Consider the following 72,089-nt stretch of genomic DNA (forward strand, 5'->3'; position numbering starts at 1 on the left):
TTTACCCCTAATTCAGCCTCATGAAGTAAGGAATAGCGGTCTAGAGGATCATAAGATATTGTGATAGAAGTCTCCCTAAGAAAGTGATTGCCTTAGTAGGGCTACCACAAAAGTAAGAGTTATGTTTGTATAGATTCACCAATATTGTCTAAGAGAAAATATTAGTTATCTTAGGATAAGCCACCTTCAAACATATCAAACACTGAGATAAAACATGGAATTATAACTACAGTGTCATTGTGATGACACTGAAGTCCTAGAATTTTCTTTAAAATCAAATTTCTCACACTTGTCACTTTACTCTCATTTTGTTTTCTTTCACAACAGGTCTCTTGATTTAGACTTTTCAAGATAACCTACTTTGCTCGTCAACCGATACTCAACTAATCAATCCCAAAGGATAATATTTTATTACTTAATGACAACTATTCACTCGATGAAGGTCACATTACATTCTATTTATTTAACACCAAGCAATACCTAGACCTTGAATAGTTTAATGCAATTTTTGAATCCCCTTTAGCGGGAATCAGAGATATCCCATTGATTTGAGACCTAATTATTTTTGGGTCAAGATCACAAACCAATTTTATGCTTCTAGAGAGAAGGTCACTACTCTTCAGAACCCTTACTTTTGATATCGACATCATGTTATAGCATATACCATTTTTGGTCATGGAGATAGTGATGGTAGTTCATCTGAGTGACTTGACCATTTTGTAAGTCATGCTAGAAAATGTTCAATTAGATTATGGTTTATACTTCAGACGGTACCCCCTAGTGATAATATAGGAAATAATTGATATCAAACTAATTAAAGTCATCACAAATACCAATGCGATATAATATCACCAAGTTACAAATGATAATGCGTGTATGTATGCATATACATGTGATGTACTCAACTGAACAAGATTAAAGTCATATAATTCTAACAACACTCAAAATCGATGCTAAAGGAAAAGCATAAATTTAAGCAGCGAAAAATAAACCAAGCAATTTAACAAGGGAATCCAATGAGTGGGGCATGCAACTAGGACCTCTGAGTGACATGATACAACATATCTTCTACTTATTAACTTGGAGTCAAAGAAAAATAAGGGGTCGTGAGTATAAAATACTCAGTGGATATAAGACAGATAGTGCATGATATTACATATAAGAAGATCAAAAGAAACGGTTGTAAATAAAATACTTACTATAAAAAATAAGAGTGCCAATATAATCAATTGCTAACAAAAAAACATAAACAACTACATAACCCTCCATTAACCTGCTTAACCAGGTATAACCAATAAATTATGAATACATACAGTACATCCAAAACATGCATGAATAAATACATAACTAGCATATTGCAAGCATATAACAAGTCTTGATTATGTGCAATAACATGTTACCACGAATGTGTCTCATGGGCAATCAGGGTATATAATTAGTCATTGTCTGTGGTAAAACATTCTCCCACTGATGGTCTCATGGACGGGCATGATAAGGTAGTTATCTAGCTCCCTTGCCATTAACTGTGAAAAACACTATACCACAGATAGTCCGGTGGACAGTCAGGGTATGTAATCAGTCATTGTCTGTGGGAGAACACTCTACCATGGATGGTCCCATGGACAGATAAGATGTATAAGTGATCATTGTCTACGGGAGAATACTCTACCTTAGATGGTCCTGTGGATAGACAGGGTATATACATATACCAAGCCATAATAGTAAAATAAGCAGTAACAATCCATCCAAGGATAATGCTCTTCAAGCTACCCTATGGTTTAAACTCACTAACGTATATGTATGAGCCTAAATAACAACCAAAGCTCTAGCAGGGTACTCGATATCATACAGTACGGTATGATCTTACTAATGTATAGGCATAAGCTTAAATAACAAACAAAGGTATAGTAGGATACTCAATATCCTACAATATGGTATGATCTTACTAATATATAGGCATAAGTGTACATAATAAGCAAAGGTCTAGTAGGATACTCGATATCCTACACTAGAATATTACTACCTAAAGGAACAAGTATAAATATCAATAAATAGTATGGATAACAAATGAGACTGCATGGATAGCAAATAGATTAAACTAAGTACAAGTTGTTGGTGTGGGAAGCATCCGAAGATCGAACTTGTGTTTTGATTATGTCAAAGGGTTCAAAGTTAGGTTGTCTTTTGATCTAACATGTTTGAATAAGATTGCAGGAAAGTCCTAAGTGTACTTAGACAAAAGTCCTAGCTGCGGTTAGGCAGGTGGAAAACCATAGGGGGTGGTAACCCTAGGTCTTAGGGGGTGGTAACCCTAGGTGAAGAAAAGTCCTAGTTGCGGTTAGGCAAAGGGAAAATCCTAGGGGGCGATAACCCTAGGCAGAAAGTCTTAGCGGGTTAAGGTCTTTGGGCAAAAGTCTTAGAGTCGGAAACTATAGGTGAAAATTCCGGTGTCACAGATCGGGTGGAAAATCTGGACGGGTCGTGGAGCGGACGTCCAGCGGAAAGACCTGAAGACTCGGGCGTTGAGCAAAAGCCCAGTCGATCTGGAGGATTGGACTGGTAATAGATATACTCTCCCGAGTGGAGCAGGTGAGGACGCGTTCCCCGTTGAGGGAACAGTAGGCGTCGGTTCGACCTAGGGTTTCCGGACGGAAATCCGAAGTCAGAACCGGACAGTCTGGTGACTGTCAGACATTTATGTTTATGTTATTATTATGTGCTAACTTTGTGTTGCAGAGTATGCTCGGTATTTTGGGACTAACATATCCTGTAGGGATAAAAGAGCAAGTTTTGCCTCGGATAAACAGTACCAGAGGTGCCCTCCATGGAGCTTGGAGGTGCCTCAGGTGCAAGGGCTGAGGAGTCTACGCAGCGGAGCTAGAGGCGCCCTCCAAAGGAGCTAGAGGCGCCTCGGATGGCCTTGGAGGCGCCCTCAAAAGGATAAGCAGCGGGCGAAGCGGAGCTTATCCGCACTGCGAATCCGCCGGTGATGGAGACACCCTCAAGGGCCTTGAAGGTACCCTCAATGGCTTATATCAGCTAGTCTCGACCAGCAGCTTGAGATAATCATCAAAAAGCAATCCTTCTTCAGCGCACTACTAACGAGATGATCTGACTGAGCTATAACAAGACACCGACTACCAGAAACTTCAGTTTTACAATTCGCTTGTGTCGGTACTGTTGCGTAGACTCCTTAGCCCTTGCACCTGAGGAACCTCCAAGCTCCATGGAGGTGCCCTCCAAAGGAGCTAGAGGCACCTCGGATGGCATCGGAGGTGCCCTCAAGAGGATAAGCAGCGGGCGAACCAGAGCATATCCGCACTACAAATCCACCAGTGATGGAGGCACCCTCAATGGCTTATATCAGCCAGTCTCGACCAACAGCTTGAGATAATCATCAAAAAATAATCTTTCTTCAGCGCACTACTAACGAGATGATCCAACTGAGCTAGAACAAGACATCGACTACCAGAAGCTTCAGTTTTACGATTCGCTTGTGTCGGTATAATTTTCAGTACAGATTAATTGTAATATTTATTTGTAACTTTTTGCGAGATTATAGTTATTGCCCAAAGTAAATGCTCAACGAGCGTGGGCCTTGGAGGAGTCGCCCAAGGCTCCGAACCAAGTAAAAACACTTGGTGTCTTTCTGTGTTTGTTTTATATTTCCGCTGCGTTTACTCGTTAGTTTTCTAAAACGAAAAGTGAAAGTCACAAGCGCTATTCACCCCCCCTCCCCCTCTAACGCTTTTTGATACAACACAAGCAACTAAGTATCAACTAAAGAAGTAAATAGAGTGGAGTCAAGATAAGCAGTAACTACTATCTAATTAATATATGACAATAAATAATCATTCACTAAGATCAAAGAAACTAGATAAGTCAAGCAAGAACTACCCACCTATCAACTTAGAAAGTCCCTTGACGTACTCAAATCAAAGAGCATGTTTCTAGCTCAAATCTACATATAAAGTATACTAAGAATTAACCCATTAATCAACCTATTTATTAATTAATCATCTACTAATTAATTAATAAATATATAGGTAGCACCAGGATAAATTTGGAATCTTGTGTTGCTATCTATATGACTATGTTGGATAGGGACTGTTATTTCCTTGTTCTTAAAAATCAATTGTCACACCCCCTCCCTAACCCTAAGCATATCATAGCCCAAGTTTGTGTTAACGAGTCATTTCCCTCTATTCCAGCTCCTAAGCTGATCAACATGGACAACCCCCCACTCCCCCCCTCCCCCTCTCACCAAGCTCAATAAACTAGCTCCTTTGAGAGCCATTCCTTTTCTTTTGCTAGTTCTTCAACAAGGCATTCTGCTTATAATTTTTTAGAAATCATCACTACCCTTTCCACCATCAAAGACGAATAGGCTGAGCGAAAATGCATATAAGATGAGTGTAATCTTAGAGTAGAGGAATACTATCGTAGGATTGATGAGCACTTTTAGAGGATGGAGGAGAATTACCACAAGATGGATGGGTTCCGCCAACAGATGTATGATTGGCACGCTCACAAAGTCCCTTCCCTCCTTTTCCACCCCCCTCAGTAGACTCTATTTTCATTGAGAGCAATGTTTGTTTCAAGTTTTGAGCGTTTAGATAATTTAGTTAGACTAATCATCGCGCACATGCATCACATGTGTAATATAATGCATCAATATGCATAACTTAGTGTCCTAGGCCCATAAATTGAACTTGGTAAGGGTACACCAAACCCATGGAGTAGTGCAATGCAAGGGCAACACTTAAGAACCCCAGTAGCAAGTTACTATAACGAGCTCTCCCTCATAAAAAATTAATTTATTTTTTTACTGATAATACACTTGATCTTAGCCAAAAGGCCGAGAAATGTATGCTTTCTAACGTCGCTGGCCCAATCTATTTATAGAAACTTCTCCACTCATGGTATTGTCAATCATAAGATGTGAGACTAAAGAAAACTATGACAATGTATATTTCTTATATATAAAATAACCAGAGACAATTACTAATAAATCTTAAAATTATTTTTAGTGTGAAAAAAAGGATATTAACATAATTTTATTTTGGGCTTCACCAAAATTACTTAGTAAGAAATTCATATTCTTAATAAAATAGTAAGATTAGTTATATTTGTTCATTTCCTTATTTTTAGTTTAGATTTGATCATCATGTCTTTTTGTTTGTTTGCTTTCTTGCATTATTTTGTTTACCATGCCATCATGCATTTATCTATTTAGTTCTTATAGCACAATAATTTCATTTAGAACTTAATATTTTTGTGGAAGTATGATCATATTTCTAGGGATTAATTTTCTCCTATTTGTAGCAATAGGACATGAGCGTTGTTAAGTTATAAAAAAATCATTGTTAGCATGCTTGATTTAGTACCTATATTTCCAATTATACTTGATTTTAAGAGTTGATATATCCGAAAATAATTACTATTTGTTTTATTGGACTAGTATCTTGGTTTCATAGGAGACCCCATTGCATTTTGGTTACTTAAGAAACACTTGAGTTGAGGATCTCATAAAAAAAGAAGCGGTAGAAAATTTTTGTTTACAAAAATTAAAAAAAATGTTTTGGCAATGAGTTGAAGGAATATGGTACCCTATTGAGACATAGTGATTATTGGAGAAATACCAAATATGTACCTGATCCTGTTCGAGCGCTGAGTCGACGGACGTTGGGGATGTGGCACGCTCCGCTGTCTCCGACTGGTGGTGTAGCTCTTCGACGAACCTGCAAAGAAGCCGAGCCGGGAGGGGTTTCCCGGCGACGACCCTCCGACGCTCAAGTCAGGCAATGAGAGAGGCATCGTAATGAGGCTACAGTAGAGATGTGTCTACCTTCGTCGACGTCTGGGGTCTTTATATAGGACCCCGGGGAAGCGCGGACACGTTTCCTGATGCGTGCACGCTTCCCCAAACATACCTTAACAAGTCCGTGTCAGAAAAGTACCTCTGGCGCCATTCCGCAATCGTCCGAGCATATCCCGGATGTAATGGTGGAAGCTTCCGCCGTATGATTCTGTGTACGGCTCGACCGCCGACTCTGCTGTTTGTCGGCGGAAGGTGTCTCGAGGATGATGTTATCCTCTATCTCCTTTGTCCTCTTGCGTTCCCTGTCTGTTCCAGGGCCGAGCGGATCGGCCGCTCGGCAGACATATCACTTATGCATCGGTCATATGCTCGGATGAGACTGCCCCTGTTTGTGTTGCCTTGTGCGCCGGCCGAACGGATAACCCGCTCGACCCTTGAAACCTTTTTACCTTGAACATCGGAAACGCGACCCCTAGTCGGGTTGTCTCTCATTCGGTCCGGGGGATTCACGGCCGGTCGGCATGCGGTGCCCGGTCGGTAGGTCTCTGAGTTGACTTTCTTGACTTTTGACCTCCACGTGCCGTTGACCCTCCGCCGACGAGGATCCCCCGTCCTTATCACCAGATCACATGCCTCCCCTTCAAGTCTAGTCGAAGGAGGCGCCAAGTCCGACTGACTGGACTGCCGGTTGGCTTGAATGACATCGTCCTGCCACTCTGGAATGTTCCTCAAGCGGCCGCTAGGCCCATTCCGAGCGTTGGCTTTGCTGCCGCGTCGACGGCCCTCGCTGACACCCTCCGGATTTCTTCGGGATTCATGCAAATCTTCTCCATTAAGACCGAGCATGCACGCTGCGCGCCGTAATGACGCTCATTAAATGCGCCCTTATGACATGATGACATGTGGCGCCTCTGCTGGCGTCATTGTACGACTTGGCGGTGTGTCCGATGGGACATCGGCGGTTTGAAATGAACGGCCCGATGGAGGCCTCGGTTCCTGTGACCTGCATCGGACGGTCGAGGCCGATCGGGCCTGACCTTATAAAGCCGTCGCCTCCTTCCTCCGCCGCATTTCTGCCTTCGCGTTCCTCCGCCTCTCTTCGGTGCTTCGGTGTTCCGGCGACCCCTGCTTCTCCGTTTTCCGACGATTCTCTGCCGCCTTCCTTCGATTCCCAGCTTCTTTGTAAGGTTCCTCCTCTTCTCCTTTCTATTTTCCTCGTCTTCTTTGTCGAGTTCCTATCTTCTGGTCATTGTTTCTCCCATCTTCTCCCTGTCTCGTGTCATTTTCTATTCTCTTGGCTTTTGCTTTCCGTCCACTCGGATAATGGCCAGTTCATCTCGCCCTGTAGATCCCGCTTTAGGTCCTTGGTATACTACCATGGAGTCTCGCTTCGACCGGCGTGATGCCGAGGCTCTGCTCAATGGTCTTGATATTTCGTCTGACATCGAACTTATTCTACCCTCACCAATCGCTTGACCTCACAAACCGCCGATCGGATCTGTCTGTTTCTTCCGCGACCAATTCACAGCCGGTCTACGGTTTCCTCTTCATCCCTTCTTCACCGATGTTTGCAACTTCTTTGGTACTCCGCTCGCCCAACTAGTTCCCAATACTTTTCGCCTTTTGTGTGGAGTGGTTGTACTATTCAAGATACACCGCATCCCTCTCCGACCGGAAGTTTTATACTACTTTTATTATCCCAAGCAATCCAAACTGGGCACCTATCTATTCCAAGCTCGGCCCGGTCTGGTCTTTTTTTGATAAACTCCCCTCCTCCAATAAACACTGGAAGGAGTACTACTTTTATTTACGTTTCCCCGAGCGGGCTTCCTTCCGAACCAAATGGCAGGTCGAACCGCCTACTTCTCCTGAGTTAAATGTTGGGTTTTTCGAGCCGCGAAAACCGCTTTTCGCGTCGCGGAAACCCCGAATCACCCAAAGCCGTAGATTCGTGCAAGGAAAACCAAACGAAATACAAGTACGAGTTTCAAAAACTTTAGATCTACTCCTAGATCTATGTGTTAAGAAGTATACCTTGAAGCGTGCCCTTTCGCGTTCCCGCTTGTCCAAGGAATTGCCGGATCTCTAGACCGTCAAGCGTCGGTCCTCTAGAAGTATCCACACGGACACGTAGGTGGAGAAAACCTCACACAAAGGTGTGCTAGCACCTTGGTGAGATTCGGCCAAGCAAGGAGGAGAGGGAGAGGGAGAGCTTGAGAGGAAGAAGATGCAATAATGATCACTTGAATGAAAATGAATCCATTTTCATTCAAATTGTGGCCGGCCACATTTCCCAAATGTAACCCCTCCATTAATGCATTAAGTTGTCATCAAAGAGGGAATGTAACCTCCATGAGGTGGCACTCACTAGTAACTCCCATGAGGTGGCAACCATGATGATGTGGTGCATCATCATTGGTCTACATCAATGCCAACTCACCAATGAGGTGGCATAAAGTCAAGTCAAACTTGACTTTTAATCTTCCTCTCAAGTCAAGTCAAACTTGACCAAATCTCTTCCATGGTTAATCTAATCTAACCATTTGATTCAAGCCAACTTAATATAATGAATCTAATTCATTAAATTAAGTTGATTTAATGAGTCATAATCTAAATTAGACTCATTGAATACATGAATCAACTTGAGTCCAACTCAAGTTAGCCCAATTAGGATTACTCTTAATCCAATTTGATTTATTAAATGAATCTAATCCTTTTGGTTCATCATATGAACCTAATCTCCATCTAATTGTCCTTAGTGTGTGACCCTATAGGTTCTTGTAACGTTGGCAATGCCCTAAACCCATTTAGGAGCATAAGTAATGAGCAGTATCTAGCAACACATCATTACAACCCAAGTTACAAGAATGTCGAGATCCGACATCACCTTGTGACTACTAATTGTGACTCCTCACAAAATATGACAAGTGTCCTTCTATCCTAGACATCTAGATTGATTATTATAAGGCATAGACCGTGTCATCCTCTAATCAATCTAAATCTTGAACTCCAAGTAGACACACTAAATCAAATGAGCTCAATATCCTATATTGACTCATTTGGGCATGGCCATGCACTTCGTGGTCTCACTCTATCAAGAATACCGATGTCATTCCCGTCATATAGGAGGGATAGATCCCATCTACATCACTCACATCCCTCCACATAATTTGTTACATACCCAGTAATCGCCTTTATAGTCCACCCAGTTACGGGTGACGTTTGACGAAACTAAAGTACATAACTCCTTATGTAGGGATCTATGGTGACTTCAGGTCTAAGGACTAGTAGTCATACTAATAGCCACATGAGAAAGTATATGACACTCATATAACGATCCATGATACTTTCTCATGGCGGGTCATTCAGTATACATTTTTTAATGTATACCCATGTGTCAACTTGATATCTCTATATCCATGACTTGTGATATCAAGTCATCGAGTTGACCTACATGCTAGTCTTATTGCATTAACATTGTCCCTGAATGTTAATACTCGACTAGGAATGATTAAGAGTAGTGTTCCCTATATCATCTCACTATCGGTTCAACTAACCGATTGATATAGGTGAGAACCATCTACTCAAGGACATTATTATACTTAGTTTATTTGGCACCAATACAAGTAAGTATAATAATCAAAATCCAAATATCTTTATTAATATACAAGAATATGATACAATGAGTCTATACAATCATCAAATGATTGGCTCTAGGGCTCTAACTAACAATCTCCCACTAGCACTAGTGCCAATCAGTATAGGCTCTAAGGCCTAATGACCTAGTGTGATCATCATGCTTTCTCTGTGACAAAGCCTTGGTTAAGGGATCTGCGATGTTAGCTTCTGTAGGTACTCTGCAAATCTTCACATCTCCTCTATCGATAATCTCTCGAATGAGATGGAAGCGCCGTAGTATGTGCTTGGTCCGCTGGTGTGAGCGAGGTTCCTTCGCTTGTGCTATAGCTCCATTGTTGTCACAATAGAGCTCAACTGGGTCAGGGATGCTAGGAACCACCCCAAGTTCAGTGATGAACTTGTGGATCCAAACTGCCTCCTTCACGCCTCCGATGCAAGAATATACCGCTTATGTTGTAGAATCACCATCAGATCCCGCTTGAACTCTTCCACCGACAAGACCACCATTAATACAAAATACGAACCCCGATCTGCGATCTATAGTCATCCCGGTCGGTCTAGAAGCTCGATCATGAACCCTTTACAGCTAGATCATCATCACCTTCATATATCAAGAAATATTCTTTAGTCCTTCTTAAGTACTTAAGAATATTCTTGACCGCTATCCAGTGACTTTCAGCTGGATCTGACTGGTATCTGCTGGTCATGTTCAAAGCATACGAGACATCAGGTCGAGTACATAGCATGGCGTACATGATCGATCCTATGGCTGAGGCATAAGGGATCTGATCCATGCGGTCTCTCTCCTCTCTAGAAGAGGGACCTTGAGTCTTCGAAAGACTCACGCCATGTGACATCGGCAGAAATCCCTTCTTGGAGTTCTGCATGGCAAACCGAAAGAGTACCTTGTCAATGTATGTACTCTAACTTAGGCCAAGCAATCTCTTAGATCTATCTCTATAGATCTGTATCCCTACAATACGGGATGCCTCACCTAAGTCCTTCATTGAGAAGCAACTCCCTAGCCAGGTCTTGACAGACTGAAGCATAGGGATGTCCTTCCCAATGAGTAGTATGTCATCCACATACAATATAAGGAAGACAACTATATCCCCTACAACCTTCTTGTAGACACAAGGCTCATCTTCGTTCTTGATGAAACCAAACTGTTTGATTACATCATCGAATCGAAGATTCCAGCTCCGAGAAGCTTGCTTTAGTCCATAAATGGACCTATGCAGCTTGTATACTCTGTTAGTATGCTGTGGATCTACAAAACCCTCAGGTTGTGTCATGTACACATCCTCGAGCAGGTTTCCATTCAGAAACGCGGTTTTGACATCCATCTGCCATATCTCATAGTCATGGTAGGTTGCAATAGCAAGCATGATCCGAATGGACTTAAACATCGCTACTGGAGAAAAGGTTTCATCATAGTCAATACCATGAATCTGTTTGAAACCTTTAGCTACCAAGCGATCCTTATAGATAAGTCCATCCATGTCAGTCTTTCTCTTAAAGACCCACTTACACCCAATGGTTTTACCCCTTCAGGTGGATCAACCAAAGTCCATACTTGGTTGGTGTACATGGATTCCATTTCGGATCTCATGGCCTCTAGCCATTTCTCGGAATCTGGTCTCATCACAGCTTCCTGATAGGTGGTAGGCTCATCCTCTATGAGCATAACGTCATCATGGTCAGACAAGAGAAATGAGTATCTCTCAGGCTGACGACGTACCCTATTAGACTTGCGAAGAGGTATGTCTACTTGAACCGGTTGTTGTTCCTCAACTTCTTATGGAACAACATCATCCACAACACTTTGTGGTTCCAGTTCAATTTCCATCGAGGCATCAGTGCTATTGTTCGCATCTTGAACTTCTTCAAGATCGAACGCGCTCCCACTAGTCTTTCTAGAAACAAAGTCCCTTTCTAGAAAGACCCCAGTCTTTGCCACAACTACCTTGTGCTGACTGGGAATGTAGAATTAATATCCCTTAGTTTCCTTGGGATATCCGATGAAATATCACTTGTCGGATTTGGGTTCTAATTTGTCTTAGACTTGACGTCATACGTAAGCCTCACAACCCCAAATCCTCATGAAAGACACCTGGGCATCTCTACCAGTCCATATCCTATATGGTATCTTTATCACGACCTTGGATGGAACTCGGTTGAGAATGAAAGCTGCCGTGTCTAGAGCATATCCCCATAGATATGTCGGAAGATCTGTGTGACTCATCATAGATCGTACCATATCTAATAAGGTACGATTCCTCCTTTCGGATACACCATTCCACTGTGGTGTTCTAGGAGGAGTGAGTTGAGATAAAATCTCACACTCAGCTAAGTAGTCACGAAACTCATGGCTTAAGTATTCACCACCTCGATCTGATCGAAGTACCTTAATACTCTTGCCAAGCTGGTTTTGTACTTCATTCTTGAATTCTTTGAACTTTTCAAAGGATTCAGATTTATGTGTCATCAAATACACATAACCATATCTACTGAAGTCATCAGTAAATGTGATGAAGTACCTATAACCGCCTCTAGCAGCAACATTGAAAGGGCCACATACATCACTATGTATGAGTCCTAACAAATCAGTCGCTCTCTTGCTGTGCCCATTAAAGGGAGTCTTGGTCATCTTGCCTCGTAGGCATGACTCGCATATCTCATATGATTCAAAATCAAATGAGTCCAGCAAACCATCCTTATGGAGCTGGGATAAGCGCTTGTCATTTATATGACCTAAGCGACAGTGCCAGAGATAAGTTTGGTTCAGGTCATTTGACTTGAACTTCTTGGTATTTATGTTATAAATAGGGCTCTCAAGATCTAGAATGTAGAGTCCGTTTATCAGAGGTGCACTACAATAGAACATATCGTTTAAGTAGACGGAACAACATTTGTTCTTTATTGTAAACGAGAAACCTTTCTTGTCTAAACAAAAAACTGATACAATGTTCTTAGTCAAAGAAGACACATAACAACATTCATCTAATTCTAATACAAGCCCAGAGGGCAGAGATAGAAAATAAGTCCCTACAGCAACAGCAGCAACCCGCGTTCCATTGCCTACTCGTAGGTCTATCTCGCCCTTTGTCAATGCTCTGCTATTTCTCAGTGCTTGTACATTAGTACAAATGTGCGAAGCACATCCGGTATCTAATACCCACGATGAAGAAATAGAGAGGTTGACTTCTATAACATTTATACCTGAAGTAGAAATCTTATTTCTCTTCTTGTTAAGATCTTCCAGGTATCCTGTGAAGTTCCTCTTCCAGTGTCCTGCTTGTCCTTGATATAGTTGACGAAGATGTTCAACCATATCGTAAGTACACATCAACTCATGTTGCTTCTGAAGCTCAGAGTTCATGGTTGCGAGCATTAGACAGGACACATCTAATGCGTCATCTTGATGCTTCTTGTAAGCATCCCGGTCAGCTCGCGTGGCAATGGTAGGAGGAGCCTCCGGAATGGGCTGCTCTAGAACGTACAGTTTACGTTCCTGAGTGAGAACTATTCTCAGGTTCCTGTACCAGTCCAGGAAATTTGCTCTGTTGAGCTTGTCCTTCTTAAGGACAGAACGCAGGGAGAAAGAGTTCGTATTCGACGTCATGGTTATCTACAAAATAAAAGCAGAAATAAATATCATATTCTTTTAAAATCATTTAATTAGGCCTTTAATTAAATGATGCTCCCACTGAATTCTATAATTCTTGTGGGACAAGATCCACATCATACTAACCCTTGAGTTAGCTTTGGCTAATACACCCAAGACTTAGTATGATCGGTAGGTAACGATTACCAATTACATCTCTATGCAACTCTTGTTTATAAAATCAATATCCGCATTTATATTAAAACTCGAGTTAGCTTTGACTAATACGCCCGAGAGTTAATATAGATGTGATTTTGACCTATCTTTTCCAACCGTTGGAAGAATGCCTATAGTTGACTCGATCTAACCGAGCAACTAATACTCAATCTAATTGAGTTTGTATTCACCCATGCGTTGATAGGCGGGACCAAGATTGTCCCTCCGTACCCTACCAAGATAATATGTATTGCTCTGCTTTGGCAGATTCAACAATACATGTGATCGAGGTAGTGATAGGTATCACGGCACGGTTAGGCATTTAGAGTTGGTTCGATCGAGATCTAATCTAATCGAAAAGAATGCATCTTGTGCACGACTTAGATCTAATCTAATCGCAAGGGTGCATCATGTGCACGACTTAGATCTAATCTAATCGTAAGGCACTAATTAATTAATTATTTATTAAACATGCATCATATACATAAGCAATTAACTAATTAATCTATTTGTGATTTAGTCATGGCCCTACTACGATCCTCTTAAGCCAATGAGAAGATAGAATGGTCAACCTAGGGTCAACAGCTTCTCCAAGCTCCTCCCTTTGACCACCTTGTGTTGCTCGTGCTCGCCTCGGAACTCTGTCTCGTGTGGACCCTCCACCGCTTCAATTTGTACATTACAATTTGAAACTCGAGTTACATTCGAGTCTAAATCTAATTTACAACCAGAATATATGAGAAAGGCACGATGCGCAGGTCGCGGAAAAATAAAAACATACAACACGCGCAAACACATAACGGCACGTAGGCCGTATTATGAATTACAACACAATCCAATCATATTGGGTTTTTGGGCCATGACTATCACAAAATTAATATATAATTCAAAATTATATATTTTCATAATTTTCTATAATTTTAAAATTAATTTTTTACAATTTTTACGAGTAAAATTTCCCGGCGGTCCCGTTTAGCGGTTTCGGGCCCTTGCGGGGCCAGGGGCAGCGCCCTTACCCGCGATCTAACCATCGCGAGGATTCCTTTGTGATCCAACAGCGCCCAAACTCGCTGTCCCAAAATGATTTGGGTCGAGACATTGCCGTTTCGGAAAAATCTTCCCGACAGGTTCGTTTTAGCGATTTCGGGTGCAATCGCGGAGCAAATCCCCTTGCGGGGTTAGGGGCAGTACCCCTACCCACGATCTAACCATCGTGAGTTGCTCCTTTTCGATCTAATGGCACCCAAGCCCGCTGTCCCAAACGGATTTAGGGCAAAACGAAGCCGTTTAAGGAAAAACTTCCCGGTAGCCGAAGCCTACAAGTGCCTAGATACTTGTGCTTCGCTTCTACGGAAAAATTACCCATAAAAACATAAAAAACTAAATTTTTACAGAAAATCACAGAAGGTTTAGTTTTCATAAAACCAAAACTTAAACTCGTACAAGCCTTGCACGTGGCTCTGATACCACTGTTGGGTTTTTCGGGCCGCGAAAACGGATTTTCGCGTCGCGGAAACCCCGAATCACCCAAAGCCGTAGATCCGTGAAAGGAAAACCGAACGAAATACAAGTACGAGTTTCAAAAACTTTAGATCTACTCCTAGATCTATGTGTTAAGAAGTATACCTTGAAGCGTGCCCTTTCGCGTTCCCGCTCGTCCAAGGAATTGCCGGATCTCTAGACCGTCAAGCGTCGGTCCTCTAGAAGTATCCACACGGACACGTAGGTGGAGAAAACCTCACACAAAGGTGTGCTAGCACCTTGGTGAGATTTGGCCAAGCAAGGAGGAGAGGGAGAGGGAGAGCTTGAGAGGAAGAAGATGCAATAATGATCACTTGAATGAAAATGAATCCATTTTCATTCAAATTGTGGCCGACCACATTTCCCAAATGTAACCCCTCCATTAACGCATTAAGTTGTCATCAAAGAGGGAATGTAACCTCTATGAGGTGGCACTCACTAGTAACTCCCATGAGGTGGCAACCATGATGATGTGGTGCATCATCATTGGTCCACATCAATGCCAACTCACCAATAAGGTAGCATAAAGTCAAGTCAAACTTGACTTTTAATCTTCCTCTCAAGTCAAGTCAAACTTGACCAAATCTCTTCCATGGTTGATCTAATCTAACCATTTGATTCAAGCCAACTTAATATAATGAATCTAATTCATTAAATTAAGTTGATTTAATGAGTCATAATCTAAATTAGACTCATTGAATACATGAATCAACTTGAGTCCAACTCAAGTTAGTCCAATTAGGATTACTCTTAATCCAATTTGATTCATCAAATGAATCTAATCCTTTTGGTTCATCATATGAACCTAATCTCCATCTAATTATCCTTAGTGTGTGACCCTATAGGTTCTTGTAATGTTGGCAATGCCCTAAACCCATTTAGGAGCATAAGTAATGAGCAGTATCTAGCAAAACATCATTACTACCCAAGTTACAAGAATGTCGAGATCCGACATCACCTTGTGACTACTAATTGTGACTCCTCACAAAATATGGCAAGTGTCCTTCTATCCTAGACATCTAGATTGATTATTATGAGGCATAGACCGTGTCATCCTCTAATCAATCTAAATCTTGAACTCCAAGTAGACACACTAAATCAAATGAGCTCAATATCCTATATTGACTCATTTGGGCATGGCCATGCACTTCGTGGTCTCACTCTATCAAGAATACCGATGTCATTCCCGTCATATAGGAGGGATAGATCCCATCTACATCACTCACATCCCTCCGCATAATTTGTTACATACCTAGTAATCGCCTTTATAGTCCACCCAGTTACGAGTGACGTTTGACGAAACTAAAGTACATAACTCCTTATGTAGGGATCTATGGTGACTTCAGGTCTAAGGACTAGTAGTCATACTAATAGCCACATGAGAAAGTATATGACACTCATATAACGATCCATGATACTTTCTCATGGCGGGTCATTCAGTATACATTTTTTAATGTATACCTATGTGTCAACTTGATATCTCTATATCCATGACTTGTGATATCAAGTCATCGAGTTGACCTACATGCTAGTCTTATTGCATTAACATTGTCCCTGAATGTTAATACTCGACTAGGAATGATTAAGAGTAGTGTTCCCTATATCATCTCACTATCGGTTCAACTAACCGATTGATATAGGTGAGAACCATCTACTCAAGGACATTATTATACTTAGTTTATTTGGCACAAATACAAGTAAGTATAATAACCAAAATCCAAATATCTTTATTAATATACAAGAATATGATACAATGAGTCCATACAATCATCAAATGATTGGCTCTAGGGTCTAACTAACATTAAAAAGATTCAAAACCCGACCAGACTATCTCGAGGCCGCGAACGTGCTTGCCGGTCTGAAGCTCGATATCAACAAGCTTCTGCCTGAAGGCGTGCTGTACATATTCGCCTGAGTCCGAGTCGCACTCCACTTCCGAGCAGCTTCGGTAAGAATTTCCCATGCACATGTACTTTGAGTGCTAACTGATTTTCTTCTTTTTCCTTTGCAGCAAATATCGTCATGGAGTCCGTGATGCAAGGGATTTTGAAGAGGAAAGCCGAGGCGCTCGAGGCGGCAGCCGCCAAAGAGATGGAGCGACTGGGCATCACTCCGGTCGACTCTCACGAGGGTGAGAGCGACACGCACACAGAAGAGTCGGCCGCTCAAGCTTCCCCCATGGAGGTTACGGGAGGCAACACTTCAAACCGGGAGCCAGCCATTCAAGAGGAGGGCTCCGATCAGGAAGACGAGCAGCCACTTAGACAAAAGAGGCGCCGGGCGGATACACAGTTGCAATCGGCTACTTCTGCTGTTCGCGTGTCCGAGCGGGCGGGGTCCGATTCTCGTGGGAAAACTCCAATGGTGGAGACATTATCTTCCGATTGGACTCCGTCTCAACTGAACTTGCCCGCCAACCCTATTAAGGCTGTGCCGGTCAGTGCTCTTCCACCTGCCCCCCGCCGGGTCCAGCGCTCGGCTATTTTGTCCAAGTTCTCCGCCCCGGCTTCTGCTTCCTCCGCATCTGCTCACACGTCCCCTGGCTAGAGCCGCACCGTTAGGGCCACCCTACACCTTCCCACCGAGGAGCTCTTGCCCGAGCCCGATCGACCAACCGCGCCTGAGCATATGATCACCATGAAGGGGCCCCTCGCCGAGATGTGGGCCGACGCTCGGGCATGTGTCGCGATGATTCCACTCGGCAATCTGGCCAACAGCCATATGCAGCAGGCCACTGGGGTAAGTATGTTTTCTTTGAAGTCTTCTACGCACTTTCTCTGATCAGCTATTAATAATCTTGTTTATGTCAGAGGTGGGTAGAGGAGATCGCTGTTTCCAATCGTCTAACCATGGTGGATGCGGAGCTCAAGAGGTTGAAGAGCTCGGGTGGCGCTCCCTCCCAGGGTCCCTCATACGCCGAGCTGCAAAAAGAGCTCAAGAAGACCCAAGACTTGTTGGAGGATGAGCGAAAGAAGACGACCGACCAGGCCCATACTTTGGCCGAACTCGAACGAAAAGTCAAGTCACTGGACCAGAAAATCAGCCTAGCCACTGATCGGAAGAAAATGGCTGTCGCCGATCTGGAGAAGAAAAACGTCGAGGCCCGGGGCCTAGAGCAACGGGTCAAAGAGCTGATGGAGGAGCTGGACGGCGAGAAGGCGAGCCGCTCGGCCGAGGCGCTTAAACATAAGGATGAACTGAAGACTTTGCAGGAGTCTCTCGAAGCTTCCCAAGCTGCCTTCAAGGAATATCAAGAGGCTGAGCCGAGCCGGTTCATCGTGCTGAGGCAGAACTACATCCGCTCAGACGAGTTCGCTGAGAAGGTTTGCAACCGGATGGCCGAGGCCTTTGAACTGGCCATCACTGCCACGTCGGATTACTTGAAGGCCAAGGGTCTCCTCCCAACTTCAGCGAAAATTCCCGCCCGAGAACATGTGGCGCTTCTTACAACCATTCCCAAGCATATCTTTAATTATTTTGAGTGAATGTGTTTTCAGGAATGATTCCGATCGGCGTGTCTATCACGTGGCATCTGTAACCCTTAAACACTAATATTAAATGAATGGCCACTCTTGCTGTGTTATCCTCTTATTTCGTGTTCTTTTTGATTATGTTGACCGGTTACTAGACCTTTTACCCGCAGGGAATTTCTTAACCTCTTTGCTTTGCCGATCGATCAAATGCCCATCCATCTTGCCTGGGATTTCTATGATCTTTTCGCTCCAAGTGTTTTTCTTTGCCTCGCCGATCGACCAAACGACCATCCACCCCACCGTGGACTTTCATGAGTTTTTCGGTGTTTTCCTTCACCGCGCCGATTGGTCGACGAATATCCATTCCTTCATGGATTCTCTGCCAATGCGTCGTTGAAGTAATTCGACGCGACGCTGCCTCATCTGGGGAGTTTATAGTCGCCCATCCGACTCTAGAGTTTAACGTCGCCGCTCGATGGTCTTCAAGCGGGGGGTTTATAGTTGCCGGTTCGACTCTAGGGTTTAACGTCGGAGCTCGACGATCTTCAAGCCGGGGGGTTTATAGTCGTCGGTCCGGCTCTAGAGTTTAACGTCGCCGCTCGACGGTCTTTAAGCCGGGGGATTTATAGTCGCCGGACCGACTCTAGAGTTTAACGTCGCCGCTCGACGGTCCTCAAGCCGGGGGTTTATAGTCGTCGGGCAGACTCTAGAGTTTAACGTCGCCGCTCGACGGTCTTCAAGCCGGGGGTTTATAGTCGCCGGTTAGACTCTAGAGTTTAACGTCGCCGCTGGACGGTCTTCAAGCCGGGGGGTTTATAGTCGCCGGTTCGACTCTAGAGTTTAACGTCGCCGCTCGACGGTCTTCAAGCCGGGGGGTTTATAGTCGCCGGTTCGACTCTAGAGTTTAACGTCGCCGCTCGACGGTCTTCAAGCCAGGGGGTTTATAGTCGCCGGTTCGACTCTAGAGTTTAACGTCGCCGCTCGACGATTTTCAAGCCTCCACTATCACCCCCAAAAAACCAAACTCTGCCTTACGTAAAGTTGCCAGAGTACGATTAACCTCTGGATTTGAATCACTACTTATATACCTAGTATTGGCCATAATTTACAAGAACATTCTGTAGTATTAGTAAGAGGAGGAAGGGTTAAGGATTTACCCGGTGTGAGACATCACATTGTTCGAGGAACCCTAGATGCTGTCGGAGTAAAGGATCGTCAACAAGGGCGTTCTAGTGCGTTGTAGATTCTTATCCAAGACTTGTATCATTTGATGATGCCATGTGAATCGCTAGAAACATGTGAAGTGTATGGCTAACCCAATAACGAAAGTTTCGTAAGGGACCTACCCCCCAACCTAGAGTAGCTAGGTGTGGAAGTAAAATCAATCCTGTTCATACATGGGTTTCTCTGGTACGAAATGAGAAACTTCAAATAGGTTCATTGCTCCGGCCCAAAATACGATTAATCCAGCATGGGCTACGTGAGCTCCAAGTAGTTTATTGGACAAATTAATAAGTCTAGCATTCCCGGACTCTAGAGTTTAACGTCGCCGCTCGACGGTCTTCATTTGATGAGCTTGTAGCTCGGATAACATACTCCCGGCCTAACGGCGCGGGGTCTTCGTCATCGAGCATTTGGCTCGGATAACATACTCCCGGACGAACGGCACGGGGTCTTCGTCATCGAACATTTGGCTCGGATAATATACTCCCGGCTGAACGGCACGGGGTCTTCGTCATCGAGCATTTGGCTCGGATAATATACTCCCGGCCGAACGGCACGGGGTCTTCGTCATCGAGCATTTGGCTCGGATAATATACTCCCGGTCGAACGGCACGGGGTCTTCGTCATCGAGCATTTGGCTCGGATAATATACTCTCGGCCGAACGGCGCGGGTCTTCGTCATCGAGCATTTGTCTCTGATAATATACTCCCGGCCGAACGGCGCGGGTCTTCGTCATTGAGCATTTGGCTCGGATAATATACTCTCGGCCGAACGACGCGGGGTCTTTGCCACGCAATCTTGTAGCTACCCGCTCGGTGCGCAATGCTCATGCCTTTGCTTTGTTTTTATAGCTTTGATTCCTGCAACCAAATGATACATTCGCACGGAATATTCATGAAATACATTACATCGGCGCACCTTTCATCCGGCCCGATAGGGCTGGAGGTGGTTTGCGCTCCAGGGTCTCTCTAGCCGTCGTCCATCCTCATCTTCCAAGTAGTAGGCGTTCGATCGGAGCTTCTCGACGACTTTGAAGGGTCCTGCCCAGGGCGCCTCCAGCTTGCCTACGTCCCCGACCGGCTTCACTTTCTTCCAGACCAAATCGCCCACCTGGAATGCTCGAGGAATCACGCGACGGTTGTAGTTCTGCTTCATTCTTTGTCTATGGGCCATTAGCTGAACGGACGCTTTGGCTCGCTCCTCGTCGATCAAATCCAATTCAAGCTGCCTCCGCTCGCAATTCGCCTCGTCGTAGTTCTGGATCCGGACGGACTCTACGCCGACTTCGACTGGGACGACCGCCTCGCCCCCATACACCAAGTGAAAAAGTGTTACTCTCGTTCCCTCCTTGGGGGTCGTGCGTAGGGCCCATAAGACTCCCGACAACTCGTCCACCCAGCTTCCTCCCATGTGGTCGAGCCGAACCCGAAGAATTCGGAGTATCTCCCGGTTGGCTACTTCGGTTTGACCATTGCTTTGGGGATACGCCACCGACGTGAAATGCTGCTCAATCCCATAGCCCTTGCACCATTCTTCGAGCTGATTTCTGACGAATTGTCGCCCGTTGTCCGACACGAGCCGACGCGGAATGCCGAACCGACAGATGATGTTTTGCCATATGAATTTCTTGACCATGTGCTCGGTTATCTTGGCCAACGGCTCAGCCTCCACCCACTCGGAGAAGTAATCTACTGCCACCAATAGAAATTTCCGTTGTCCGGTCGCCATAGGGAAGGGTCCTACAATGTCCATGCCCCATTGGTCGAACGGGCAAGACACTGTGGACACTTTCATTTGTTCCGTCGGCTTATGTGAGAAGCTGTGATACTTCTGACAGGAAAGACACGTTGCGACGGTCCGAGCGGCGTCCTCATGTAGTGTTGGCCAGAAGTATCCAGCCAGCAGGATCTTCCTAGCCAAAGATCGGCCGCCCGGATGACCTCCGCAAGATCCTTGGTGAACCTCCTGGAGAATGTATTCTGCGTCTTCTTAGCTAACACATTTTAGCAGCGGTCGGGAGAAAGCCTTTTTGTAAAGTTGATCTCCGATGAGAGTGAACCGGCCAACCCTCCTCCTTAGTAGCTGAGCTTCATCCCGATCGGATGGCGAGGCCCCTGAGCGCAGAAACTCCATGATGGTTGTTCTCCAATCACTCGGGAATGTGAGGCCTTCCATCCGGTCTATATGCGCTACCAAGGATACTTGCTCGATTGGTTGCTGGATGACGACCGGCGATATCGAGCTCGCGAGCTTGGCGAATTCATCTGTCGCCTGGTTCTCCGCTCGGGGTATCTTCTGGACCACCACCTCAGTGAAGCTAGTCTTGAGTTTTTCAAAGGCGTCCGCGTACAACTTGAGTCTTGCATTGTTTATCTCGAAGGCACCCATGAGTTGCTGAGCGGCTAGTTGGGAATCTGAGTGAATCACCACCCGGTTGGCTCCAACATGCCGTGTGGCCTGCAATCCGGCTATGAGGGCTTCGTACACTGCCTCATTATTTGTTGTTCGATAGTCCAGCATCCTTTAAGATATGGCTCAAAAAATACACTGGCTGTTCCTCTCCGCTCGGCCTTACAAGTGCTGAGCCCACAGCATGCTCAGTTGAAGATAAATAAATGTGGAGCGACTCACCTACGACTGGTTTCGCCAACACTGGTAAGGAATTCAGATAAGCCTTCAATTCCTCGAATGCCCGATCGCACTCCTCGTCCCATTGAAACTTGGTGGCTTTTTGGAGAATCTTGAAAAATGGCAAGCTCCGGTCGGCGGTCTTAGAGATGAACCTTGATAGCGCCGTTATCCGACCGGTGAGATGCTGTACCTCTCGGAGATTTCTAGGAGGTGACATGTTCTGCAATGCCTTTATCTTACTGGGGTTCACCTCTATCGGTCACAATATAACCCAGGAAGCGCCCTCCTTTTGCTCCGAATAGGCACTTCTGAGGGTTGAGTTTAACGCCATACCTTCTCAATGTTTGGAAGGTCTCCTCCATGTCCGCGTAGAGATCGGCCGCTCGGAAGGACTTGATCAGTATGTCGTCCACGTACACTTCCAAGTTGCGTCCGATCTGCTCCCTAAAGACCTTGTTCATCAGACGTTGGTAGGTGGCTCCCTCGTTCTTCAATCTGAATGACATTACATTGTAGCAGTAGGTGCCGTCCGCCGTGATGAAGCTGACCTTCTCCTGGTCTTCACGGGCGAGCGGCACTTGATGGTAGCCTTGATATGCATCCAGCATGCATATCAGCTCGCACCCGGCTGTGGAGTCCACCAGCTGATCGATCTGAGGCAGGGGGTAGAAGTCCTTTGGGCATGCCTTATTCAAGTCCCGGAAGTCGATGCAGACCCTCCACTTGTTGCCCGGCTTGGAGACCAGAACCACATTTGCAAGCCAACTTGGGAATTGTACTTCCCTTATGTGGCTGGCCTCCAGAAGCTTTTCTACCTCTGCCTGGATGATTACATTCTGTTCCGTGCTGAAGTCTCTCTTTCTTTGCTTCACCGGCCGCGCATCTGGCCGGACGTGAAGTTCATGTTGCGTTATGCTCGGCGAGACCCCAGGCAGCTCATGGGTCGACCAGGCAAAGACGTCGCAGTTTCGCCGCAAGCACTTGATCAACTTCTCTTTTTGCTTCTCCTCCAGATCGGATGCTATGAAGGTGGTGGCCTCTGGTCGGGAAGGGTCAATCTGCACCTCCTCCTTTTCTTCATAAACTAAAGAAGGTGGCTTTTTAGTAATAGCATGTACCTCGACCCGCGGCGCTTTCCGAGCGGACTTGGCTTCAGTTCGGACCATCTCCACGTAGCATCTTCGAGCGGCCAGCTGGTCTCCCTGCACCTCCCCTACTTGATCCTCCACCGGGAATTTGATCTTCTGACAGAAGGTAGAGACGACCGCCCGGAACTCGTTGAGAGCCAGTCGCCCCAGGATGACGTTGTATGCAGAAGGAGCATCCACCACAATGAAGGTGGTGGTCCTTGTCCTTCTGAGTGGCTCCTCGCCCAACGAGATAGCTAGTCGGACTTAGCCGATCGGCAAAACTCCGTTCCCCGTGAATCCGTAGAGGGGGGGTCGTCATTGGCAGTAATTCAGCTCGATCAATTTGCAGTTGGTCGAAAGCCTTCTTGAATATTATGTTGACCGAGCTGCCTGTGTCAATGAAAACACGGTGAATAGTATAATTGGCTATTACCGCTCGAATGATCAGGGCGTCATCGTGAGGGACTTCAACTCCTTGGAGGTCCCTGGGCCCGAAGCTAATCTCGGGTCCGCTCGCCCTTTCCTTGCTGCAGCCGACCGCATGGATCGTCAACTGCCTTGCGTGTGCCTTTCTGGCTCTGTTGGAATCTCCGCTGGTCGGGCCCCCGGCGATGAGGTTGATTTCTCCCCGAGATGTGTTGCCCCTATTTTCCTCCTCCCGAGCGGAAGGTCGAGGTCGTTCATTTGACACTCGGTGGTGGGCTCTGCACTGCTGACGGTGATGCCGCTCGGGGGATCGCCTTTCTATCCTTTGCGCGGGGCTTCATTGTCGATGTTGCCGATCTGGTGAAGGCGATCAGCGGCGGTAACTCCTTGGTGCGGGATGAGTGATGCGGGGTAGGCTCCGACAGTCTCGGGTATTGTGAGTGGCCGACTGATGGAGTGAACAAAACATTGGGGTCCATACCTTCCCCTTGGGCTTGGGCCGATCAGCCGCGACTTGCTGGATGGCGTGCGGCCGAGTGTGTTGGTGAGGACGGGCGGCTTCGGCTCGTGGTCCTCTGGGTGGCTGGTGACTGATGGGCTGCTTCCGCTCAGCTGGAGCTGGTTGGTCGCTCTGGACTTCTTTTCTTCTCGCCGCCTGGGCTTCCTCCACATTGATGTATTCGTTGGCTTTATGCAGCATGTGGTCGTAGTCCCGAGGCGGCTTCCGGATGAGCGATCGGAAGAAGTCACCGTCCATGAGCCCTTGCGTGAACGCGTTCACCATGGTTTCCGAGGTGACCGTTGGAATGTCCATGACCACCTAGTTGAAGCGCTGAATGTACGATCGGAGCGGCTCCCTCGCTCCTTGCTTGATGGCAAACAGGTTGACGCTTGTCTTCTGGTGGTGCCTACTGCTTGCAAAATGATGGAGGAACGCCGTTCAGAATTCCTTGAAACTTGTGATGGAGTCGTCCGACAGTCTTCGAAACCACCGATGCGCCGATCCCGAAAGTGTGGTGAGGAACACTCGGCATTTTACACCATCTGTGTACTGATGTAGAGTGGCGGTGCTGTCGAATTTACCCAGGTGATCGTTTGGGTCAGTTGTCCCGTTGTACTCCCCGATCGCAGGGGGCACATAATGCCTCGGCAGTGGATCGCGAATAATGGTGTCTGAGAACTGCCGGTTGGTCCGCTCGGGAGGCGCGTCCGATCGGGGCGCCTTTCCTTTTCTGACGTCCCGGATGGGCGCTTCGTCCGGTGAAGATCCCTTGTCTTGGTTAGCTTGCGCTACCTCCGAGGGCGTCTGGAACAGAGCCCGATGAAAAGGTATCGGGGCGGGTGGCGCTCCCATCTGAGTGCCGGCCGACCCCTTGTTTTTCCCCCATATTGAGAGCTGCTCCTGCCTGTCTTCGGGCGGTGCTCGGCCCCCCGAGGCTGATGTCGCCTGCTGCGCTGCATGCTCAGCCTGAGCTTTCTGTTGCTGCTCCACGATTTTTGCGGCTCGCGCTTGGACAAGTGCTTCGAGCTCCTCGGGAGAGAGCGTCACCATAAGTTGACGTCCAGCTTCTTCCATCTCCTTGGCTCAGATTCAGGTGCGTTCCCACAGATGGCGCCAATTTGATCCTGTCCGAGCGCTGAGTCGACGGACGCTGGGGACGTGGCACGCTCCGCTGTCTTCGACTGGTGGTGTAGCTCTTCGACGAACCTGCAAAGAAGCCGAGCCGGGAGGGGTTTCCCGGCGACGACCCTCCAACGCTCAAGTCCGGCAACGAGAGAGGCAGCGTAATGAGGCTATAGTAGAGATGTGTCTACCTTCGTCGACGTCTGGGGTCTTTATATAGGACCCCGGGGAAGCGCGGGCACGTTTCTCGATGCGTGCACGCTTCCCCAAACATACCTTAACAAGCCTGTGTCAGAAAAGTACCTCTGGCGCCATTCCGCAATCGTCCGAGCATATCCCGGATGTGATGGTGGAAGCTTCCGCTGTATGATTCTATGTACGGCTCGGCCGCCAACTCTGCTGTTTGTCGGTGGCAGGTGTCTTGAGGATGATATTATCCTTTGTCTCCTTTGTCCTCTTGCGTTCCCTGTCTGTTCCAGGGCCGAGCGGATCGGCCGCTCGGCAGGCATATCACCATCGGTCATATGCTCGGATGAGACTGCCCCTGTTTTTGTTGCCTTGTGTGTCGGCCGAACGGATAGCCCGCTCGACCCTTGAAACCTTTTTACCTTGAGCATCGGAAACCCGACCCCTAGTCGGGTTGTCTCTCATTCGGTCCGGGGGATTCATGGCCGGTCGGCATGCGGTGCCCGGTCGGTAGGTCTCTGAGTTGACTTTCTTGACTTTTGACCTCCACGTGTCGTTGACCCTCCGCCGACGAGGATCCCCCGTCCTTATCACCGGATCAGTACCCTTTTGAGATCTTGAGGTTATAGGGGAAATTGATAACAACCATTTTGATACATTATTTTACTATTATACTTAATGTTTTTACTCTCTCGTATATTTAATTATATGTTTATATCATATTTCATGAGTAAGGGTTTATTTTAAATTTTTTTTTTCAAATCCATACTAATTGATAAACTTTTTACTAAAATGTAAATGTACCTTATTTTATAGGCATCAGAGGAGGGCTTGAATACATAAAATAGAAGCCAACACAGTTTGGTAGTATCCCCTAACATAGCCTGGCTATGTCCCACTCTGTTCAGGCTTGGAACTTGAGTAAAGACTCCCAAAAGATGCTAACATGACTTGGTCATGCTTTTTAGCATTGTCGTGTCGAGGGGGAATCAACAATAAATATGATCATGTTTTTTTTTAACACAATCATGTGTTTTCATCACGGTTGGGTCATAGTTTCCACTATTCCTTATGTTGCTGAGTGGAACACAACTACCAGCAAATGAGAGTTGGGTTGTGCTTTTGGCACAACTGTGTCGCCCAAGATATAAAAGCAAACACCAAATTCATTGAGTGAAGATCCCCAATTTTGAGCCACCAAATTCAGATTTGGGAGAGGGCTCCTTCTCCTTCTCCACCTCCATCCAAGCCCTCATCTAGTTTAGGAGAGGCTCTTCCTTCTCCACCTCCATCTCCAGTGGCCACCATCAACCACAAGGACTCATTTGGGTTAGGAGATTCACTATCATCCATACTGCATCTGCCTCCGTTGATGAGCTTGACAAGATTTGGAGAAGCTCCTCTTCATCCACAAACTTTGTGATATCAAAGTTTGGTTCATTCTGCATCAAACACTCGAGTGGGTTAGGAAGAGACACTCCCATCTTCATCGTCGAAATCCACCACCGATGAGCACTCATCTGGGTTAGGAGAGGCACTTCCACCTTCATCCATAAGCTTCATGTTATCAAAGATTGGTTCATTCCGCAACCAACTATCCATCGAAGGAAGAGATCTCCACACTTATCTCTAGTGTAGTTTTTATGTTTTTTCATGTGTTTGTTTAAATGCCCCCTTACACTTTGTTTACATTTGTTAATGAATTTCAATTCCTTTAATTACTTTTATGTCTATTTCATTTAATGTTTTAAGTTCTTGTCATTTATTTGGATGCAATTAGGTTAGATTAGACTAGCTTTCATTAAATGCTTAGTTTTGTTAAATGTTTTACTTTATGTTGCCTTTAATTCTTCACAATCGTAGGTAGTTAGGTTGATTTTAATTATTCACATTGCTTTTTAATTGTTAGTCTTAGAATCAAATCCAACACAAACCCTCTATTTTAATATAAAAAATCCAAACACCAAACCAATAATGACTTAATCCTATGACTATCACCCTATCGCCACATTCCTTATAAGAGATGACTCTAGTCATCCCTATAATATACTATCACCCTATCTCTGCTGGATGCTACTCAGAATTCCGTTTTGCTTCCCCTGTACAAAAATTTGTACAAGCACAGAACTTTCCTAACAACCTATGCGTTCCTCATGAGTTAAACTTGAATTGGAAACGAAACTTAACATTTTTACTTCAAGTTCAACTCATGTGTTCTTCAGTAGTTAAAATTTGGATTGCAAATGATACTTAACATTATTAATCCAAGTTCATCCCATGTTACAGAAGTTGATTAAATATCTATTTCAAGGATTGACTTCCAGGTTAAACATGGCGAGACACTCGACCTTCTTGGGTATGGGATCATCCACCACTTCCTAGACAAAGACTTTCAAAGAAATTGGATATTTAAACTTCTTACAGTAACCCTAGGTTTAACTACAGAGACCTCAATAGAAGCATAAGATCAAAACACTAAATCGAAACATAAAAAATGAAACATGAAATCGCTAGCCTCTTGTGTTGGTATTTCAGGATCCATACAAAGAAAGACTAGTTTCACTACGAAATTAAGAACTAGTTATACCTTTCTTTGTAAACAAAGACCTCTTGATCTTCTGCTGTATTTCTCTCCTCCTCTTGGACGTCGTGTGGGCGACGATCTACCAAGATAAAATCCACCTAAACAACTTCTTCTCCTCCAAGAAATTCGGCCACCAAGGGAAACTAAAATAGGAAACTTCCTTCTCTTCTTCTTCCTCTCCAAGCAACCGACCACAAGAAGATGCCACTTGATGTGCCGCCGGCCCTAAGAAAGAAAACAAGGTGAAGAGGCCTCCTTATTCTTCTTCTCCACCAAACAATCGACCACTAAGGATGAAGAGAGGTCTCGCCGGCCTCAAGGGAGAAAGGGAGAAAAAGGGCCGACCACTAAGGAATAGAAGAGGAGACTTAGGTCGTGTTACCCCATAAGGCACCATTTACCTCTCTTTTATAATCCTTGGTCATGGCAAAAAAAGAAATTTTAATAATAATTGAAATCTCTCTCTTTTAAATTTCCTATTGTGATAGTTACAAAAGGAAAGTTTTAAAAATTAATCTCTCTCTTTTAAACATTGTAGATGACTACAAAAATGAAATATTAAAATTAAAACTTTTCTTTTAAATCATGGTTACAAAAAAGAAAAGTTTTATCAAAATTAAAATCTCTCTTTTAAACACTATAAATAAGGAAAGATTTTAACAAAATTAAAATATCTCTTTTAATCCTTTGTAGATAGCTATAAAAGGAAAGATTTTAAAAATTTAAAACTCTCTTTTAAAACTATGTGGATGACTATAAAAGGAAAGATTTTGATAAAAATAAAATCCCCTTTTAATCCTAGTGGCTGACCTCTAGCTTGGGCACCAAGCCATGCTTTGGCCGACCACTTCTTGGGCTCCAAGCTAATGCTTGGCCGGCCCCCTTGCACCAAGCAAGGATGTGTCCGGCCCATTACTTGGGTAAGAAGTAGACTTGGTGGATATAAGACTTTATAAATGCTATAATAAGGACCGAGAGGAGGAATTGATTTTGGCCTCCCGATGAACTTGAGCTTCTTGTGTTTGACCTGAACACCCAACTCAATTTCATCAATAATAACTCATACCACTAAAGAGTTATTATTAAACTACCGCACCAATCCCATATTACATTATGGGCTCCTTCTTATTATGAGTGTGTTAATCTCCCTTTGTTAAAGATATCGAATGCCCATTAATCAAATGAGTTACTATCACTCACTTAATTAACAACTAGCTTCAAGAGTAGTACCACTCAACTTCATTGTCATGTCAGAACTAAGTCTACCTATAGGGTTTACATGACAATCCTTATGAGCTCTTCAAGGGGACATCATTAACCTAGATAACTAGGACACAATTTCCTTCTATAATCAACAACACATCATATAAATAATATTATTTCCCAACTTATCGGACATATTGATTTAACGAATAAATCTCACCCATTGATAAATTAAAGAAATAAACACTAAGTATATGTGCTTGTTATTATATCGGGATTAAGAGTACACACATCCATAATAACAGAGGTTATGTTCTTTTATGCAGTCAGTATAAAAAGAACAACCTCAAATGGTCATACTCAATACACACATAGTGTACTAGTGTAATTTTATAGTCAAGATAAACTAATACCAAATTATACTACAATCATTCCAATGGTTTGTCCCAATCCATCTTGGTTGTGAGCTACTATTTATAATTTATAAGGAACTGATAACATGATCTTCTGTGTGACATCACACATCATGTTATCTACAATATAAATTAAATGGACAACTACATTTAACATAAATGCAGATATTTGACCAATGCGATTCTTATTACAGAATAAATGTTCATTCAATAAATGTTCATACAAAAAGCTAGGATTTTAGTATACATTCTAACAATCTCCCACTTATATTAAAAGACTATACTGCCATATATGCTGCCATACATCTGATTCTCATCCCCTCAACATGCCTATCAAAAGCTCTCGCCAGAAGGGCCTTAATGAAAGGATCTGCCAGGTTATCTTCTGATGCAATCTTGGTGACAACAACTTCTCCTCGCTTTATGATGTCTCGTATCAGGTGGTACTTGTGCTCAATATGTTTACTAGCCTTATGAGCTCATGGTTCCTTCGAGTTTGCTACTGTACCACTATTATCACAATAAATTATGATAATTTTGGGTAAACCAGGAATCACATCTAAGTCCATTAAAAAATTTCTGAGCCATACAGCTTCTTTGGCTGCCTCAGAGGCCGCCACATACTCAGCTTCCATGGTGGAGTCCGAAACACATTTCTTCTTAACACTCCTCCATGTTATGGCTCCACCTCCCAAAGTAAACACATACCCTGAGGTTGACTTACTATTGTCCCTATCTGATTGGAAGTCCGAATCCGTGTAACCCACAGGGAGCAAATCATCTACCTGGTAAACTAGCATATAATCTCTAGTCTTTGTCAGGTACTTTAATATATGCTTTACGACAGTCCAATGTCCCTGTCCTGGATTACTTTGATATCTGCTAACCATGCCCACAACAAAACAGATATCCGGTCTCATACATAGCATTACATACATTAGGCTTCCTACAACCGAAGCATAAAGAACTGCCTTCATGTCCTCTATCTCCTTTGATATTTTTGGATACATCTCTTTAGATAAAGGTACTCCATATAAAAAAGGTAGAAAACCTTTCTTGGAGTTTTATATGCTAAAACGAGCTAGGATAGTATCAATGTATGAAGTTTAGGATAAACACAACATTCTTTTCTTGCGATCCCTTATTGCTTTGATCCCAAAAATATGTCCACATTCTCTCAAGTCCTTCATATCAAACTGTTTGAACAACCATACCCTTACGTCTGACAACACTTTGACATTGTTGCCAATGAGGAAAATGTCATCTACGTATAGTACAAGAAATACTACCACATTTTTGTCACTCTTCTTGTATTAGACCTGACCACGGTTCGGAACCGGCGGTTCGACGGTTCTAGGCAGGTCGACCCTTAACCTTAACCGCCCAAGACGGTTACGGTTCATGGTTCAGAACCACCGATTCACGGTTCGGTTCACGGTTCGTCACGGTTCGCCACGGTTCAAGATTAATATGTTAAAAAAAATTAAAAATTAAAAATTAAACATTAAACATTAAAAATTACAAATTAAAATTTATTGAAAAAAGGGCTTGCACTTATTTATATTGCCTACGTATCCCTTTAGGGGAATCAAAGCCCACGTAGTTCTTTTACATTTTTATCCTTTTACATTTTCATTCACTTCCATTTCCTGTTCCTGTCGTATTTGTTCCTTCAGTATCAAAATCTTCAACTTCGTCATCTGAAAGTTGCATTCCTTGGATTCTTTTCTCCGCTCTGGTCCAATCGTCCAGTAATGCTTGGGCTTCCAATGAGTCGGGAGACAAAGTTGATCGTCGTTCATCTAATATGTTGCCGCCGGCACTGAACGTCTGCTCCACAGCAACAGTTGACACCGAAAATTTCTTTTGCGATCACGGAGAGAATAGGAAAGCTTTGAGCCTTCTGTGACCACCACTTTAAGATATCGAAGTTTTCACTATCTGCTTCATTAAAATCAAAAGAAGTCGTAAAATAATTCTCAAGTTCCTGTGTGGAACTTGAGGATCCTCGTGGACGTTTTGTCCGTTCTTTTAATAAGAGTTGTGCTTTTGTAAGTTTTAAATTACTACTAGTAGTTTGTTGAATTTCAAAAATATTAATTTGTGTTCCATATTTTGCATAATATTGATTATAAATATCATATAAATAAATTCTAACATTATATATAATATTAATTGGATCAGGGGAAGAAGAATCTTTAATTGGAATTAAAGCGTCATAATATAAAGTTAACATTTCTTGTAAAACTTCTAATTTAAATCTAGGATCTAAAGCAAATGCAATTAAATAAATTTCAGGAATTAAATAAAAATATTTTTCCCATTTAGTTTTCATAGCTAAGATGCAAGGAGATAAAGATTCATTATTAATATGTTCATTTAAAACTAATATTATATTAGAAAATTTTTCTAAAACTAATTGAGCAGTGGGATAATAAACACCGAAAAGTTGTTCGGTTGCATCATTAAATACTTTTAAAATTTCACAAATACTACTACAAATATTCTATTGTTGTGAAAATAAATATATATTAGTATTAGTGTTTTGTGCAAAAAATGAACATAATAATTCTTTATATTGAAATGAATCTTGTAATAATTGGTATGTTGAATTCCAACGTGTTGGTATATCACGTGGAAATTTTTTAGGTCTCATTCCATTAATTTTACAAAACCGACCCCATTGTTTCATTATAGATGGATGAGACCATAAATAAGAAATTGCAATTCTAATTGGTTTAATATAACTTTCTAAAATTTTTAAACCATCTTGAACACATAAATTTAAAACATGGCATACACAACGAATATGAAAAAATAAACCTCCAATAATAGGTTGACAAACAAATTTTAGATCATCTATACAAGCGGTATTAGAAATAGCATTATCTAATGATATTGAAAATATTTTACGAGTTAAACCATATTCTTCTAAAATTAAACATAATAATTGTGCGATATTATGAGCATTATGTGATTCATCAAAAACTCTATAAGCTAATAATCTTTTTTGGAGGTTCCAAGAGTTATCGATCCAATGGCAAGTCACACCCATATACGAATGTGTTTGCCAATGAACACTCCAAATATCGGAACATAAAGAAACTTTATTATCTAATTTACTAAATTCATCAATTAAATTCTTTTTTCCTTGTTTTACTAATTTTTTAATTGTACGGGTAAGTGTAGTCCTAGGAACACATTTAGCACATGGATTAAGAGATTCTTTACAAAAATCTTCAAATGTGTATTTAGATCCAAAACTAAAAGAAAGATGTTCTACGGAAACAAATTTAACTAATGATTCTCTTAATTTATTATCCGAATATAAAAATAAATCGGAATTGGTACTACCGCTAGTTGAAGAAAATCTTGATAATTGTGTTTGAGAACGGTCGAGTCCATATTCCGTCGAGTGCTTTGTTTCTACATGTCATTTCAACGACCCATAGCCGCCACCGGCTTGGAATTTGTAGGAAGCATTGCAGTGCTTACATTTTGCACGCATTTCTCCCGATGGAAGAGTGACCTTCTCAAAATGTTTAGTAAAAATAGAAGACTTTAGAGGAGGAAGTTCCCGAACCTTAGAAGTAATTGCATCGGTACTTCCTTGTGTTTCGGGTGTCGGATTCGGAAGATGCTCGATCTCATCATCGGTGGATTGAATGTTGGGGTCCTCCTCCCGTGGATTCATTATTTGCTTTCCCTTCCGAGCTCGAGATGATGCACCTCCGCGGCCTCCTTCCATTGTAATTGAAAATTGAAAACGAAAGCGTGTAGAGATTAGAGAATACGAAAATGAGATTAAGAGTAGAGAAGATGTGTGTGAAAAATGATGAAATGAGCTCTCTATTTATAGAGTTTTGATAGTAACGGACACTAAATCATAGCCATTGATCAAAAAACGGTCAAATGATCCTAACCGTTGAAAAAAAATACCCAAAAACCCTTCCAATGGCTACGAACCGCCGGTTAACCGGCGGTTCCAACGGCTATGAACCGCCGGTTAACCGGCGGTTCAAGCCGTTTAAAAAAAAAAAAAAAATTATGGCTGAACCGCCGGTTCAACCCGCCGGTTCGCCGGTTTTACAATCAATGAACCGGAACCGGCCCGGCAACTTGCCGGGCCGGTTCCGGTTCCGGTTCAACCCGGTTACGGGCCCAGGCCGGGTCCGGGCCAGACCCGGCCCGGGGTCGGGTCTATCTTGTATACACAAGACTCATCTGGACATTGAATGAATCCATAAGACTGGATCACTTCATTAAACTGGACGTTCCAAGATCTCGAAACTTGCTTCAGTCCATAAATAGACTGATTGAGCTTACAAACAAGATACTCTTTGCCCTTCGCAATGAATCCCTCTGGTTGCTTCATATGGATGTTTTCTTCAAGACTTCCATTAAGGAAAGATGCCTTGACATCCATTTGTCAAATCTCATAATCCATATGAGCGACAATAGATAAAAGAATCCGGATAGACTTAAGCATGGAAAATGTTTCCTCATAATCGATTCTCTCTTTCTGAGTATACCCTTTTACAACAAACCTTGCTTTGAAGGTTTCCATCTTCCTGTCTGCCCCTCTTTTTCTTTTGTAAACCCATTTACATCCAATGACTTTTACACAATTTGGTGGTTCTACAAGCTCCCAGAACTGATTAGAATAGATAGATTCTATTTCAGAGTTCATTGCACTTTGCCAAGATGCTGCATCTTTATCTTGGAGTGCTTCACCATATGTGCAGGGATCAAGTTCGAATACTCTCCTAAAAATATGAATCTATCAGGTTGCCGGATAACCCTTCCACTACGACATGAAACTGCTTGTAATTGTGCATCATTTGTGACACGTGTTGCAATTTCTTGTGGTATATCATCTTGTACCGTTGGTACCAAGGTAGATGTGTCTTCTCTTATTTCTTCAAGAAAAATTTTACTCATTAGTTTGTGGTTCATTACATAGTCCTCTTCTAAAAATCGAGTATTGGTGCTAACAATGACCTTCTGATCTTTAGGTCTATAAAATAAACCATCTTTCGTGCCTTTAGGATAACCCACAAATAAGTGAACTTCTGTACGTGATTCCAACTTGTCAGTGACTCCTTTCAGCACATGTGTTGGACTACCCCAAATCCGAATATGCTTCAGACTAGGCTTACGCGCATTCCATAATTCTGTGAGAGTAGATGGTACTGACTTAGAAGGTACCAAGTTTAGAATGTACACTGCCATTTCCAGAGCATATGCCCAAAACAAATTTGGTAATTATGAATAACTCATCATTGATCTAACCATTTTCATAAGAGTTATATTCCTTTGTTTTGACACACCATTTTGTTGGGGTGTACCAGGTACAGACAGTTGGGATTGAATCCCGGCCTCTGATAAGTAACTCCTAAACTCTCCTAAGAGGTACTCGCCACCACGATCATATCGTAGTGTCTTGATACTTTTACCTTGATGTTTCTCCACATTAGCCTTGTACTCTTTAAACTTATCAAAGCACTCAGACTTACGACACATCAAGTAAATGTACCCGTATCTCAAATAGTCGTCTATAAAAGAGAAAAATTATTTGAAACTACCTCTTGCCTGGATAGTCATAGATCCACACAAATCAGAATGAACCAATTCCAACACATTTTTGGCTCTATACCCCTTGGCCTTAAAAGGTCTCTTGGTCATTTTTCCTTCCAAGCAAGATTCGCAGGTTGGAAAATTTTCCACCACTAATGAACCCAAAGGTTCATCAGCTATTAACCTTTGAATCCTACTTAAGTTAATATGACCTAGCCTTAGATGCCAAAGATATGTTTTGTAACGCCCGCCCTCCCTGCTAACCCTAAGGGACGGGGCTACGATACTCTACGCACATATTACAGCGGAAGACTTAAAATAATTTTTCTTAGATTAATAAAACTTTTCTTTTGTTTTCATATCCGAACTACACTAATATGGTTTCCATAACATGATAACAAGATAAATAGAAACATAACATCAAGTCACCCATTTAGTACTACAATTTATGAAACCAAAGCGTAATTCTTAAAGGTTCTTAAAGCAGGTTCTTATTTGGTTGCCTAGCCACCGCCACACACATCTCCTTGCCTCTCTTGCTGCTCCTTTAGCACATCCAGCTTTTTCCTTTATCTGTGGTATAGGGAAAGTAAGCTATGAGCACTCATGGCTCAGTAAGTTCCTTTCCTACTCACTAAAATCGAAAATCATCACATAATCAAAGAATGTCTCAACTTAACATGATCTCAACTAGTCATGGCATAACATATCATACTCTTTAAGCATATCATGCAACATAACATAATCATATCTAATCCTGGCATATCATAGTATCATCATAAGATGGCATGGCATATCAAGCTCTTAAAGCATAGCATGAAACATAACATAATCATATCTAATCATGTCATATCATCTCTTAAAACATAGCATGAAACATAACATAATCATATCTAATCATGGCATATCATAAATCATAGCATCATCATAACATGATCATAAGGTATATGCAATATGATTTTGAAAACATGTATCCGAAAAACATGTGTATGTCTCATGATCTTTTAAAAAAACCATTTCTTCTTACATATATACTTGAACATAATATCAGCATATTCAGGGCCCCGGCTTGTACCATACATAGATAACATAGATGCGCGCGTCCTAAGTATATCCAAGGTAGCAAGTCTTGAATCATACTAGGAACTAGGTCAGGATCACACAGCCATAGACCTAGGGGCGTACTAAGGAGCCCATCCCTTACTAGCCTGGATCACACAGCAAGGCCTAGGGGCGTACTAAGGAGCCCATCCCTTTATTTTTACTAGCCCGGATCACACAGCCAAGGCCTAGGGACTGATTAGGAGTCCACCCTTGGTACAAGCCTTACAAAGTAAAGTAGCATGTATAAAAATGCATCATTTAGTCACATAGCATATCATAGAAGTATGCATCACTTAGGCATACATTATGTCATAAAAGTATGCATCACTTAGGCATATATCATATCATAAAAGGTATGCATCACTTAGGCATACATCATGTCATAAAAAGTATGCATCACTTAGGCATACATCATATCATAAAAAGTATGCATCACTTAGGCATACATCATGTCATAAAAGTATGCATATTTTCACCACATAGCATATCATGAGAGCATGCATATTTTAGGCACATAGCATATCATCAAAGCATGCATATTTCTATCCACATAGCATATCATGAAAGCATGCATATTTTAAGCACATAGCATATCATCAAAGCATGCATATTTCTATCCACATAGCATATCATGAAAGAATGCATATTCTAAGCACATAACATATCATCAAAGCATGTATATTTCTAAGCACATATCATATCATGGAAAGTATAAATCACAAGCATACATGTTTAAGCATAAGGGTGTATCATGTGATTATACTAACATAAGAAACATGGTAACATAGTTAACTTGGGTTCTAAGCTTCCTAATCCCTTGGATTCTTATCATGGCCGAACCCCCTTAGATCTCAATTTAGGTAAAAACAACCTCCAAGCATGTGGAACCTAAATTATCATTACATCAATTTCATAGGAAGCATTATAAGCATGATTAACTTGGTTTCTAAGTTCTCCAAGTCCCTAAACTCATGTGGCCGAACCCTATCAGGTGTGAAACAAGGTCTCAAATATCATGAAAGCATGGAAACCTTAAACTATATTTATAGCATTTTTTTCCAAGTAACATAGTAAGCACATTTGAGCTAGTTACTAAGTTCTTCAAGCCCTTAACATATGTCATGGCCAAACTTTTAACAAGTATTCCTTAGGGCTAAAAACAAGTATACAAGCATGAGAACTTGAACTAACATCATGTATAAATTCATAATAAAACATCATACAATAGGTATGGCCGAAACTTACCCTAGCCTCATTTAGGTCACTAAATAACATATAGCATGAGAACTTTGGTTTTCTACTTATCATATTTCATGTAGAGTGACATAAGCATATTTAATTTTTATTCTAGGGTTTCTAGGGCATCTATCCCTTCATGGACAAAACATACAATGGCCCATTTAGGTCATGGAAAAATTATACAAGCATGTGACACAATCAACATATTATCATATTTCCATAAGAAGCATTTTTAACACCATTGGTTTCAATTCTAAGGCTTCTAGGTCTTTTAAACCCTACTTGGCCGAGACTCATCAGTGTATAAACTTGCTTCAAATAGCCTAAAAGCATAAGAAGTCATACAAGTTTCATAGCATATATAAAGACAAGCATAATAAACATACATGTGAATTGTGTCTTAGGCTTCTTAGGTTTCTTTCCCTTTTTCTTTTATTTTTCCTCATGGACGAAACCTACAAATCCCTAAACTAGGTTTTAAGTGGCCTAAAGCATGGAAAACCTAAGTAAGTTTCATGGTAAAAATTACTAAGAACATCATATACAAAGTTGGTTCATAAACAAGCTAGGACCCTTGTGATCTTACATGTCATATATCATGTAACTAAATTTTTCTATACTCTAATTAAGCATAAGAGCATCAAACAACTTCCATATCATAATATTACAGAGGTCTTGAGCATGTTAAAATTTTGTTTAAGCTTTTCTAAGCTATCCATCTTATCATGGCCGAAAATCTAAAATAAGAGTTCATGAATTTCTAGCAATATTCAACATGAAATTCTTTAAGAGAACTCTATATTCTATCATACAAACATGGTTACTTAAATTTAAAGGTCTTCCTAACCCTAAGCCCTTTTTCTTGGCCGAAGCATATGAGTGGATTTCTTTTGGTTCCAAGTAACTTTCAAGCAAGAAAACTAATAAATGACCCTTAGTAGTTCATGGGAGAAATCTTGTACTAGTTTGGTTAAACAATGATTTCTCTAACCTTTTGAAAATATTTTTGGCCGAAATCCTAGGGTTAGGTACTCCTCTGATCAAGCATCATATAGGTATAAAAACATGAAGGAAAAACCTTCCTACCTAGCATAGAAAAATATCATGAAATGAGGACTTGTTTAAACCTTCCTAGATTTGAAAGCTCTTCTTTGGCCGAATTTTCTTAAATTCTTTTCTAGGTTTTCTAATCCTTATAAAATCTGAAAATCACATAAAAAGCCTTGTACCACAGGTGAGGGGAAGCTTACATCCTTTTCGCTTGTGGATCTAAGGTATGGTGATGGAAGAAGTAGCCTCTTCTTCTAGTTCCTTTCCCTTGATTCCCTTGATAAGTCCTCCTTGTATCTTAGGCTTTCTTAGGAGAAAACCTTGGCTTGGGGCCGAAGATGGAGGAGAGGGAAGTGGTGTTCGGTGAGGGAGAGGGAGGATGAGGAAATGAGAGAAAAATAACCTTCTCTTTTCTTGCTCCCTTTTATGTTAAGGGGGAAGAGGTAGCAAAATTGATTTTTGCTTTCCTTCTCCCTTAACCCATTTTCTATTTTTCTTTTATTTATTTTATTTTCTAATTTATTCTCACCATTCATGATGAAATAAGGGGGAATGAATCCCTTTAATTCCCTCTTAAATTTTCGGCAAAATGAAGAAAGAAAGAGGGAGAGAAAGAAGGAAGGCAAGTTGCCTTTCTCTTGCTCTTTTCTTGTTTTCTTTTGGCTAACTTTTACTCTCACCCTTATCATGAGTTTCCCTCCTTTGCTATCAATATCTTCTCTCTATCCCAATTAGTTTCTACTAATTAATCCTATGAATTATAATATAAGAGGTTCAAGGTTCAATCCTTGACCTCCTCTTCTTTTTGTTTCATTTTATTTCTTTTTGCTTTAACCCACTTCTTATTATTTTTCTAAGGCAAAAATCCTACATTCATATGCTTATCTTAAAAGCTTAGTGGGTGTTATATGTTTGGTTCATTTTTGAAGGTTGCTTTCTCTTATTAGAATTAGAAGATGTGTTATTAATTTCCATTTGTTGCATCATGAGAGTTATTGGATTTAGAGTATACAAATTGCCAACCAATGTACCAGAACAGATAACTTCCCTATTTTTCTTGACAACTACTTTGTCATCAAAAGAAATAGAATATATTCTTATAATTATCTATTCTAACAGGAAACCTACACTAACTAATTTTAACCCTTAGCTACTTACAATGCATAAACATAACTAGATCATGAACGTAAACATACTTTTTACCAAGCATAATCGTGAACATACTTTTCACACAACATAAATAATTGCATAATTAAAGCATAATATGAGCTTACTAGAGTATAGTCATAAGCATAATTAAAGCATAATTCTTAAACCTAACTAGATCATACACATAAACACAACTAACACATTAACATAATCATAACTAAAGTATAAACATGTGCATAACTAATATATAATCGTGAGCATAATACATGCAAAGCATGACCATGAGCATACTACTTACAGAACATAAACATGAACATAGTTATCCTAGGGCTTAGTTTCATGTTATTGTCCCCTAACGAAGTCGGTAGGCATCCGAACCTTGGAGCGGAAACCCCTACCCATACATACTATAACTAATATCTTTGGTAAGATTTCCGAGCATAGGTCCCTTGGACATGTCTTGCCCATAATGTAAGCTCCCTGAGTGTGAGTACCCAGTTCGAGGCTTGTAAGTGTTGGTTGCTACTCGAAATATCGTACTGGTTCCACTGTACAAAAATTTTGCACAAGTACTGAACCTTTCCTAACAACCTATTATGTTCTTTAGAAATTAAACTTGGAACCGCAAATAGAACTTAACATTATTGATTCCAAGTTCAACTTATCTGTTCTTAGAGGTTTAGACTTGGATCGCAAACGATGCTTAACATTATTAATCCAAATTCACCCATGTTACAAAGTTGATTAAATATTTATTTTAAAGATCGGCTTCCAGGTTAAACATGGCGAGGCACTAGGCCTTCTTGGGTATGAGATCATCCACCACTTCCTAGATAAAGCCTTTCAACGAAATTTAATATTTAATCTCCTTATAGTAACCCTAGGTTTAACCACTAAGAACAATCAAAAGAAACACAAAATCCAAACATAAATTCGATTACCTAAAATCGATAGCCTCTTGTATTTGGTATTTCAAGATCAATACAAAGAAAACTAGTATGATACGGAATAAGACAACTAGTTATACATTTCTTTGTAGCTAAAGACCTCTTGATCTTCTGTTGTATTCCTCACCTCCTCTTGGATGTCGTGTGGGCGACGATCTACCAAGATGAATTCCACCGGGACCACTTCTTCTTCTCCAAGACTCTTGAGCCATCAAGGGATGCCAAAATAGAAAATTTCCTTCTTCTTCTCCTTCAAGCAACCGGCCACCAAGTGCTTCTCCTCTTCTTCTTCTTCCTCTCCAAGCAACCGACCACAAGGATATAGTAACCCTTGATGCCGTCGGTCCTAAGGAAGCAAAAAGAGGTGACAAGATGAAGGTGGTGCCGCCGGCCACAAGAAAGAAGAAAGAAGAAAGGAAAGGAGCATGGCCGGCCACCAAGGAAATAGAGAGGGAATAAGAATAGGTTGTCTCTCCATGAGGCACCCTCTCCCCCTCTTTTATAATCTTTGGTCTTGGTAAAAAAGGAAAGTTTAATTAAAACTTCCTTTTAATCTTCTTATGGCCGACCACATCATGGTATACTAAAAAGGAAAAATTTTTATAACAAAAATTAAAGCTTCCTTTTAAACCATGATGTTTACGAAAGAGAAAGTTTTAAACATAATTAAAATATCCTTATTTGTCGCCTCCCTCTAAAGAGGAAATTTTAATAACAATTAAAATCTCTCTTTTTAAATTTCCTATTGTACATGGTGATCCTGTCTGAGAAGCTTGACAAAACGGAAAGCTGGGAGAAAACCTCACCACTGATGAAGGATAATACCTGTGGACTACCGATCCGAGAAACCCAAAGCGGATCTAAGAAAATGAACTCACCGAACACCCTCCTCGTACCAAGATCTAAAGACGAAAGGAAGGCTCCAGTGAAAAAATGCCAAGATCTGGAACTCCGATGACTTCCTGCGCACAAGAGAACCGACAACACTATCGTCAGTGACCTAAGACCGGGGTGGGAATCCCTGGCTAGGCCCTCCGACGCTCAAGTTAGTGATCTCTCTCGGTGTGGAAGGGAAGAGCAAAAAATGAAGATGAACAGTGATTAAAATTAGGATTTGGAAAGTGGGTTGTGAGTGTGATGAGCCTGAGCATACCTGGCCAATAGAGAGGATTCCCCCTTTTATACCACTTCATATAACCTCCGTAGTCATGAAGTGGACCTCGGTTTGTTAGAGTTTGTTATGAGATGAGGTCAGTCCTGTACTTACAGAAGATAACTTTTTAAGGAATCTTTTTTGTACCCTAGATGTACCTTCTTTGTCATCTAGCACCTATAGAAGAGTCTAGAGACATTTTTCCCGCCAAATTAGTCAATCTGTCATACAATCATATGCAATAGATATTTTCATGAGCTATTTATGCACATTCTCGAAATACTTGCTACCCCGGGCGGTGTTGACTTGTATTTTATTAAGCATATTATCCCAGCCGATATTGGGCTATATTATGTTATCCCAGTCAATACTGGGCTATACCTCCTTAAGCTTGTTATCCTGACCGACCTTGGTCTATATATCATTAAGTATGTTATCCTGGTCGATATTGGGCCATATTATGTTATCCCGGTTGGTATTGGCCTATATTATGTTATCCCGGCCGATATTGGGCTATATTATGTTATCCAGTCGATACTGGGCTATACCTCCTTAAGCTTGTTATCCCGACCGGCCTTGGTCTATATCTCCTTAAGCATGTTATCCCGGCCGATATTGACTTATATTTCATTAGGCTTGTTATCCCGGCCGATATTGTCCTATATTTCTTCAAGCCTGTTAGCTCAGCCGATATTGGTCTATACCTCCTTATGCTTGTTATCCCGACCGACCTTGACCTATATGGCTCTAAGCCTGTTATCCCGACTGGCCTTGGGCTATACTTTCTTAAGCACGTTACCCCGGCCGGTATGCATACCTGCTTGATTCTACTATCTTTTTTCCCCTTTTCACCGGGGACCTACTAAACCTAACCCATATCACTAGCATTCCCTCCAAGTCTAGTCGAAGGAGGTGTAGCCGACTGACTAGACACAGGTTTATTTTTGTTTCTTTGCCTATCTTTAATCATGGTTTTGTCATGGTCACTACAATAGATCTATGACTTTCTTCACAGTAGTCCCCGTGACTTTTGGTACAACAATCCTGTTAACTCAAGTATAGTGATCCTGTGAGTCTTTTGACCCTTTAAATAGGGTTGTGATCTTCCCTTCTTTCTCCACTTATCTCAGCTCTCTTCCTCCTTGTCCGTCTTCCCTTACCGAGAGTATGACTTTAGACCCCCCTTTCTAGGGGCAACTCTTGTTCGACAAGGTGAAATCTATAGATGAAGTTGCCCGAGCTTTGGATCCAGTTAACTCTCTGGCTCGAGAACTGGGGGTATTTCTGTTGGTCACCCAATCTTAAGTACGGTTGGGGATGACCTCTGAGAACGAAGTTCACCGAGATCTAGAACTTCAAGCCAAAGAAATGCCTGCTTTGCAGACTCAACAGGCTTCAGAAGTGCTCTCGTTAACCGAGGGGGCTCACATAGCTAGCCTGTTGTCTTCCTGATGGCAGCAAAGCTTAGGCCATCTGCGACCAAAGGTGGACACTCTAGCAGCAGAGCTCAAAATGTTCAAGCAGGAAGTGGATTGTTTCATGACACGTCTGAAGGGACTTGAACAAGTTTGCACCTCCTTTGTTCATGAGACCACTCTTTTTCCTACTTTTTCCCAGGCGTAAAAGAATACATTGGCTCTTCTAAACGAGGAGGAGGGGGGAGGACAATTCTGTTGGATGACAGATTTTTCACCCTATCCCCCTGCCAGGTAAAATATTCCCACTTCTCCAACCTGGCTGGGTTTATTTTCAGATGGGTTGAAGTTTTCTGAGAAGTTCAAGGGATCACGTTCCAACGGGCTTCCCTTTAAGTCTGGCCGAAGGAAGTATCAACCGTCTGACTGGACATAAGTCTATGTTTAGTTGAGTTACATAGTTGGGGCAATGTTGTATGCTCGATCAGGCTTTGCCTGCTAAGTACATGTAATATCTGTTTGACTATATAAGTCTAAATGCCTCAAATGCAATCGATATGTTATATTCAATCAATCCCTTTAACCTTGGATGATGTGGACTTATCTTTTATAGACGTATTAACTCAGTTGATATTGACCTGTCTCTTATGCACGTGTTGACCCGGTCGACCTTAACCCATCTATTATGAACGTGGTAACCCAATCAATATTAGCCTATCCATTATAGACAAGAGTATCTCGACCGATACTAGCCTGTCCATTATGAACAAGGTTATCCCGACCGATACTGATTTCCTTTTTATGATTACACTAGCTTGGTCAATATTTTCTACATGACTGACCCTCATTTTCTCCTTTTTTCCTTCTAACCAGGGCTTTGTCAGATCTAATCCATCTCTATTTATTGCCCCTAGTAAACTATGCCCCTTTTTCCAGCATTTTCTTGATTATGATTGGTCTTTCCATGTTAAGAGAATGTTGGAGGCGCATGACGAGGTGTTACCAACTCCTGCATGATTTGATTTGTCGCGTCCATCATCAATGCCCATTTATGGTCATTTGATGCATGTCTTTTCTTTCCTCTTTGTAATACCAACGCTGGCACGCTTCTATAATCAACGGTGTCTGTTGAAAAAGGGTATTCCGATCTGACAGTGGTTTCATATTCTTTCAACCCTAAACCCTTCATTTTCTTGTCGACTTTGCCCCTTCTTCCTTGCCTTAGCATTTTTTTTCTTTGACTGCACTCTTTTGATCCATCTTCACGCTTGCCATCTTCCCGTGCTTTTCTTTCTTAGTTCTCAGTAAGTAACCTGTTGCTCCGTTAACCTTTACTTCTATCTATGGCTGAAGAAACAATAGCTCCTTGGTATACTCAAATTTCATCTTCTTTCGACAAAGATGCTCAGCTTGTTATCCGTATGCAATATGAAATTCCTGAGGAATATGATATCATAATCCCTGAACCAGACGAGCATCCTCACCGTCCTCCTGCTAACTGTGTGACTTTCTTTAGGGATCAATTGATAGGGGGTTTAAGGTTTCCCATTCCTCCCTTTCTAATTGATGTAAGCCAATACTTTGGCATTCCCCTTCAATAATTTGTGCCCAATGTCTTTCATTATTTGTGTGGCCTGTACATGTTGTTTCGTACACTTGACATTCCTCCTACTCCTCAAAATGTTTTCATGTTTTCCTGTCCAAAGTTAGCAGAGCCGGGTGTTTTTCTCTTCCAGTCTCGGACTAAGATGGTCCTTTTTGATGATATGCCTTCTTCTCTTAAAGGCTGGAAATCTCGTTTCTTCTTCATAAAGTTTCCTGTACCTATTCCTTGGTCTCATGCTTGGAAATATTCTTTACCTCCTTTGCCTGATGTTAAGGAGTTTCACCTTCACCCGTCTTTTCCCCTTTACTGTGAAAAATTGCTATGTCGTCGTCTTTCTATTACTAAATGGCTGCAGAATGATCTTCTGTATCTGTTTGGTTTGAGCCTAGTCAGATCTAAGATACGCGGCTCCTTAGGTAAAATTTTGTCTATTTTTCTATCAATTCTTACTAACTAAAATATTTTCTACCATTTTGTGTAGTGGCTGGTTTTTATGCTGCTTTGATTGACGAAGAACTACGTCTGGAAGGGGCCCAACTTCATGCAAAAGAGCAAGAGCTTCTTGCTGCCATTAATCCACCACCTTCAATTGAAGCTTTTAGTTCTCAAGTTACTCCTGACGTTCTCGAGATTCTTCCAGCAGGAGTTCTTGCTATCACTTTGCCAACTGCTCCTTCATCAGCCACTTCTCTTTCCGTTGCTGAGCTTACATCCTCTGTAAACTCAGAAAAATCTCTTGCTGAAATTGCTCCGGGCAAATGCCCGGGACGCAAACTAACTAGAGTCCCCCCTTCTAAAAGGAGACTCACTCTTCCTGCTAAGGAATCACCCTCAGAAGATTTTGCCTCTGTTGCCCCTTCTTCTAATGAGCTTACCTTGGCTGATTTATATCCTTCTCTTCTTTTTTCTTCCTCTTCTCTTAGCAATACTGCCCCTGGTAATACTTCTTTTACTTTTCCTTTATCTGTTTCAGAATCTGGGTCTTTACCTCCTTCATCCTCTTCTTACTTAATTTTCGCTCCCCCTTCTATCCCAACTTCCTCCTTTTCTACCACTTCCTCTTCTATCCTTGTTCTTCCTATACTGCTAGGAGGCTCTTTCACCACTGCTCGAGAGGAAATTCACCCTCTCTTTGGAGAGCTCCCCCCTCCGAGACAATTGATCAATTCTCACATGAGGAAACCAAGGTATGTTTGCTATTATTTATTTGTTATTTATCCATGACTGTTTCATGACTCATTCTTATGTTTGTAGCGGTGGATGACCAATATGGGTTTAGCTCGCCTAGCGCATAACCTATATCATGAGAACAAGAAGTTGAAACGACAAGTTGCTGAGCTATCTTCTACCACTCTTTCAGAAAAGTCTAAGGAACAATATGAAACCTAACTTGAGAGCCTTCAGTCTCAATTTAAATCAGCCACAGACCTTAATACTTAGTTATCTTCCAAATTAGAGAAGCAGATTGCTGAGACTAACAAATTGAAGTCTGATTACGAGTCCACCTTGGTTGACAAACTCAAAGCTCTGCAGTTGAAGGATGATGAAATAACTTCCTTAAATACTTCCTTGAATACAACTAAGACAGAGGCCTCCACCAAAGATGCTAAGTTGAAGTCTTCCGAGTCGGCTCTAGTGGTTTACAAAGCTGGGGAAGACAGTCGCTTCAAGGAGCAGGCCACCACCGTGATCAAGTCTACTGAATTCAACAGGCCGATCGTAAAGTCTATTTTGGCCGCCTATACCACCGGAACTGAAGGAGCAGTAAAGCAATTGCTAGAAGAAGGCTTCCAGTCTCGTGATCCTCCTCCTAACTTCTTGAACCGACGTAAGCTGATTGATAATAGGCATGCAGACCTATTTCCTCAATTGTTTATAGAATGATCGTTCTACTTTTGTTCTAGTTGTTGTAAAACTAACTATGAATTTGTGACCGTTTAGCTCATATACTTTCATCTTTTGTGTTTATGTGTCTGAACTCTTTTCATTCGTGGGGCTCTACTACCTTTCTTCTGAATTCATCCTACCTTTGTACTTGTCTTTTTCTTGTTCACTTTGTCTTAGCATATCAAATATTGTCCGGCTTATTACTATTACCCGACTATATTCGCATAAGGTCTTAACTTACCGTCAATATCGAACGGTCTATTACAACCGGTCGATTTACCATTAGGCTTGCAAATATCGACTGATGCTTTATGCTTAACAAGTTTTCATCCAATTCGGTATAACCGATCGACGTCAGTTTCGATCGATTTGTTATGACCGCTCAATTTACTGTAGCATCGCCAATCTCGACCGATTTACTATAGCATCATCGATCTCGATCGATCTACTATAGCATCATCGATCTCGATCGATCTATTATAATATTCTTCATCTTGACCGGTCTATTATAACCGGTTGACTTACACTTATGTTTACCAATATCATCTGGTGTTTATACTTAACCGGATTACGCCCGATCCAGTATAATCGTCCAATATGATATAGTCAATTTTGCCCGGTCTATTATGTCTAAAAATATTGTCCGACGCATTACACTTGACTAGTTTTCATCCAATTCGGTATAACCGACTGACGTCAGTCTCGACCGGTTTATTATGACCGGTCGATTTACCACCATATTTATAAATATCGTCCGGTGTTTTATACTTAACTAAATCTCGCCCGATCCAGTATGACCGTCCGGGTTTATTGTTTAATCACATAGATAATCTTAAACTACCCTATTAACCTCACACCCGACCAATTTTCCTCATACCCCTTTGTTTATTTAAGAATCAAGCGCATAGAGAGAGAAAAACTGGTCGCGTTTTTCGAGGATGATTACTAAGCTTACCTTTTCCATGAGATTCATCCTTCTTTTTGAATTCAATCCCATTCTTCGATGACCTCACCTCTTTATGGCAGTTATGTTTCCCTATGTTCTTCTTTATTGAGTTTACATTTTTTCTTTTCCTATCTTCCTTTATACCTAAGTTCCGCACAAATTATCATTGGCTTTTGGATTTCCCCTTTTTCCAGTTCTTCTTCTATTTCTGCTTAAGGGTTTTTGGTCTAAGGCACAGAGGAAGGCAAGGGTTTAAGATGCTCTATCTTGCTCCCTGACTATTTATCCTCCTTCTCCTGTTCGCTTTCTCTCTGCTATTCAACCATGGCCACTTCTTCCCCCGCGTGGTTCCTTTTGTGCGCTTCTAGCCTTACCGAGCCAGAGGAGGTGGAGTTACGAGTGAACTATGGTTTTCCCTCCTATATAGTTCTCCCTACCCCTCAGGATAGTCCGCATCTTCCTCCTTTAGGAAGTATATCGATCTTCTAGGCTCAAGCCTTACAAGGTTTCCGATTCCCCCTTCATCCCTTTTTCGGTGATGTTAGTATTTATTTTGATATTTCTCTTAATTAGTTTATTCCTCAGTTTTTTCTATCCTCATGAGTTTTGTTGGGGTGTCTAAACTACTAGATTTCCCCTTATCCCCTTGTTTTTTTCACTACTTCTTCATTCTCCGCCAAGTAGACATTGACGTCTTTAAATTTCAGTCTCGCCCTAAGGCTATTTTGTTTAGCAGGATTCCTCCTTATGAGGAATGACATCACAAATTTTTCTTTATGCGTCTCCCTTCTTCTGCTTCTTTCCCTATTACCTGGATACACAATCTCCCCCAAGCTCCTAACACTGATAACTTCCTCACTGATCCCTCTGTCTCTCTTGCCTTATCCAAGCTAAAGGTTGCTAAATTTAGCTTACCATCCTTGATTGTGGAGGGTTTAATGTTTCCCTTTGGAATAAGTTGCATCGACACTCCCTTGGATGTCTCTTTTGGTATGTCTAAATATTCTAGGCTATGTTTATCAGTTATTCGTTAATTATTTTCTATAATGACGCCCAATTCTTGTGTTTCGGCTGATGCTCTTCTACCCGCTTTTATGTACAAGAATACAACTATGACCAAGTCTTTTTTGAATAAACTTGGAGAACAATTACTGCAAGCTCGTCGAGATAACCCTACCACCTCTACTTTGGGTTTATTATCTAAGGAAGAACAAACAGCGGAAGCTATTGCTTCTATGGAAGAGGAAGATGAACAACCTTTTATTACTATACTCAAGAAACCCAAGCTTATTGAGGAAGTTCCCTTTCGTGATACTTTTGGTACTTTTGTGCAGACCCCTATTGCTCCTTCACCTATTTGTTTTGAGAGAGGTAAGATATTAATGCTCCCTACCCATATTATTTCCAATCTTTCTCTTAGAATGATAAGAACGGGTCTGCTTATTCCTTCCTCTTCTGCTATTGTTTCAGCTACTTCTTCTTCTCAGATGACTACTACCACTTCGACTTCCCCTCAACCTCTTTCCCTGGCCTTACCTCCTTTGGCTTCTGAACCCCGAGCTAGAAGAACACCTTGCAAGAGATTTTCTCCGAGTCCAGGACCATCCACTATCCATGCTTCAACAACTGAATCAACTTTTATTGCTTTGCTACCTTCCATCCCCTCTAGTTCTTCCTCTGTTATTCCCATTTCTACCACTTCTCCTCTCTCTATTCCTTCTTCTTCTACCCGGCCTTCCTCACCTTCTGTCCTCCCACCTTTGTTTAGATAGGCTGTGGGTCTGTCTTCTCAATTGGGACAAGCTTTGGACCCTCCCAATTACGATTTTTTGCAGCTACAAGGCCCGTTGGTTGAATCTTGGCAGCATAGCCAAGAACTGCTAAGGGGCACTAGCATTTCCAACTGTGTTGATAGTCATAGTCGTCAAGTTGTTGTCGTAATTGTTTTTCATTATATATTATTATCGTATCATTATTTCCTGCTAACTGCACTATTGTTTCAGTTTCTTACCTCAAGTCTTCATCTAAATCAACTGATCATTGCTTTGGAAAGGGAAAATGGCAAGTTAAAAGCTCAAGTAGAGGCATTGAAAGCAAATCTTCCTCCTTCCCACACTGAGCTTACTCAGTTACAAGAGAAGATAGCTTTACAGGCTCAACAGATAGAGGCTATGAAAAAGGAACTGCAGCATAAGCGACAATCATTGAAAAACAAAGAGCTTGAAAGAAGAACCCTAGAGTTGCGAGTGGATCGGTTAAATTCCAGCCTCTGGGTGGAATCTGCTTTAAAAGACAAAGTCATCTCAGATATTTCTCATAAAAACGTTGTCTTAGAGAAAGTGGAGAGGCTTCACAATGTCTTTCTTTCTAAGCAGGCTCAAGATTCAGCCTCAAGAGATTTTGCTATTCTACAAGAGCAAGAACAAAGAAAGGCTCAGGATGCCGTGATATTCTCACTCCAGAAGGAGATAGAGCATCTTAAATCAGAAAGAGATACTTTCAAAGCCCAAGCTGCCACACTACAAACTGAATTTCAAAGTTATAAGGAGCAGGAGGAGGGTCGATGGGAGGACAGGCGCTTAGCTTATCTAAGGTCCCCAGCATTCACTAATGAATATATCCGCCGGGTCATAGGGACTTTAAACCATTCCGTGACTGGAGTTATTCAACAATTGAGGGAACGTGGTTATCTACCTCGCGAACCTCCCCTTCAATTCATAAATCGTTGCAGACTTAACCACGAGTTGCCCAAGACTTGACAGGTGAATTTAAGTAAGCATGATTATATACTCAAAAAGACTTGTAAATAAAAGACTTGTAATTTGCAATATTTTTAAAAATTCATACTTACCTATTTTTTTGACCTTCATTATCTGGCTGCTGCCTCTTGAGAATAAGTACTGTCTTACTCAAAAGCTTTTCCTGTTGTGGTATCTTAATTGATCATATGACTTTGAACAATAAGGCTTTTCCGCAAACCCTTTGATCTCTATTCAGGCTTGACTGTATATAAGGAATTTCAAAGACCTCCGTGCTTCCGAGGGATGTGTAATCTCGAGTAACTTTATCTGAAAAGCTCTATAGGATTTATGTATTCTTGGTCGGGCATACAATCCCGAGCGATTTTAAATAGAGAACTTCATATGATTGTAACTTTTGATGGGGAATGTAATTTTGAAGGATGATATATATAAAGAATTCCCTCTAAACTTTGAATCCTAGTCAGGAGTGTAATACCGAGTGATCTTTATAAATAAATCTAGATGACTTTGAATCTAGACCAAGCATATAATCCCGAACAATTTAATGTGAAGAATTTCATCAACCTTTGGTCGGGCATATAATCTCGGTCGATTAAATATGAGGAATTTCATTAACCTTTGAGGTTTTGGTCGGGCATGTAATCCCGATCGATTTAATATGAAGAATTTCATCAGCCTCTGGTCGAGTGTATGATCCCGACTGATTTAATATGAAGAATCAACCTTTGAGTTTTCGGTCGGGCGTGTAATCCCGATCAATTTAATATGAAGAATTTCATCAACCTTTGAGTTTTTAGTCAGGCGTGTAATCCCGATCGATTTAATATGAATAATTTCATCAGCCTCTGGTTGAGTGTATGATCCCAACCGATTTAATATGAAGAATCAACCTTTGAGTTTTCGGTCGGGCGTGTAATCCCAATCGATTTAATATGAAAATTTTCATCAACCTTTGAGTTTTTTGTCGAGCGTGTAATCCCGATCCATTTAATACGAAGAATTTCATCAGCCTCTGGTCGAGTGTATGATCCCGACCGATTTAATATAAAGAATCAACCTTTGAGTTTTCGGTCGGGCGTGTGATCCCGAATAGAGTCCTATGCTCTATCATATTTTGATTAGGTACTCAATCTTGCATGACTTTGTTAATGATAGTTTAAAGTCTCCGGTTCCTCCCAAGAATACCCGTCCGGGTTACTTCAAGAGATTTCCCAATTGACTGTGTTCATGATAGTTTAAAGTCTCCGGTTCCTCCCAAAAAGAGCCATCTGGGTTACTTCAAGAGATTTCCCGATCGACTATGTTCATGATAGTTTAAAGTCTCCGGTTCCTCTCAAGAAGATCCGTCCGGGTTACTTCAAGAGATTTCCCGATCGACTATATTCATGATAGTTTAGAGTCTCCGGTTCCTCCCAAGAAGACCCGTCTGGGTTACTTCAAGAGACTTCCCGATCGACTATGTTCATGATAGTTTAAAGTCTCCGGTTCCTCCCAAGAAGACCCGTCCGGGTTACTTCAAGAGATTTCCCGATCGACTATGTTTGTGATAGTTTAAAGTCTCCGGTTCCTCCCAAGAAGACCCGTCCGGGTTACTTCAAGAGATTTCCAGATCGACTATGTTTGTGATAGTTTAAAGTCTCTGGTTCCTCCCAAGAAGACCCGTTCGGGTTACTTCAAGAGATTTCCAGATCTACTATGTTTGTGATAGTTTAAAGTCTCTGGTTCCTCCCAAAAAGACCCGTCCGGGTTACTTCAAGAGATTTCATGATCGACTATATTTGTGATAGTTTAGAGTCTGCGGTTCCTCTCAAGAAGGCCTGTCTGGGTTACTTCAAGAGATTTCCCGATCGACTATGTTCATGATAGTTTAAAGTCTCCGGTTCCTCCCAAGATGACCCGTCCGGATAACTTCAAGAGATTTCCCGATCGACTATGTTTGTGATAGTTTAAAGTCCCCGGTTCCTCCCAAGAAGGCCCGTCCGGGTTACTTCAAGAGATTTCCTGATCGACTATGTTTGTGATAGTTTAAAGTCCCTGGTTCCTCCCAAGAAGGCTCGTCCGGGTTACTTCAAGAGATTTCCCGATCGACTATGTTTGTGAGTGAAACTAAAAATGCTTTCACTAACCTCGTGATGGCTTAATGTCTTCAAGATTCCTTAAGGAAAACTGATTGATCACTCCTTAAAGTCCCCAATTGACGACCACTTGAGCAGAATAAAAATGTTTGCCCGGTAATTACCACGTTGCTTAAACTGCGCTTATTTTTCGAGCGATATTTGGACTGCATTGTATTTACCAAATGAAGTACATAAATTATGAGCATACTTGTTATTTGTTTGCAGGGCCAAACGGAGGGAAATTGCTTAAAGTAAACTTGATTTGTTCTTTCGATAGCGCTGAATTTCACATGATTGGATGATTGAAATACACTAAAGAGGTGTTAGTCCGCTCGTTCTGGGATATCTGTATTTCTTGAGCGATATAAGCTTATTAAGTTCGGCAGGGCTGTAAATGATTTGCACTCCAGGGGCGCCCGAGAACTCTTCCTTCTGTGTCTTGGAGATAATATGAATCTGATGCCAGTTTTTCTTCCACCTTATAGGGTCCTTCCCATTGTGGTGCTAATGTGTTAACATCCCCAGCAGGCTTGACACGTTTCCATACTAGATCCCCTGCTTGAAAGAATCTTGGGATGACTCTTTTGTTATAATTTTGCCTCATTCGTTGTCGGTATGATATAAGATGAGTTATAGCTTTGTCTCGAATTTCTTCTATCAAATCTAGCTCCATAAGTCGTATGCCTTCATTATCCTCGTCATATAGTTGTCTTCTATCAGATTCTATTCCCACCTCGATAGGAATTACAACTTCTCCTCCATAAACTAGTTGGAAGGGAGTAATCCCGGTAGCTTCTCGGGGTGTAGTGCGATATGCACAAAGAACACTGGCAATTCATCTACCCAGCTGCCTCCAACATGATCCAATTTGGTTTTTAGACCTCTTATAATCTCTCTGTTGGTTACTTCAGCTTGACCATTACTCTGTCAATACGCCACAGAGGTGAATGCTTGAGTGATATCATAGCTTTTACACCACTCTAATATTCTATCTCCTTGAAACTATCTTCCATTATCAGAGACTAATTTATGAGGAATACCAAATCTGCAAACAATATTTTTTCACAAGAATTTAGTAACCACATCTTCAGTAATCCGAGCAAGCGGTTTTGCTTCTACCCACTTAGAGAAATAGTCCATTGCTACTAACAAAAATCATCTTTGTGCAGTTGCCATGGGAAATGGACTAACTATATCCATGCCCCATTGATCAAAGGGGCAGGAAACCATAGAGGTTCTTAATAATTGTGTAGGATGATGTGAAATATTTTGATATTTTTGACAAGAAATGCAAGTTCTTACAAATTTGGTAGCATCTTCATGTAAAGTGGGCCAGAAATATCCTGCTAATAGAATTCTACGAGCCAAGGATCTTCCTCCTATATGACTGCCACATGAGCCCTGATGAACTTCTTGCAAGATAAACTGTAAATCTTCTGTCCCAATACATTTAAGTAAAGGTCTAGAGAAAGCCCTTTTATATAACTGCTCCCTTATCATAGTGTATTGGGAAGCTCTTTTCTTAAATATCCTTGCTTGTTCTGTATCAATTGGAAGAATACCTTACTACAAATATAATATGATTTATGCTCTCCAATCACTCTGTATTTCTATTTCAGCCTGTCTTTCAATGCAAGATACTAATAATGTCTGCTCGACTGGCTGATCCAGGCTCCACGGTGTTACATCAGAGGCCAATTTAGCTAGTTCATCCACTACTTGATTCTCAGATCGAGGAATTTTTTTATATATTTACTTCTTGAAACTGAGCTTTTAACTTATCAAATGTCTCAGCATATAACCTGAGTCTATCGTTATTGATTTCAAAGTTACATGATAATTGTTGGGCTGCTAACTGAGAGTCAGAATAGATATAAACCTTAGATGCTCCTACATGCCGAGTAACTTATAACCCTGCTATCAATACTTCATATTCTGCTTCATTATTAGTGGCCCTATAATTCAGCCTGACAGAAAGTTGAAGCTTATCTTCCCTTGGAGATATAAGGAGAATACCAATCCCACTGCCTTGTCTGGTTGAAGATCCATTCACATACACTTTCCAAGTACTCTCTTCTTCGGGATCTTGAACTTCTATGATTAAATCTGCTAGAGCTTGTGCTTTGATGGCTGAGCGAGGTTGGTATTGTATGTCATACTCACTAAGTTCGGTCGTCCATTTGATCAACCGACCAGATGCCTCTGGGTTGAGCAACACCCGCTCGAGAGTACTGTTGGTCAACACAATAATCGCATGTGCTAAAAAATATGGACGCAACCTCAAAGCGGTTAACACTAATGCATAAGCAAACTTTTCTAGTGTAGCATATCTACAGTCGGCTCCTTTTAATAAATGGCTGGAAAAATATACAAGTTGTTGTTCTTTCCCTTCCTGTCTAACTAACACCGAGTCTACAACATTCTCATTGGCCGACAAATACACCCATAAAGTTTCTCCTACTACGGGTTTAGCCAATACAGGAAGGGTGGACAAGTAGTCTTTCAATTCCTAGAAAGCTTTGTCACATTCTTCATCCCATTGAAATTTATTAGCCTTCCAGAGTATTTTGAAGAAATGGAAGCTACGATCGGCCGACCTTGAGATGAATCTAGACAAGGCGGTGATCCGGCCGGTGAGTCTTTGGGCTTCCCTCATGTTGCGTGGTGGCTCCATGCTTTGAAGTGCTTTGACCTTGCTTGGGTTGCCTCTATTCCCCGTTCGGACACCAGATACCCTAGGAACTTTCCACCCTTTGCTCTGAACAAGCATTTGCCTGGGTTCAATTTGAGTCCATATTGCCTCAATGTTCTGCAAGTCTCCTCTACATCCCTACAGAGATCAGTAGCCTGAAGAGACTTAATTAAAATATTATCAACATATACTTCCATATTTCTTCCAATCTATTTCTAGAAGACCTTGTTCATAAGCCTTTGATAAGTCGCTCCTGCATTTTTTAGTCCAAACGACATAACATTATAACAATAAGTACATTCAGATGTTATAAAACTAACCTTCTCTTGATCTTCCTTAGCGAGAGGAACCTGATGATAGCCTTGATAGGCATCCAACATAGAAATATATTCACACTCGGCTGTAGAATCCACTAACTGATAGATCCGGGGTAATGGATAATAATCCTTCGGGCATGCCTTGTTAAGATCATGGAAATCAATACATACCCGCCATTTGTTTCCTAGTTTAGAGACCAGGACAACATTAGCCAACCAACTGGGGAACTGCACCTCCTTGATGTAACCGACCTCTATCAATTTATCCACTTCTCCCTTGATGATCTGATTTTACTCAATACTGAAATTCCTCTTTCTCTGCATGACAGGCCGAGCAAATGGGAAGACATGTAAATAATGCTCCATTACTGAAGGAGAAACGCCCGTGACTTCTTTAGGCGTCCAAGCGAAGACATCATTATTTCTCTCCAAACATTGGACCAGTTCGATTTTCAGCGTAGGATCAAGATCGGTCGTGACGTAGGTAATAGCTTCAGGTAGACCGGTCTGTATCTGGATCTCTTCCTTCTCCTCATAAACCAGGACAGGTGGCCTCTCTTCAATAGCATTAACCTCCATTCTTTGCATTTTCCGGGCAGCATTGGCCTCAGTCCTGATTATCTCCACATAGCATTTTCGAGCCGTCTTCTGATCACCCCTTACTTCCCCGGCCTGGTCCTCAACAGGAAATTTAATTTTTTGGCAAAAAGTAGAAACGACCGCCCTAAACTCATTTAGGGCCGGTCGATCCAATATCACATTATAGGTGGATGGGGCATCCACCACCATGAAGTAAGATCTTCTTGTCCTCATTAGGGGCTCCTCTCCTAAAGATACGACCAACTTTATTTGACCCAGCGGTTGTACTTCATTACCAGTGAATCCATATAGAGGAGTCACCATCTGTTGGAGTTCGCTCGGGTCAATCTGCAGTTGATCAAAAGCCTTTTTGAAAATAATATTTACAGAACTATCAGTGTCTATGAAGGTGCGAGAAATAGTATAATTGGCTATCACAACCTTAATTATTAATACATCATCATGGGGTATTTTTACCCCTTCAAGATCTTTGGGTCCGAAACTGATCTCTGGCCCTGCTGCTCTTACCATGCTGCATCCTACAGCATGGATCTCGAGTCTTCATGCGTGTGCTTTTCTGGCCCTGTTAGAATCTCCATCAGTGGGCCCGCTCGCGATCATATTAATGTTGCCTCAGGCTGCATTGCTCCTATTTTCTTCCTGTCGGGCGGTCATGGCCTCAGGCTGAGTCTTCTCAGGCACCTGAGTTGTACCGACCGGGACTGGTAATACACCTTATTGAGGCTCGACCGGGTGATATTCTAATTTAAGTGGGCTTTGCTGCCTGGGATATTGCTGTTGATAATAGTTTTGCCTCTGATATCGATCCCTATTTGCTTTCCTATTTTTCAGAACAAAGCAGTCTTCTGTATGATGACTTCTAGTCTTGTGATAAGTGCACCATCTTCTTGGTGCTTCTTGTTGCATCTCTACATGCTGTACCGCTTGTGGACGATATTCTGGATGATGATGGGGCGGAGGGATTACTCGAGGTCCCCTTGGGGGAGGAACTGGAGCGGGAGCCTTCTCCTTAACATGAGCAGAAGAAGAAGTAGTATCTTCTTTTCTACGTGCGGCCTGAGCTTCTTCAATATTAATGAATTCAGTAGCATGCTCAATTAATGAGTCAAAATTGGCAGGAGGATTTCTCACCAAATCTTTAAAGAAGTCATCATCATTCAAGCCTTGAGAGAAAGCACTTACTAATATTTCGGTGGTAGCATTGGGTACGTCAATGACTACCTGGTTGAATCTTTTGATGTAGGATCTAATGGCCTCTTTGGGTCCCTGTTTAATTGAGAATAAGCTCCAGGGAGTTTTATGATACCTCTTGTTTCTGGAAAAATGGTGTAAGAAAACCTTCTTGAAATCTTTAAATTTTCTGATAGAATTTTTCAGTAATCTTTTGAACCACCGTTGAGCAGCTCCTCCAAGTGTTGTAAGGAACATCCGACATTTCACTCCATCAGAAAACTACTGCAATAATGCTACATTCTCAAATTTTAATAGATAATCCTTTGGATCTGTGGTCCCAGTGTATTCGCCGATCTGGAGATTTTGATACCGCTTAGGAAGTCGATCATCTAACACACTTTGAGAAAATGAAGAGATAATTCTTTCTGGTGAGCTATCACTAGCTACCATCATCTTAGCTTTGTGCTTCTCTTTATCTGGTGCCTCGCCAGAGGATTCTTGAAAGATAGGTCTCCATCCTCCCTGCTCGAAAGGAGTACGAAGAAAGGCTCGAGGGCACTGGGTCAGAGAAGCAGTGGCTGGAGTAATATATACACGATCTTCTTCCTCCGCCTCTTTTCCCTTTAGTCGATCAGTGGTTGAGACTACCGGATTATGAGCCACTGCCAGAGTAGCTCCATTATGAGCTTGCTGTTGTTGTTGCTGTAGAGCCTTCTGGACATGGGTATTGATGAGGAAATCCAGATCTTTGCGACTAATGGTGAGTATGTTCGATTTTCCAGCGTCTTCCATATTGCAATCTCAGATTCAGGTGAAGTTCCCACAGACGGCGCCAAATTTGATCCTGTCTGAGAAGCTTGACAAAACGAAAAGCTGGGAGAAAACCTCACCACTGATGAAGGATAATACCTGTGTACTATCGATCCGAGAAATCCAAAGTGGATCTAAGAAAATGTACTCACCGAAAGCTCTCCTCGTACCAAGATCCAAAGACGAAAGGAAGGCTCCAGTAAAAAATGCCAAGATCTGGAACTCCGATGACTTCCTGCGCACAAGAGAACCGACAACACTATCGTCAGTGACCTAAGACCGGGGTGGGAATCCCTAGCTAGGCCCTCCGATGCTCAAGTTAGTGATCTCTCTCGGTGTGGAAGGGAAGAGCAAAAAATGAAGATGAACAGTGATTACAATTAGGGTTTGGAAAGTGGGTTGTGAGTGTGATGAGCTTGAGCATACCTGGCCAACGGAGAGGATTCCCCCTTTTATACCACTTCATATAACCTCCGTAGTCATGAAGTGGACCCTGATTTATTAGAGTTTGTTATGAGATGACATCAGTCCTGTACTTACAGAAGATAGCTTTTTAAGGAATCTTTTTTGTACCTTAAATGTACCTTCTTTGTCGTCTAACACCTGTAGAAGAGTCTAGAGACATTTTTCCCGCCAAATTAGTCAACTTGTCATACAATCATATGTAATAGATATTTTCATAAGCTATTTATGCACATTCTCGAAATACTTGCTACCCTGGGCGGTGTTGACTTGTATTTACTTAAGCATGTTATCCCAGCCGATATTGGCCCATATTATGTTATCCCGACCGATATTGAGCTATATTATGTTATCCTAGTCGATACTAGGCTATACCTTCTTAAGCTTGTTATCCCGACCGGCCTTGGTCTATATATCATTAAGCATGTTATCCCATCCGATATTGGACCATATTATGTTATCCTGGTCGGTATTGGCCTATATTATGTTATCCCGGCTGATATTGGGCTATATTATGTTATCCCAGTCGATACTGGGCTATACCTCCTTAAGCTTGTTATCCTGATCAGCTTTGGTCTATATCTCCTTAAGCATGTTATCCTGGTCGATATTGTCTTATATTTCATTATGCTTGTTATCCCGACCGATATTGGCCTATATTTCTTTAAGCCTGTTAGCTCGGTCGATATTGGTCTATACCTCCTTAAGCTTGTTATCCCGACCGACCTTGACCTATATGGCTCTAAGCCTGTTATCCCGACCGACCTTGGCCTATACTTTCTTAAGCACGTTACCCCGGTCGGTATGCATACCTGCTTGATTCTGCTATCTTTTTTCCCCTTTTCACCGAGGACCTACTAAACCTAACCCATATCACATGGCAATAAAGGAAAGTTTTAAAAATTAATCTCTCTATTTTAAAACATATAGACAACTACAAAAAGGAAAGATTAATTAAAACTTCTCTTTTTAAATCATGGTTACATAAAAGGAAAGTTTTATAAAAAATTAAAATCTTTCTTTTAAACATTATAGACAACTACAAATAAAGAAAGATTTTAACAAAATGGAAATCTCTCTTTAATCTTTTATAGATAGCTATAAAAGGAAAGATTTTAAAATCTAAAACTCTCTTTTTAAAACCATGAGGATGACTATAAAAGGAAATTTTAAAATAAAATTTCTCTTTTAAATCCCTTTCATGAATGACTATAAAAGGAAAAATTTTAACAAAAATTAAAATCTCCATTAATCCTATGTGGCTGGCCCCATGCTTGGACACCAAGCATGATTTGACCGGCCACTACTTGGGCTCCAAGCCTATACTTGGTCGGCCCCCTTGCTCCAAGCAAGGTTGTGTCCGACCCATTACTTAGATAAGAAGTGAACTTAGTGGATACAAGGTTTTATAGAGGCTACAACAGGGACCGAGAGGAGAAATTGGTTTTGGTCTCTCGATGAGCTTGAGCTTCCTGTGTTCGCCCCGAACACCCAACTCAAGTTCATCAATAATAACTCATACCACTAAAGAGTTATTGAACTACCGCACCAATATAAAATTACATTATGGGCTCCTTCTTATTATGAGTGCATTAATCTCTCTGTATTTAAGATATTGAATGTCCACTAATTAAATGAGTTACTGATAACTCATTTAATTAATATCTAACTCCAAGAGTAGTACCACTCAACTTCATTGTCATGCCGGACTAGGTCTACCTGCAGGGTTTACATGACAATCCTTATGAGTTCCTCAAGGGGACATCATCAACCTAGATTACTAGGACACAGTTTCATTCTATAATCAACAACACACCATATAAATAATATCATTTCACAACTTATCGGGCATATTGATTTAACGAGCTAAATCACACCCTTTGATAAATTAAAGAAATAAATATTAAATATACGTGCTTGTTATTATATCATGATTAAGAGCACGCACTTCCATAATAATAGAGGTTTTACTTTTTTTATATAGTCAGTATAAAAAGAAACTATCTCAAATGGTCCTGCTCAATACACTCATAGTGTACTAGTGTAATTTTATAGTCTAGATAAACTAATACCAAATTACACTACAACCACTCCAATGGTTTGTCCATTCCATCTTGGTTGTGAGCTATTATTTATAATTTATAAGGATATGATAACATGATCTTCTGTGTGTCTCCTCACACCATGTTATCTATAATATAAATTAAATAGTCAACTACACTTAGCATAAATGTAGACATTTAACCAATGTGATTCTTATTTTTAAATAAATATTTATACAAAAGCTAGGCTTTTAGTATACATTCCAACAGTAAGCTCCCCAGGCAAGGGTACTAGGATCATGGCTTGTTAAGCTTCCCGAGTGTAGGTCACTAGATGGTAACTTGATAAGCTCTCGGATCTTGCTCGGATTATAACTTGATATGCTCCCTAGGCATAAGTCCTTGAATTATAAATTGATAAGCTCCCCGGGCTTGCTCGGATCATAACTTAGTAAGCTCCTCAGGCGTAGGTCCTCAGATCATAATTTGATAAGTTCACCGGGTGTAGGTCCCCTGATAATAACTTAATAAGCTCCCCGGGCTTGCTCAGATCATAACTTGATTAAGGTCATAATATCCTAAATCTAAACTCTGAAATTAACATATAACATATATGATTATCAAACATGGTTGAGTGCTTAGCATCCTAACTTTAAATCTGAAACTAACATGTATTATAAAGTTATCAAGAAATGATTGAGTGCATAACATCCTAACCTTAAATCCGAAACTATCATACATTATAAAGTTATCAAAAGCATTATCAATGTCATAGCATATTAACCCTTAATCCGAAACTAATCTATACTACAAGGTTAATAAATATGATTACTTGCATAGCATGTTAAACCCTAAAATTTGATGTTGTCATGTGTTATAAAGTTATCAAAAACATGATTAATGTTATAGCATATTAAATCCAAAAATCTGAAACTAACCTATACTACAATGTTAATAAATATGATTGCTTGCATAACATGTTAAACCTTAAAGTCCTAAACTATCATGTGTTATAAAGTTATCAAAAGCATGATTAATGTCATAACATAATAAACCCTAAAATCTGAAACTTACAAAGTTATCATAATAAGAAGTAAGAAGAAACATAAGCATAACTAAACCAAATCCAAAATCTATATATATTACAAGGTTATCAAAAACATGGTTAAGGTTCCATAATCTCCTAAACCTAGAATCCGAAATTAACCTCTATCATATTAAGTTATCATAATAAGAAGTAAGAAGAAAATGAACATAGACCTAAATCTAGAATTCGAAATTTACACATATATCTTATAAAGATATGATGATAAGAAGTAGAAGAAACATAAACTTAAACCTAGAATATGAAATTCACTCATATAACTTATAAACTTATCATGATAAGAAGTAAGAAGAAACATAAACATAAACCTATAATCCGAAATTCTCTCATATAACTTATAAAGGTATCGTGAGAAGAAGTAAGAAGAAACATAAATATAAACATAAACCTAGAATCCGAAAGTCACACATATATCTTATAAAGTTATGATGATAAGAAGTACGAAGAAACAAAAGCATAAACTTAGAATCCGAAACTTATCTAATCTACCATGGTATCTAAATATCCATAGTTTATATAAACTAATTAATACATAATATGAGATATAGAACATGCCTTTGATTCCTTGCTACCAAACCTCTCCTTCTCCTCCCCTTAAAGCTTGAACCGATGGAAACTTGAGCTAGGTTGGTGAAAAATTCCAAGGTGAGGAAGAGGCTTAGGGCAGGTGGCTTCAAGTTGGGGATTAGGGTTTGGGAGGTGGCGAAAATCTAAGGTGAGAAATCACTTATATGGGTTTGCTATGTCTAACCTTAAGTTTGAATGTTTCTGCCACAATTAATAAGTCATAAAATTTTTTTATGAAAAATTCGGACCATAGGTATCTTACTAAATTTCTTACATATTTGGATATGTAATAAATTTTATTCATATTTATATCCATGAGTCATATAAATTTTTATACATACTAAATCATATAAATTATTATATAAATATTTAGATATGTAATAAATTTTATACATATTTATATCCATGGGTCATATAAATTTTTATACAAACTAAATCATATAAATGTTTATACACATAGTTGGATATGTAATAAATTTTATACGTATTTATATTCATGAGTCATATAAATTTTATATATATATATATATATATATATATATATATATATATTTGGATATGTAATAAATTTTATGCATATTTATATCCGACCATTTTCTTAATATAATTGATCAACCCAAATTCCATAATTGTAAGATAACTTAATTAATTAAATCTAACTAAATTTATCTATTTAAATTAATCAATTCTAATTAAATCTGAATTAATCAAATAAATCCTCTTAATTAAAAAATATGTGGAATTTATATCCCTTGGGATATAAATTTTATGCCTATTCAGATTTAGGGAATTATCTAAATTTTAAATCTCGGCTTAATCCTTAAACTAGAGGTTACCTTACTTAGTAGGTACATAATTTATTTTTAAAATCTTCCTAAATGTATGCATCGCAAAATTTAAATCACATAACCCTTAACTATTGCAAATAACCCTACATTATTTAAATTAAACATTTTACCTTACTCTAATCATGCATGGAGTTAGCATGGATGGTTTTTGGACACTACAAGTAGCCTCCAGTTGAACCCTCGAAAGTGTTGATCCTCTAGTGCATAGCCATCATGCGCCCATCATTCTTGATAAAATGTGCTTCTTAGTCTCCTCTACTCTCTAGCTATCTGATCTGCAATCCCATCCTGTGGCTGATGTAACATCCTCTTGTGAAGCATGAAACCTACAACTAATATCTAGTTAGCAATGATCCACTAGTCATGTGTCCATCCATCTAGAGAGGAAATGCTCCTGCCTCCTATGGCTCCCTCATATGTATCACATCTATCTTCCTCCAATGAGATGATATACTAGGTCCACTTCGCATAGTCTAATGCTCACCATCCGACATGCCATCCTATTTCGACCCTCACATACCATAAGCCATGAGTGACATGATAAGCTTCCTAATCTACTATGGTCCGTTGGCTCGTGAATATGTCTCTAGCTGGCCGACACCCACTCTGATCACCAGTCCCCTCCTATGACTAGTGTAGTCATCTCCTATGATGGACATAGTCCATTAGCTCCCTCGATAATATTGATCAACCCATGTGTAAGCATCCCATGTCCATCACCCACCTCTAGATTTGGGTAAGATTAGTTTGTTCATTTCCCTATCATGTTTAGTAGCTGATGCTATGGATTGAATGATGAGTTGATTCAGATGATAACATGTTCATTGTCAGGATTATTAGAATGATTATCAAATTTGGATAAGTTTTGGAGATAATGCATGTATAAACCTAATCTAATTAGGTTGTGGAATGGTTAGGGTAATTTGAGGTTAATAGTGGGATGGTTTAGGATTTCCTAATTGGATTTGGATTTAGGTTAGCTAATTGGCACATGATGGAATTAGCTAAATTGTACACTTGATTGCAAGACTTTGATTCAGGATGAGTGTATCGACGTGAAATTTATTGGACACGAGCTACACATTAAAGGTGGGTATTTCTTCCTTAGCCTCTATAGTTCATTGAATTTAGTGCATGGATTATTTGATAGATTAGGTTGCTTTATCTTGATTCCACTTGTATTTTTCCTGAATTTGATACTTATATGCTTAATCTTTGAGATGCACTTTTTTTATTGTCTATACAATCTCTGTTTGATATTCTTATTCTATAGGGTGCACACGTGAATGGTGTGTATGATAGAAATTTACATTAAGATTGTTTATATGCAGTAGCGTACACACAAGTTTGGTGTATACTATAGGAGTTATCATGTTGATTATGCATATATTATCATGTATACGTGTATAGGTATTGCTACGTATTGTAGATATTGTTGGTAGACACATGTTGGATCTCTTCATGCATATAGGTATATGTAATTGATAGATTATGTTTCTGGATCTATGTGTGTTGTGTGTGCATACATATCTAGTGAGTATTATTGGAGGTATCTTATCGATTATACCTTTGTTGTTATGTGCACATGTGTCTAGTATACTTTATTGGAAGTATTATATTCATTATACTTATAATGTATGTGCATACATGTCGAGTGAGTATTTCTAGAGGTATCATGTTGATTATTACTTGTGCGGCCTTGAGGCCTTGTATCCATGTTTAATTGTTATAGATACAGGGGAGATGATGTCCATTTTCCGGGTAGAGACTCTTTTGGGGCGTGATGCATAGTCCATTAGCGCCCTCGATAATATTGATCTACCCACGTGTAAGCATCCCATGTCCATCCTCCTAGAGCAAATGAGCTCCAGCCTCCTGTGTCTCCTCCCCAATGTGTCCAGTCTATGTCATCCTCCCCTCCAATCTTCCTCAACTAATGTTTGAGCAGTTTGTATCCTCGAAAGGAAAAAACAACATGTGTTTTTTTGGTAATTGGATACATATATACTATGACTCTATATAAAAAAAAGTAGGACAAAAATCAAAAGGACACCTCAAATTAAGAGAAACAACAAATGGATGCCCCTTTTCCAAAAAAATCAAACAAGCACCCTGCCTCTCCCATGATTTTATCATGAAAATATTCCTACATTTAAGGTTATTGTAGAAGCTACCAGATAGCTTCTATAATGTGTAGAAACTACCAGCTAGCTTCTACAAGTTGTAGAAGCTACCGGCTAACTTCTACATGTTGTAGAAGCTACCTAGTAGCTACTATAACATGTTTAAAGTGAGTTTAAGATTTAAGATTTAGGGTTTACACCATGTAGAAGCTATCGAATAGTTGTTACAATGTATAAAAGCTACTAATAGTAGCTATAATGTGTTTAGGGTGAGTTTAGGGTTGTAACAACTACATAATAACTTCTACAATTATTTTAAAGTGAGTTTGATGAAGTTTAAATTTTTTTAACCAAGTTAGTAAATAGTATTTTGATACAATAGTGTTTATAGATCCTAAATCTTAAATTCACACTAAACATGTTATATTAACCACTAAGTAGTTTCTATACATTTTAGCAGCTACTTAGTAGCTTCTACACGTTGTAGCAACTACTTAGTAACTTCTACACATTGTAGCAGCTACTAAGTAGTTTTTATATGGTATAAATCCTAAATTATAATTTTAAACTCATTTTAAATACATTGTAGCAGCTATTCAATAGCTTTTACATGTTAACAAGATAACTTTAAGCTTCTACACATTATATAATAATGTTGAATCTAGGGGTATTTTCAGGATAAAATCATAGGAGGGATGCCAATTTAATTTTTTTAGAAAAAGGGGTGCCCTTTTAATGATTTGTAAAATTTATGGTACCCTTTTTATTTTTGTCCATAAATGTATACCTCAAGAAGATATCATATATAAAGCTTATATGTATGAGGTATTAAAATACACTATGTGACCAGGGTTGACTCCTTATATCAGATAAAGTATTCAATTTGAGTGGCCATCTAGGTTCTATCTACAAAATGAAATCCTCATCGAGTACTAACACTATGTTACATGCTATGTTAAAATGTCAGAGTGTAAAAATACACACAAGACTCAACATGCATGACAACTATGTCAAACCATATGATGTGGACACTTTGGAAGACTCTGTGGGAAAGAAGTATCAAAACCTAGTTAGGAGCTGTCATAGCTACTTATAATTGATGATGTATCCAATTTGAGCAGGTGTCCCAAAATCTTATATACAAAAGTCAAAAGCCAAAATCGTGTTGAAGGGTAGCGCTATGTTAGAATACAGACTCTAAAGTTGATGCATCTAAAGAAGTATGTAAAAGTTTTTTTTTTTTTGCATAGTTTTCTAGTTTTTGTGACTCTTTTCATCTTTTTGGTTTGGAAAATTGCTCTTTGTGTTGGGACTTTTGGGCCGCAAAAATCGCTTTTTGCGTTGCGGAAACCCTGAAGTCTTGCCACAGATCCATGCGAAGACATATAAAATAAATCATGTACATGTTTTATCCTAGATCTACACTAGATCTACATGAAAAAGGGAAGTATGCCTTTGAAGCGAAGCCCTTCGCAAATCCTGCTCGTCCAAGGTCTGTCGGATCTCAAGTGTGTTCAAGTGTACACCTCTAGAAGTATCCACACGAACAAGAGATAGAGAGGAAACCTTAGAGTGTGCTAGCACCCCAAGGAGTCTCAGCCAAGGAGGAGAGGGAGAGAAGAGAAGAGAAGAAGAGAGGAAGGAAGAAGATAGATTGAATGAGCACACAATGCTCTTCAAGCACCATTATGTGGTCGGCCACATTTAGAGGGTTTTAAACCTCCATGGGATACCAAGAGTCATGGCTCTTGGTCTCCCTCATGAGGTGGCACTTGGTCAAGTCAATCTTGACCAAGTAAAGAAGCCTTGATGATGTGGAACACCATCATTGGCCGACCCCATGCCATGTCACAATGAGGTGGCATTTGGTCAAGTCAAACTTGACCCTTCATCTTCCTTTCTCAAATCAAGTCAAACTTGACCTCTTATCTCTCATGGTTGATCAAATCTAACCATTTGATTCGAACCAATTTAATTTAATGAATCTATATTCATTGAATTAAATTGACTCAATGAATCATAATCTAATTAGACTCATTGGAAACATGAATCAAATTGAGTCCAACTCAATTAGTCTAATTTGGATTACTCTTAATCCAATTTGGTTCATCACATGAACCTAATCCTCTTGGTCCATCATATGAACCTAATCTCCATCTAATTGCCCTTTGTGTGTGACCCTATAGGTTCTTGTAACGTTGGCAATGTTCCTAAACCCATTTAGAAACAATAAGTAATGAGCGGTATCTAGCAACACATCATTACTACCCAAGTTACAAGAATGTTGAGATCCAACATCACCTTTGTGACTACTAATTGTGACTCTCACAATATGTGACAATGTCCTTTTATCCTTGACATCTAGATTAATCAATTTGAGGCATAGACCGTGTCATCCTCTAATCAATCTATATCTTGAACTCCAAGTAGACTCACTCTAATCAAATGAGCTCAATATCTCATATTGACTCATTTGGGCATGGTCATGCACTTAGTGATCTCACTCTATCAAGAATAATGATGTCACTCCCGTCATATAGGAGGGATAGATCCCATCTACATCACTCACATCCATCCGCATAATTTGTTACATACCCAGTAATCGCATTTATAGTCCACCCAGTTACGGGTGACGTTTGACGAAGCCAAAGTATGCAACTCCTTATGTAGGGAACCATGGTGACTTCAGGTCCAAGGACTAATAGTCACATGAGAAAGTATATGACACTCATATAACGATCCATGATACTTTCTCATGGCGGGTCATTCAGCATACATTCTCCAATGCATACCTATGTGTCAACTTGATATCTCTATATCCATGACTTGTAAGATCAAGTCATCGAGTTGACCTACATGCTAGTCTCGTTGCATTAACATTATCCCTGAATGTTAATACTTGACTAGGAATGATTAAGAGTAGTGTTCTCTATATCATCTCACTATCGATTTAACCAATCGATTGATATAGATAAGAACCTTCTACTCAAGGACGCTATTATACTTAGTTATTTGGCACCAATACAAGTATAATAACCATAAAGAAAATGCCTGTATAAATATATAGGAATATGATACATCGAGTCCATACAACAATCATCATATGATTGGCTCTAGGGCTCTAACTAACACTTTGAGTGTTTGATTCACATTAAACGAAATTGGAGCTCATCGAATACGGAAAGCCTTAAAAGTACAAGTTCTAACATGATGCACTTGTAGGATCAAACTTGACGCTAGAGTGGGGGTGAATAGCGTTATAAATTTTAAAATGAGTAGCATAACAAAAATAAAAATTACTTAGACTAATTCAATTAGGTAAGTCACACAACAGTTTAAGCATGAAAATAATTGATTAATTAAACCAGAAGTATAGACACACAAAAATTATAAAATATGATTCTTATTTCTAAATTTCTCATAGGTAGAGAAACTTAACAGAAAAAGAATCTAAAAAGTTTAAGCACAATCAAATAAATAAGACAATGCTAAAACAAATAAAGATGTTACTCTAGATGTTGTCAATCAGAAATGAAACACACTTTGCAGTGTGTTACAACACAGAACATGAAAAAGCACATAGAACATGAAAATAAGAGAGAATTCTGTGTAGATGAGTAATTTCAAACTCTACATTGAAGCTCCTTTTATGGCACTCCTCTAGTCACTTGGAGCCTTCCCGGTCATCTGTATTAATGCTGACATGGCTACAAAGTTTATTTATTAGATAACGTTAATGAAGCTTTCTGGTCGACTTGACACCCTCTGGCCGCCTGAGTAGGGGGTTAAACTTCATCTTGACTGCATTACTCAGATTATTGATAACGTCATCTCTTGGTCACTTGCAAGTTGCTTTGGTCACATAGAAGCTGCTCTAGTCACCCATATCCTCTAGTTGCTTGGACCCAATATGGTCACCTGAACCCTCTAAAATTTCTTTGTCGAGAGTTATCACTAGACAATCGCCTTCAGACTCATCTCGTTGACTAGAACCGTCAAACATGCTTCCTTGCGGTGGTTACAGGAAATGAGTAGGACACAAAATATAAAGTTACTTGCACTTACATTGGATCTAGACATTCATCCTTTAGTTGACTCATCTAGACTATGTTGCCAAGCCACAACTCTCAACTACTTCCACTTGGACTTGTTTTTCAAGCCTTCATCTCTTAGCTGACTCCACCTGAACTTGATTCACCTAGCACGCAGTTAGGACTTTGTCTGCTAAGCCTCAATTACTTAGACTTGATTCACCTAGCCTCCATCTAGGAATTTGTCTATTAAGATTTAATCACTTGGACTTGATTCACCTAGCCTCTAGCTAGGAATTTGTTTGTCAAGCCTTAATCACTTAAACTTGATTCACCTAGCCTCTAGCTAGAAATGTCTTGCTTAGTCTTAACCAAGACTTAGCTGATGCATGACTCCCAATCAGGACTTTAGTTATGTAGCTTCACTTACTAGGACTTAGTTACTACTTGGTACATAAACCTTGACTTTAACACTTCTCAAGCAACCTGCACCTGCATACTTGACATCAACCTATTATATCACAACAAACCTAACTTTAATCTTAGTCATATATCAAAACTCTGAGTTAAATGTTGTGCACTCAACACATATAATCTCTACTTTAACCCTTTACCTTTCTCCTTTTTTTTTTTCATATATCTAAATGAGTTAAATCGTAAAAATAGAGCAAATAAATCATATAGTTAAAATAAATAAAGAAACTATAAATAGGGTTGAAGTCAAATGAGCAAAGAGATAAACCAGACAAGTCTAACAATAACTCAAGTCAAGTAAACTAAGATAAGCAATATGAATAATAAAAGTCAAGTCAAGTCAAGTATAAGTCAATCTATCTTGCACAAACCCAGTCTTCTTCTTAGTGAACTGAACTCATCTTAAACTAACAATTTTGTGAAAATATCTACTATGTTAGAATTAGATTCAATATATTTGAGTTCAATGTCACCATTTGATATGTGTTCTCTAACAAAATGATGTTGATAGTCAATGAGGCTAACTAGGATTATCATTTTTTCCAACAAAATGGTATTTGACTTCTATGTATTTGGTTCTAAAATGATGTACAAGATTTTTAATTAGATTAATGGAGAAGATGTTATCAATAATTACTTGGACCTTTTTATAATTAAATTCATAATCTTTTAGTGTGTTCATCATCTATAGTAATTGGGCAACACATCCACCCATGGCAACATATTCAGCTTCAGTGGTAGATAAGACTACATACTATTGTTTTCTACTACTTCAGTGATTAATGATTGACTTAGAAATTGATAACTTCCACTAGTATTTTTTCTATCTAACTTACATTTAGCATAATTAGAATCAATAAATCCTACTAAGTCAAAATTTCTTCTTCTTGGGTATCAAAGCCCTACATTTTGAGTTCTTTTAAGGTACCATTAAATACTTTTAACTGCTACTAGATGTGATTCTTTAGAACAAGATTGAAATCTTTCACATATACCCACTGAAAATAATGTTAGGGTTGCAAACATAGTCCCACATTGGAAACACATGGGAAAGATCATGGGTTTATAAGAGAAAAGATATCTCTATTGGTATGAAGCCTTTTGGGTAGAGTCCAAGAGTAAAACCATGAGGGCTTAGGCCCAAAGTGGATAATATCGTACTATTGTGGAGATATCTAAATTCTTTTTGATCCTACAATTGGTATCAGAGCCCGGTCTGCCAGAAGGTTTAACCGCTGACTGTGCACAAGAGCTATGGTCTGATTGAGCCATGTGAGTAAAATATAGACCTCGAACAAAGAAATTGGGGGCTCTTATGTTCGAATGAAGAGGACCAGACACCAGGCAGGAAGTTCTAGTTGCGGCTAGGCAAGGAAGTCCTAGTAGGTCAGGTGGACCGAGGGGCAAGAAGACCTGGTGGGTCAAGGATCGAAGGTGGGAAACCTATGATCCTTTGTTTGAGGGGAGATTGTTGGGGTTGTAAGGTTGCAAACATAGTCCCACATTGAAAATACATGAGAAAGATCATGGGCTTATAAGAGAAAAGATATCTCTATTGGTATGAGGCCTTTTGGGTAGAGCCCAAGAGTAAAACTATGAGAGTTTAGACCCAAAGTGGACAATGTCATACCATTGTGAAGATATCTAAATTCTTTTTGATCCTATAAAGGAACCAATGGACGGACCAAGCATCGTTCCACCAAAATTTGAGGGAGACTTCACACATTGGAAACGTCGAATGGAGGTATTTCTAAAAACTGACTTTGAGATTCGTTTAACAATCAAATATGACTTTGTAGTTCCTAAGAATCAAAACGGAGAGGAGAAGGAAGAGAGTCTTTGGATGAAGAAAGAACAAAATGATTTCGTAGCAAATAATCGAGCGGAATATCACTTGTTGAGCGTGATGCCACCTCAAGAAGTCAACCGCATCGGAAGCTACTCGTCGGCCAAAGAACTCTAGGAAAAATTCCTAGAACTCCACGAAGGCACATCCGAAGCCAAGCTCATAAGACAAGACATACTTCGGAATAAGCTGACTAATATCCGTCTGGAAAAAGGTGAGGAGGTAGTCAATCTACACGCGAAGGTCAAAGAACTAATCACCGTACTCGAAAATCTCGGTGAAACGGTAACCAACCGGGACTTTATATGCTACGCACTCAATGCCTTTCCCAGGACTCCAGAATGGTCC

At 40.7% G+C, this 72,089-nt stretch overlaps 1 pseudogene; it reads right to left on the reverse strand.

Moving 5' to 3' along the window:
• Window positions 1-4,716: 4,716 nt before the first annotated feature.
• LOC122049733 lies at window positions 4,717-4,871 on the reverse strand (annotated as a pseudogene).
• Window positions 4,872-72,089: the final 67,218 nt, after the last annotated feature.

Source organism: Zingiber officinale, chromosome 2B (assembly GCF_018446385.1).
Source record: "Zingiber officinale cultivar Zhangliang chromosome 2B, Zo_v1.1, whole genome shotgun sequence".
Classification (NCBI taxonomy): Eukaryota; Viridiplantae; Streptophyta; class Magnoliopsida; order Zingiberales; family Zingiberaceae; genus Zingiber; species Zingiber officinale.